This window comes from Strix aluco, chromosome 26, assembly GCF_031877795.1.
Source record: "Strix aluco isolate bStrAlu1 chromosome 26, bStrAlu1.hap1, whole genome shotgun sequence".
Taxonomy (NCBI): domain Eukaryota; kingdom Metazoa; phylum Chordata; class Aves; order Strigiformes; family Strigidae; genus Strix; species Strix aluco.
The window spans coordinates 8,028,682-8,099,752 of record NC_133956.1 but is presented as its reverse complement, the minus strand read 5'-3'; the positions used below and the strand labels follow the sequence as shown (position 1 = coordinate 8,099,752).

General features: G+C 42.5%; 3 protein-coding genes across 7 annotated transcripts; 1 reads left to right on the top strand and 2 right to left on the bottom strand.

Moving 5' to 3' along the window:
* Positions 1-20,090: 20,090 nt before the first annotated feature.
* On the bottom strand, positions 20,091-47,482 carry HNRNPR (heterogeneous nuclear ribonucleoprotein R). Of its 5 annotated transcripts, none has more exons than XM_074850824.1 (11): positions 47,339-47,482; positions 40,769-40,937; positions 38,359-38,477; positions 37,826-37,933; positions 37,004-37,117; positions 28,769-28,945; positions 25,925-26,060; positions 24,615-24,820; positions 23,757-23,906; positions 21,566-21,687; positions 20,091-21,378 (listed from the first exon to the last, which is right to left on the bottom strand). In XM_074850824.1, exons 1-11 carry the CDS (start codon positions 47,411-47,413, stop codon positions 20,766-20,768), a joined length of 1,989 nt encoding a protein of 662 aa, XP_074706925.1. In that variant the 5' UTR covers positions 47,414-47,482; the 3' UTR covers positions 20,091-20,765. The 5 variants fall into 5 exon arrangements, with proteins under 5 accessions (XP_074706925.1, XP_074706924.1, XP_074706926.1 ...); XM_074850823.1 differs by having other exon boundaries at positions 40,769-40,955; positions 47,339-47,474; XM_074850825.1 differs by having other exon boundaries at positions 40,769-40,934; positions 47,339-47,473.
* Positions 47,483-54,825: 7,343 nt separating this feature from the next.
* Positions 54,826-55,686, bottom strand: ATP5IF1 (ATP synthase inhibitory factor subunit 1). The gene is made up of 3 exons (XM_074850695.1): positions 55,527-55,686; positions 55,329-55,441; positions 54,826-55,110 (listed from the first exon to the last, which is right to left on the bottom strand). The coding sequence occupies exons 1-3, from the start codon at positions 55,620-55,622 to the stop codon at positions 54,969-54,971; spliced, it is 351 nt and encodes a 116-aa protein (XP_074706796.1). The 5' UTR covers positions 55,623-55,686; the 3' UTR covers positions 54,826-54,968.
* A 216-nt stretch (positions 55,687-55,902) lies between these two features.
* DNAJC8 (DnaJ heat shock protein family (Hsp40) member C8) lies at positions 55,903-69,114 on the top strand. Its single transcript, XM_074850694.1, has 9 exons — positions 55,903-56,057; positions 57,178-57,279; positions 58,663-58,719; positions 60,693-60,759; positions 61,387-61,481; positions 62,325-62,396; positions 63,362-63,453; positions 64,403-64,478; positions 68,330-69,114. Exons 1-9 carry the CDS (start codon positions 55,989-55,991, stop codon positions 68,450-68,452), a joined length of 753 nt encoding a protein of 250 aa, XP_074706795.1. The 5' UTR covers positions 55,903-55,988; the 3' UTR covers positions 68,453-69,114.
* The last annotated feature ends 1,957 nt before the right edge of the window (positions 69,115-71,071 follow it).

Genomic DNA, 71,071 nt, shown 5'->3' with positions numbered 1-71,071 from the left:
TACACAGGCGTTTCATAAAGTTGTGCAGCTGTGACATTAACTGGCATTTACTTACGCATTTTTTAAGACAAATCCACTAGGAACAGGCAAGGATTTATAATCCTAAAGGAGTCTGATGTACTCACACGAATGACAAACAACCAGGCTGCAAGACTCCTCATTGCCTACGTGAGTGGAAATGATGATACCTGTTAAGGTACCACCACCAAGGTGCCATGGCAGGAGGCAGCACTCTACCACACTCCCCCAAGAGCATCTTCTGAACCTAATGGCCAAAAGCAGCGAATACAGAACGACCACCAGTCTTGGAGAAACTATGAATTTTAAGATTCAGGAGCTACATGACAGCTGTGACCACAACACGCTATTTCTCTAAAAAAGGAATTAAACCAAAGAAATCTTCATTTCTTGAATCCTAAAGAAATCAAGACATATGTAAAACCAGGCTGATGATCCAACACAGGCCAAAGACCAGAGATCAAGGGATCTAGAAGAAAAACGCTCGCCTCAAATGGATCTGACCAACAAATTAACTGTTCCAAGAAACAGCAGTTGATGGGTTTCTGCCATCAGTGTGTAGGTATAAAGCTCTTGACGTGGTTTAAACCCAGCTGTCAGCCAAAGACCACAAAGCTGCTCACTCCCCGTCCCAGGGGATAGGGGAGACTTGTAGGTTGAGATAAAACAGTTTAAGAATTGAAATAAAACAATAATAGAAAGTACAACTGGGTAATGCACAATGCAATTGCTCAACACCCACTGATACCCAGCCCGTTCCTGGCTAGTGACCCCAAAGAAAACCAAGATCCCAAACCCACAATCCCGGAAGCAAGAAAGAACCCACCTTCCTGGCCGACCCACCTCTATATACTGAGCATGATGTGACATGATATGGAATATTCCATTGGCCAGTTTGGGTCTGGTGCTCTGGTTCTGCTCCCTCCCAGTTTCTTGTACACCTGTGCGTGGGTAGGACATGAGGAGTTGGAAAGTCCTTGATCTCTTAGCAACAACTGAAAACCTCAGTGTATTATCAACATTCTTCTCATACCAAATCCCATGCTGAATCCGAAGCACAGCACTATTCTAGTTACTAAGGAGGAAAATTAACTCTATCCCAGCTGAAACCAACACAGCTCTAAAGCTCACTCAAACCACGCTGAACTCTGGACCTAACTAAACTCTTGGGTCACGAGAAGTGTAATTTGCATCAAAAAGTGCATCACCATACCTAGGACTCAGACAAATAAAGGCTTGATTTCATCCTTTCTGCTACCTCTTGTACTGCTCTGTAAGACAGAAGTTCTTCTGAGCTGGCACTCAGCAACACTCGGATAACAGCACTGCAGAGGTGGGAAGACCTCAACAGAATGGGAGGGTATTTAGAGTCAACGAAGCAGCATCACCTCAAACGTTACCTACCGCTGCCACACCTCAGGCATTAACCAAGGCTCTAAGTGATGTTAGAAAGTTCTGCCACTATCCATGGACAAAAGTCCACCAAAGGTAACAAGAGGACTGAAAAGATTTTACTTACTGTAAACGTAAGTTGGGGAGGAGGCTGGAAGACCAAGTTCTGAGGAGTCATCATGAAAAGGGGAAAGGGTCCTCGCCCAAAGGGGAAAGGGTCACACACAAAGAGGAAGCAAAAAGAGACAAGCACAGACCTCTGCGCAAAACATATCAAGAGCTGAAATGCTGCAAGCAAAGCTACACCTTTTTTTTGTTTGGGTTTTGGTAAGACCAGGAACTTCCCTCTCACCAGGCCCTTGAGAGAAACTGGAAAGGATGCACATGTGTGTGGCCTGACACATTTGTGAACAAAGCAGGAGAGGCTGCAGGCAGAGGTCGAGCCACCTCAGGTCCAGGCTTCTGCAATCAAGCACAAGATGAGTATGACCATGCTGCTTCCAAAGTTACATCCACTCTGCAAACAGCTCGGACACATTTGTGAACGTCCTGATGTAATCCTGCTCCATCAGACCTGAAACGTGATAATCCAGCACGGGCACCCCAGTTCAGGAGGACCTCAACGGCTCCACGCAGCCCCCTCAGGGATCCCTGCCCCACCTCCCTGTGACATCCACAGTAACAGCTTTATCGAAGAACTTCCATCTTCTCATAAACCTCTAGGTATTGGGGGGCGGTGATGGGGGGGGTTTGATTGTTTTTAGGAATGTGCTAATACCTCCCATCTGTAATACTGGCAAAACATCAGAAGGAAAAACAAGCTAGAAAAGCAAAACTTGTAACATCACAAGGGGTGCTAAGGCCAGCAAAGCTGCACCACTGTCTTACCAGTCTTCAGCTCCCAAAGATCTGCCCTCCTCTAGCCGGAAGATGCAGTGCTGTGCAGTTCTTCACCAAATGATACGTGAACAAAACACCAGAACTATCCTTTTCAATCCTCCTTTTCTCAACCCAAATCACATGCTGAAAAAACAGGCACTAAACTCCATTTCTGAGAATACAATCGATTTTCATCCTGCTCTGCCTTTCTTGTTGCACGGTATTATCAAGTCTCAAAAACATTCCACGTGAGCCTTGCAAAGCAGCGTGTCTCTCAGAAGGCACCAAGATGAGTCAGGTGACACCTAAAAATGTGTTTTCAGGCAAATATAATGGGCAGTTACACAAATACTTCTCTATCTCACCTCCACTAAAAGCTAGTTAACACCCAGCATCCTAAACACTTCAGTGTAAAAGTACAGAAACCCAGGAAAAAAGTGAAATATCATTCAGTTTTGGTTCGGATTTTTTTTTTTTTTTAAATGTTTGCAAGGAGAATCAGTTCTAAACTGTAAGGCAAGTATGAGTCAAGCCTTCTGACAGAGTGCTGACTGGAGTGCACGATGAACCACAAAAGGTTGAGAGGGACAGAGCCTAAGTCCAGGAAACCTAGAAAACACCTAGAAAAGGAAAAATAGTGAAAAAATACAACAATAAATAATAAAAAGAAACTAGAGTCCTAGAATCTTTTGTCCCATTTCTCTATCTGTCAGTTTTTTGGTTGTTCTGGTTTTGGTTTTTTTCCCCCCCAATGTGGGTTGCAAAAGGGACACTGAAGAGCCATCTACTGGAATGCTAAAATTTCTTAAATCAGGATACAACTGAAATTTGTGTGCAAAACTGTAAGAAGCAATTGTAAGCATTTCAAAACAAAGGTTTGCCTGAGCCATTCCCACTCAAAAAGCACCAGACTAAATTAAGCTTTATTTAAGTAGTGAAGCGTAGCCTGATTATACCAGGCATTATTCTAACGAGTTTAAGAACATGGTACCCAGCACAAGAAACTAAGATGTGATTGATATTTGTGCTCTTGCAATCCCTTGTCCCCCCCATTTACTGTTCTGCAAAACGTCAGCTGACAGATGCATCAGTCAGAAGGTGAAGAGCAGCTCTTCCCTGCAGGCCACGACCCGCAGCAGTGCCGCAGGCTGGGATTCACCCACAGGGAAACGTTTATTTTGCAAGTTTTTTATAAATTTAAAAGTGTATCCAGGATCCAAATCACTTGATACCATATCACAATTATAGTGTACTAGTATGTCCGCAGAGGCTGTTAACAGCAGACTGGGATTAAATGAAGTGCTAGGAACGAAACATTCTCAGAAAAGCCAGCAATCAAACTTCTCCAGAGATATAAAGACAGAAAACTTACCAGCCAGCTCAACTCATATGGCATCATGAATATTCTTCAGGGATTATGAAAGTAGAGATGAGAATGGAAACTAAAACATTATTAGTAAATAAAAGGGACCAGGCACTTGCATCCTGAAGATACCAAATAAAAATACGAATTTTAACTTTTCTGAAGCCTAATTTCTGGTTGCTGTTCAATCAACTATCATCTCTAAAATATCTTATTTTATTTAGACAACTAATTGACAAAAAAAAAAATCATTTTACACAGCCATAAGCTTTTGCTTCTCTCATTCTGCCATCAGACATTATCTTCCAGACAGTAGTAACGCACCTGCACTGGCTGAATTGTTATAATGACAGCACAAGTGTAACAAGCAAATGTATGTTTAATCACACATTACATCTCAATTTTCATCAAGCAATCCTATTTCTATAAGTAACCGCAATCACTCCCAAGTCTTCTGGCATTAAAGTCTGATTGTGGGTTTTTTTTCCTCACCAAAGACTTGGTGGTCTCTGTTTGGAACAGAAAGAATTTACTAACACAAGCAAAGGCTCTGCGCATCAAAAAGAAGTCTGTCTTTGCTTCAGAGATCAGTGTAGCTTTGCCAGTTCCACGTTTCCTCCTGGAGGTCATCTTACATATTTATGTACTGCAGTCCCTCAGTGCACAGAGGATTCATAAACTCAGGCACCATCATCTAATTTTAACCTGCCAACAGAGTAATTGCCAATAGAGAATCAACGTGAATTACGTAGCCCCCATATTCCTGTTATATCAAGAGCAAAGCTCAGCATCTCTACCACCAGATTCAGCTTAGTAGATATGCATTTTTATATAGAAAAGTTACACAAAACATCCTTGTGGTCTGCCCTGCATTAATTTACTCATTATTGGAAGCTTTGTAAGAAATACATGATGGTTAAAAGAGACGTGAAACACACAACTTCTTTGCATTTCAAGCTTCACAGAATCACAGAATGGTTTGGGTTGGAAGGGACCTTTAAAGCTCATCTAGTCCAGCACCCTGCAATGAGCAGGGACATCTTCAACGAGGTTAGTTTGCTCAGAGCCCCGTCCAGCCTGACCTTGAATGTGTCCAGGGATGAGGCATCTAGAACTAATCTGGGCAACCTGTTCCAGTGTCTCGCCACCCTCATTGTTAAAAATTTCTTCCTTACATCTAGTCTAAATCAACACCGTTTTAGTTTAAAACCATCACCCCTTGTCCTATCACAGCAGGCCCTGCTAAAAAGTTAGTCCCCATCTTTCTTATAAATCTTACGAGCCTCCTTAAGTACTGAAGGGCCACAATAAGTTCTCCCCAGAATCTTATCTTGTCCAGGATGTCCCAGCCTTTCCTCCCAGGAGAGGTTTCCATCCCTCTGATCATGTTCATGGCATCCTCTAGACCTGCTCCAACAGGTCCATGTCTTTCTGAGGACCCCAGAGCACTGCAGGGGGGCTCTCACCAGAGCAGAGGAGGAGAATTCCCTCCCTCAACCTGCTGGCCACACTGCTCTTGCAGCCCAGAATACAGCTGCCTGCAGCATATTGCAGGCTCGTGTCCAGTTTTTCACCCACCAGTATTCCCAAGTCTTTCTCTGCAGGGCTGCTCTCAACCTGAAACATACCCAGCTACAGAACACAGTATAGATGTAATTTGTTATTACTTGCTACTCTTCTGCTGGTTACCAAGCCTACAAACAACTTGTTACATCTGAAAATTCCGATTTCACACTAGGAAAGAGCTGTTCCATCGCTGTCATGACCATACCCTTGTACAGTAGTTTACCTTGTATCTTTACTCAGAAAGGTGCTCTCCTTTTAGTGGGACTAATGGAACTGCAGAGGAAGAGATTAAAATGGGAAGATACAGTGCACTACAATCATTCCCTTAAAAGAAATAAAGCATATGTTACTTTCCTAAAGAACAAGCAGCAACTTTGTCAGGCTTTCTTCTCCCTACCCAAATACTGCTGCTACTTTGTCCCAAGTCATCATGTTTAGAAAAATCTAAGACAGAATCGCAGAATCATTCAGGTTGGAAAAGCCCCTTGGGATCACCGAGTCCAACCCTCAGCCCGACTCTACAAAGTTCTCCCCTACCCCACATCCCCCCACAGCTCATCCAAATGACCCTTAAACACACCCAGGGATGGGGACTCCACCCCCTCCCTGGGCAGCCTATTCCACTCTCTGACCACTCTTTCTGGGAAACATTTTTTCCTCATGTCCAGTCTGAACCTCCCCTGTTGCAGTTTAAAGCTGTTCCCTCTTGTTCTACTGCTAATTACCTGTGACCTAAGACCTAAGAACACAGAACACCAAGACTACATCATCTGACTACATCAGATTTCTTTTAATGCAACTTTGATGTTACTGCATGTGGTCCTTCAACTGCCCAGGCAAAATTATTTTGGAAACTTTTACTGTGATTCAGGATTTTCAGAGACTTCACATGCATTTTTGCTGCAAAACAAATCTGAGATGACTTTACTTGCCTGACTTACACATCTCAAAAGTGGAAGCACTCTAATAACATCTCCATCTCCTGTTTTTGTGATGGGTACACTGTTGGGAAAGCAAGACGACTCATTCCAGGAGCACACTGTCCAAACATGTTCTTCAGATACATCATAGGGAGATTCAAGACAAACAGCAAGATCCTCCAGTGTGCTGACTACCAGCTGATTTCATAGCACCATTAGACAGAACACAGTCCTTCAAAAAGATCCTGTAATACACCAGAGATGCCACATCTTGACATCTTTCCAGTCTTTGGGTGGAATTCCCACACTTGCCCCCACCATCTGTATCACTTGCTTTACTCCCTACCTCAGCTGGCAGAAACAGCAGTCACTATCTGCTGGATATGCATCCCACTCTATCACTCATTTTTTCTAGCCTTGTGCATGGGCATTACTACCAGATTATTTTATTTTTTAACACAAAGGAAAATCTACAAAGAAAGAACTTGCCAGAAGTTGTCCTCAGCTGGGGAACTGTCCATCATTACCTTCCTGCACTTTAAGCTGGACACCTGAAATCATTTCACCTATTTCGCTGTCTTGGCTTTCCTGCTCAGTTCCTGGCAACTTCTTTATGGCCTGACTTAACTCCTCATTCTGGGAAGGAATGCCTGCCTAACACAAAAACATGGCCACATTCAACATCAAGGCAATGTAACCAACATGCTCCCAGTTTGTAAAAATCAGACTACCAGTATTTCCCGTTCAGAAAGTGACCGTGCTTAACCCTTTGCAGTCAGTGAGAAGAACCAGCTTGTATGAGTCACTCCCCTACGGCATTCTACTTGGGACCACGGCTCCCGGGATGTACTGCAGTAGCAGGATTCCAGCCCTTCCACAGCGATCGTCCGCAACCCTACACAGAACCTGCACTAAAGCCAAACCAGAAAATAAAAGTGTTAGTGTTATCTTGGATGAGTTCCCCAACGCAGACTGCAGCACTAGCAGAAGAAATACCCGCGTAAGGAGAGGACTGCTGCTTGCACTGACAGTGCACTGACAGTGCACTGACAAACTCATCTGTAAAGCTGCATCATTAGATACTGATCTATACGAGGTGACAGGAATCACTGCTTGGAAGAACTTCCTTCTCACTCTGATTGCTGGTGAGGGTTCTGCATGAGAAAATAGGGAAAAAAGGGAAAAAACAAGACCATTTCCTTAGTAAAAACTCCAATACTTGGCTGTTGAAATTTCTTCAGATAAACAGGTCTTAGACTACATCAAGCCTGGATGAACCTCCCCAATCTGACCAGCAGGAAGGAAGGACTTGTATGACTACACGGAATGATGCAGAATTGATATGCTGTACTAAATAAAAGGTATTAGGAGAGTGTGGTTATCATCTTTAGTAAGCCTGTACACCTTTTTAGGCACATTATCTTCAATTTGTTTTCCTGGTACACCGAATACAGAAAATGTGCAGTTCTCTGAGCTGTATCACTTAATACTGGTTAACCAACACGTGTGTAGGACATATATCAACCACAGAGGTTTTATTCCAGTGTTTAATGTATAAATCTAGATATGCACCTTAAAAACTAAAATGCAAAGGCACAGAAGCAGGGGAAAAAAAGGTCTATTCATGTAAGATAATGGCTGAGTGTATGAGATCAGTAAACAATGCTGCTCACTGCAATCTCTCTGAAAGGAAATAGGTGGTTAAAGAGATGAACATGTGGTGTTCCAGAAACATTCATGGGAAGTACAGTTCTACTCACTTTTGAAACTACTGTTGTGTCTGTATTTTAAGAGAGATTCTTAAAGACTCTACACATTACATAGTTCAATGCATGCTGCTTTCACAGCGGTCCCTTCCAGTGACAACATCAAAATGCAATGCAAACAGACTTGGCATATGCTTGAATTAACCATATTCCTACCGTGGCTGATTAGGGAAGGGTTTATTCACAAACTGAAGGTTTCTTGAGTTTCTCAAAGTCCACTTCATGCCAGACAGAAGTGCAGCAGGAGGAAGAAAGTGTCACAACAGGAGTGGTAGGATCCGCAAGGTAACTGTCACTGTCCTGCTCTGGGAGGTCTCCTGGAGCTCCCCACCCCTGGCTCCCTGGAGCACGCTGTATGCACCCTGCGGGTCCCCACAGTATGGAGCTGGAGTCTACGGACAATAAGCCAGAAGGGCTGGACACTATCCTCACTATTGTATATACTGGTATATACAATATATACTGACAGGTATCACTTCCTAAGTGATGGGAAGAGTCTCCCAGTGCTAGTGAGAAATGAGAAATGAGTGAACTCAGTTTTGTTTGTGAGCGCACTCCAACACAAAACATTTGATCCAGACAGCTCAAACAAATTACATAACTCTGAGACAAACTACATCCTTTGCTACTAAGAGACCTTCAGAAGGGAGAATAAACTCCATTAATGAAGGAGACGACTGGTTATACTGGTCTAATGTACAACTTTCCTTTCTTCTCTGTTCTTCTGAAGGCTAGTCTTTCTGTGAAGTACTGAGTATAAAACTTTCCTAGCCACTTCATCTCAACTCTTCCCTCTCATACAAACAGCACTGAAAGCAGCCTAACTCAGCAGAAAACCTTTACGCTCAAAAGATCACATTTGAAGATACGTGCTTTCAGTTATACCTGCCAGTTCAAACAAGACAAGCCTACCAAAAAAGAAGTAATTTTTCTCAGTCTGTCAGAAATCTCTACCTTGCAGGAAGTCTTCATGGAAAGCTAGGTTATCATACCTCAATCCCCAAAGCCCTCAAATTTATGGCTTTTATATAATCAGAGAACAGAAAATGCTGAATTAATGTAAAAAGTTCAAGTGAGTGAAAATTAATACAGTTAAAGGAATAAACAATGTTGCCTCTGAGAAGGATGGCAACTCCCACCAGAGAACTGGACTCTAAACTCTCCATGCTAGCCTCGTGCTATAATAGAAGAGCACTGAATTTTAATTTATTTCTTACATTCAAATTTAATCTAAAAATCTATGATTCCTGTTTCTTGGTTGAGGGCATGGTGGAGCTATCACAGCACTAAGAGCTGGGCAATGGCACTGAGTTTCTTCCGTGTGTATAAACACACTGCCATCCCCCTGCTACACAGCTCTTACACGAGAAAAACCACCTTGAGCTGTTCAAGTACTTGCACGTTTATATCTCATTTCAGCAACTTCTACTGATACAGCCAGACATTTGATGTTCTTTAGCTGCTTCTATTTTAAATCTCAGCTCAGTTGCTAAAAGGATTTTTGAAGCTATTTCCAAAGAAAAAGACCACCTACACTCGTCGAACTGCCTCTCACATCTGCACAGCCTCTTGCACTGTGGGACACGCAGTCTCCACTGCAGCATCCCCACTCTGACCCACTGAAACAGATTGAATTTACACCCTTTAGACTTCACATGCTGCACTGCACACTTTTTTGAACACACTTGTGGTGCACGCCATTGAAGACATCTATTTGACATGACAGAAAAGGCTAAAAACTGTACAACCAAGAGTCAGTCAAGCAACAAATAAAAGGGGAGAAATAAAAGGACATTTATTTTCTATGGACTGCCAGTAGAGAAATTACACAGGAGGAAAGACATTGTGAAATATTTAATGTTTACACGGAACAGTAAGGAAAATGTGCGTTTTAATGGTTTGCAGACATGAGGAATAATGAATGCTTACTCGTACAAAATGAGTAGATTAAATGCAAAATTAGCTAATAAGCATATGTCTACATTCCTGTGCAACATGTACCGTTAGTAACTCAAGATCTCACACTTCATGTAGATAAGGTAATACTATCAAAGAAATTCAAAGAGAAGAATACTGCAGTATTTTGAGCTTTACATACCACATCAAAAACGCCTCTGAAAATAGCAAGGTGTTAACGTTTACCAGTAACTTTTAACAATAACTGGACTTTGCATCTGTGACTTGCTGAGTACACAGGGGCAAGATACTGCAGGTAACACTTTTCTCTCTCCCTCTCTGTGCAAAGACAGACAAGCAGAGGTATACATCCAATCCAAGAAGGGACAGTAAAGAAAGCGAAGAGAGAAACTACAAATACTACAAAAGAAGGCTTTAAGCATCCTCATTTCACAGGAACCTTAAATTAAATGTCTGTTAGCATCAATTGGTTTGTACGGTACCAGAGCAGCCAGAACTGCAAGCAGCAAGTATACTTCATTTTAACAGGGGGTAACATCACTGATGGTTGAGTATTGCTTTGAACTTGCATGAGAAGTAGCTCAGAAATGTTGCTAGCAAGAACATTCACTGTGAAACACTGCTAAGGACCCCTCCGCTTCAACTGGAGGTTTATTTTTTCATCTGACCTACGTGTTCAGCTCTGCAACACTTTACCAAAAGCCTACAGACTGCTTTCTTAGAAGCATGTAATATATTATCATCCTGTAAATGTACAGCAATTAAAAAAAATCAAAGCTACAGAAATCTGACACAAAACGTATGGCATAAAGACTGACTAGTTATTAATTAGTAGGATTTTTGTAGTCAACTCCTAGCTGAAATCTGAAAGAAAATGGGTGGGGCAGAAAAACAAGTATTTGACAGAAATGCTTATGACTAAGAGTCTTCTTTAAAGTTGTGTCCAGCAAAAATTTTACATTGAATCCAGAACTGTTGGAAAACAGAAAGTGAATAAAGGTGACTGCTCTGGAGTAAGCATGATAGTGCTCACTTATGAGGTTACTGCTTGGCTGTCTGGAGTAAGTATGATGGCGCCTACATTATTTAAGGACCCTTTTATGATGTATACTACTTCAGTTTTTGACCCTCTCAAAAATTACTTGCAATCCTATGGTATGCCAGTTAGCTATCATCTTTCTGGCTTCATTTTTAGCACTAAGAGATCTTTGGATTCCCAGCAGTAGAGTTCCAGGAACACCTTCCCAAAGACGTTCCAACTGTGATCTTCCTGAAACAGCCTGAAGTACACTTCAGATGTGGTAACAGAACCCCCACTGCAGCACAAGCAGATTTATCAACTACCTGAAAAATGACCATGTTTCAAAAATAGAAAGCAGGAAGAATTCACAGCTCTTTTACTCTTCCTGGCGAGGCACACAGCAAGCTTTGCATACAAGAGTCCACAAACCTGACATTCACCTAGAGCCCTTCTTGCCAATAACTAACTAGTACTGAGAAACGATCAGCTGTGTTTATGTTCCTGAACTGCTGTTAGTGGAGTGCTCCATAAACGTGACCGGCTAACATCGACCTGCAGGACCACTGCTGCAAACCACTCCACTCTGCAGGTACAGAAGGCAAAGACGCCCAAGAGGAAGTGTGCTGTGGCCATGGCCATGCTGGCTTTCCTTGGCTTGTTTTTTTAATGGGGGTTTCTTCATTGGTTTGGTTTTTTGTTTTCTTTTGGAGGGTTTTTTTAAGACCTGCAAGCACTAATGTTAATTTAATTAACTGTGAAAATAATGAAGAAGTAATCCACTGACTGGTTTGGTTTTAGGCCATCAAGTATCATTTAAGAAATCTGACCCAACTTTACAAGCTGTTTCAAATGAGACAAGGTAGTTCTAACTTTTTGTAAACTGCTACATTTTGAAACCAGAAAAACTGAGAAAAAAGGGTTAGACTAGAAGCAGCCTTTTATATACTATCCAGCACTGGTAAAACTGAGGGCCTGATTCTTCCCAACAAGTCCACTCTCTTCTCTCTCTCACCCCAAGTAAGTCCACTGAGACCTCCTTTTATAAGTTGGAAGAACTTTGGATCACTCCATCCTCTTTCTGAAGGCACTGAAATTCCCAGTAGCCAGTTTTAGGTACTGATCACATGACTGGAAAAATAAATTTGTGCACAGACTGTACAAATTAACTAAACTGGATTATATTCCTTTAGTTTTTAATGCAAGTACTTAAAATAAAGCTTATTTAGAGGAGAAAAAGCCTTTTGCCCCACCCATATACATTTTTTTATAACAAAATATTTTAAAAGACACTAGTACAGCTCTGCCAACATCCTTAGGCAACTGATTACTCAGTGCTTTAAGGAAATAATTTCTAATAAGCAAAAATAGAAATTATTTAAGTGGTTCTAAAAACACAGCTAAATAATAAGCCTCTTGCCTATCTGGAGATTCCCTGAGTTAGTTTTAACTTAACTTTTCTAGGTAGCTCCTTGGTATCAAAAATGTCTATCCATTCCAGTATACCAAGCCCCTGCTCTCTCTTGCTCCAGTACTTTCAGAAGTACTCCTGATGGAAGCTCAGAAGCTTTTCAGAAGTTAACAGACAAAAACCAATCCTATCTTCTCCATCACACAGGTAGAACGTAACTAGCAGCCAGAGAACAGACTACCTTGTCTGTGTGCAAGACACTCAATACACAGCTTTGATCTCAACACAGCACTCACAACAAAGTGGAAAGATAAGTTGCAAGCAGGAATAGCAGGATAAAAACTAGTTTCAAGACTAAAAATTAAGACTACTTTTAGTTCAATGCAATTCACCAGACATGTTATTAGTCAGAACATGTACCACCCTTTAAAGAAATCAGAGCTATACTGTCTATGCACTAACACCTGACTGTAGCCAAAAGCTCTGTTTTGTCAAAAAAATAGACTCCTTACACTTCCAAAGGAAAAACTAATCTTGTTGAGGCATCACATGCAAAAGTTAATCCATATGTTTCTCTATGGATTAGTATATTACAAAGATGTTAAAGCCTCTCCTGAGGCTGATCCACTAACACGGAGCACTTGGACCAGACAGTTCAGTCGAGCTTTGGAAGGAAATGTCTGTGCAAGTGCCTAGAAGGCTTAGCAGCTGGTTCACAGGCAGCTCACAAGGTTGTTCTTATTTGATGCACAATACCTAGAACCTGCCTAAAGACATCAAGAAGAAGTTTGTTCTGCATTTAACAATGTAAGTTTATTTATTAATTTAACAGAGTAATTTATTCCTTTGCACTGGAAAAAAAAAAAAAAAAGTCTGCATAAGCTCACGGAAGAGCTCTGCCAACAAAGACCTGGTGAGAAGTACCAGATCAGTGCAAGCTCTTCAATATGAACTTTATCACAAGAGAAGTCAGACAAGAGGAAACTTTTCTTCTAACTAAAAGCTGGACCACTCACAGCTGCTGATAACGGATTGCAGGCTTAGACTTCCTCAGCTATATGGCTTTCTCTACCTCTCCTCTTTCAAATACCTTCAAGAGAAAAAATAAGCAGAATATATTTACTTCTACTCCTCCAACTGGAAACAAACTACCCAAGTACAGAGTAACAACCAGCAAACCCACAGAAACAAGAAAACAGGAAACATGGGGAAGATTGGAATGCATATTTCATACCCTAAGAATGGCTACTACTGCTGGTTGTTCAAGGGGGAAATAAAGTGATAACCAGAATTAACAGGCTTGACCTGCTGCCTTACAGGAAAAATTATTTATGTTCAGTTCTGGGTTTTACTGGGTAAGTGGAGGGGTCAATGACTGATGACTGGTAACTGAATTAACAACAGCATCGATGTATTTCATCAAGCTGCTCATCAACAGCTTATGAGGTCATCCTCAGCTGCTTGCATCCTCCTCCCGCTGTTTAAAGTGGAATGTTCCATCTGACCTCAGCCACAATCTCTGTGAAAATCGTATTAATTGAGATGGTTTGGATGTTTAGATCAGTAGCATTTCAACGTAACTGCATATTAAAAATTCTTGCAGATAAGTTGCATACTGGCTCCAGTATTTGCATGTTACAGAGCAGAAGTCACTCGGTGAAGGTCTGCATGAAAATAAAGCTCATTGCAATGGTTCTTCCACGCTGCTACTATCTCATGGATGCACAATACTAAGAGCAGGAAGAATTCCTCTCCTGTGATCTCAGTGTTGCTACTGCCAGCACTAAGCAGAACAAAAAGGAGGAAAGAGCTTGTCCAGAACAGGGAGAAAAATCTGTAATTCCAATTGATTTTGACTGAAAACACACAAGGATGAGTTCAAGATCTCTGGTCCTGATAAAACAGACATGAAACTTAAAACAAGGTGTTCTTACCCTTTTTGGAGTTTATTCTATAGGTACTACCAGCAAAAAAGTTACACTAATTCTCTACCTCACTGGTTCACTATATTGAATTTTAAGACCTGATTACTTAAAAGTAGGGTTCAACACAGCACCTTAGAATGTGCTTCAAAGAATTCTTTCAGAAAGTAGTCTGCATACAGGAACTGGTTAAAAAGCGAGCATAAGAAACATCAAAATTACTGCCTGTGCAACATGTAGTCGGTTCTCCTGAGTATATGCATTATGATACTATCTTCAATTATGCACTTGAACTATTTTTAATCACAGGACTTTTAGCCCATGCAGTGTTTCACTTCCCCTTTTCCTGTAGAAGTTAAAGCAGCACAGCAGGGAATTTTAAAAGAGAAAAGACCATCCACTGCTAAGACAGCTGAATGCTCTCAAGAATTAATTTCCTTTCCTATCACAAAATTAATGCTTACACCGCATCCCCTCTTAAATTCAAGCTGGATATGCATTTTCTGCATGCTGAATTTGAAATGTCTGAAGGTACATCAGAATAACGTCATGTAAACAGGTACTGGGATGCTCATTCCTTGAAATTAAAATGGAAATACAACCACCTCTCACAGAGGCTGCTGTTAGGACTTTAAAAAAAGAGAGAGAAGTAATTGTGTGCCCTACACTTACACAAACTCAGCAGAAAGTTGAACAGGAAAATTAACTGTGAGCAAGACTGTATGCTCACTGGTGCTAAGGAAGGAAAAAATGAAGCTGTGCTTGAAGCAAGGAGGACAGAACTAAAGTTTTGTCTGCTCTTCATTTTTTTTTTCCATTTAATGCAATTTGGCAGATTATAATCACAGAAATACATCTTGAAGTTGTGTTTTACATTCATAAACCTCTCCGATAAGAGACTGACGTTTCGGTTTTATGAAAGTTCAGCCCATTGTGTCTTCCTACGGTTATCTCCAAATTCCACATGTGCAAAAGCCAATCCACTCAGTTGGGGTTTTTTTTTACCTGTAACAACCCTGCCATCTGCTTCATTTCCAAGAGACAGGCCACACGAGCATATTCAACAAGTCCTACTACACTTATTACCAGTAACTCCATGTGACCATGCAGACTGCAGAATCCAGAGTTATACGAGATCCTCTTATTTTTATTTTAACGTTTAAGATCGTTCAAGTGAAACAGCATTGGTGACTGTGTGTGATCAAAACTGTTCTCAGATTGAGGTATGTCAAGCAAAGTTTATCTGGGATTAAACAAATACTTCATATCTGAAAAATCCTTACAAAACACCTCTACTCACCAGTTACATTGCTTCTGCAGTTGGTGTCAGAACTGGCATGCTATTCAGTTCCACAATAAAGAATGACCGAACCTGGAACACTCCTATAGCCTAGTAAGCTCTTTCCGACTTCTCTGCTGCTTTCAAAGTACTGCACAAATGTACAATCAGGAAAAGAAAGGGCTTGACACGTCTGGCTGAGGAAACGTGCAAGACGTAAAGATGACATGAAGGATTCAACATGTCCAAGTATTTCAAATTTGATTTGCAAATCTGTTCTTCAGTTTTTGCTACTTGTCTAGAATGAACATATCAAGGCCCCCACAGAAAAGATGATTACTAAAATCCAGTGGTTTTAGAATGGGATCAACTACAACTGTCCCTTGGTTTAATGGCAATTCTCTCAATTAATGCCTTCTAAGCATTATCATGTTCAATAAATAAATGATCCAAACTCATGATATGCCAGTTTTGTTATTATTTTCAAGATAAAATTTTATTATTTTACAGACATCTACTTGGACACATTTCTTAACAGCATTCTTACACTTTGAAGAAGCATGCTGCAAGTTCTTTGCTTTTTCATGGTGGGGGGAAAAAAAAAAAAAGAAAAACATACCTGGATTTAATTACAGAGGAAAAATTTAAATGTTCAAAATATTTTATGCTTCCAGCATCCCTAAGATAGCATCCAGTTTTCTTTTGAAGCACAAGTCATCTTTATTTTCAAACTGATTTCAGTTGTAAGAACCTATGTCATGATCCTCTTGGACATGGACGAATTTAGATTTAACCTTTACCTTCAGTGCTTGGAATCTCTCCATGGTAAGGGCAGATTTTCAACAATATTCCAGTGATCAGGCCTGTGGAGCTCATCTCCTCCCTCCTCCCAACCCCAGCCCTTTAATCTTACTGAAGGAAATTAGAAAGAAAGTTGTCTTACCGATAACTCCAAGGTTAATGTCCCCTGCGAACCCCACCTAGCAAGTCGACATCATGACATGTCAGGTCAGCCTCAACCACGCTTCCCTGATAGTCAGGTAAAAGGAAGGAGTTAAAATACAAAATTGACACTTGCAGATTTCTGGACATCAGAAAATGTGATGCAATATATTCTGAACTGTCTTTCAGAGCTTCTGGTAACCTCCAAGTTGTTAAAACATTTCTTCAGAGGGACCCTCCTGTTCTAAAATTTTAAAAGTTCCTCATCAGTAACCAAATACTGCAGATCCACCTTGACTATTTTGGTTGAATGAGAACAACAGCTTAAGATTTCCCTTTAGCATGAATGATTTTTTTCCCCTCTACTCTCTACACATTTTATCAATGAATATACACTCAGCCACTATGGGTTTCGAAAGACATTTCAAGCCAATAGACTGCAACAGCTTCATTCAAATTCTAAGTTAACAGAAGCTCTAACTTTTTTTTTTTTCCTCTTTTTTTGTTTAGAAAAAACAGGAAACACAACTTGGTACACTCTTTCTATAAGGCTCTGAGCTACTTAAGTAGTTCATGTGAATGACAGAATTCAATCTGGTAAATCTTCATTGTACAAGCAATCCTTAATCACACAAGTACTTCAAGTCAAGTCATGCATGATCAAAGATTATTTGTGACCGATTTGCAGGAGAGGGTCCTTGCTGTTCTACGTACAGGCCACCAGTTTTGGATAACAATTAAGTCTTGCTGAAAACACATACATCTGCATTAGAGTCTACAGGTTTAGGTGCCAAACACGTTTTACTAAGAGTTTAAAGCCTTTTTGCTCAATACTCCACATATATTTTTCTGCTAGCCTTATAATAAGAGTGCCTTCTGTATTTTTTTGTGTAGTTCAAAATACAGAAATGGGCTTCATGTCCAAATGCAGAGGGGACAAAAAGTGGTCAGTTTTTTATACAGAGTCACCAAAATCATGCGGTGATCTTCTACTTAGTTTATTTTGAAAAGGTTTAAAGCAATGCAGTTGTCATTCTTTAATAATTAGACTACAGAAGCTGAGTCCTGAAAATAAACAATTGCTAGAAAAAATTAAACCTTTAAACGCTTTGAAAAAAATGCAGACTACGTTTAATGAATTAGTAAAATTAAGAGCTAAGTTTAGTAAACTGATTTTGTTAATAATATGAAAGTAAGTCTATAATAACACAATAGCTGTAAAAATCTTTTGCTCAAGTTTTGGAATTGCTAGGAATCTGGCAACCTACTTATTTTTAAGTCAAACACCTTATCAATACAGACATTTAAGCAACTGCTATAAATGAGTGATCAAATGATTATTAAAATCCCATTTCATGGCTCCTCCTCCAACGCCAGCAGGACACTCATAAAAGTTTAATATTAAGTTTGCAAGTTGAAATCCATTTTCAAAATATTCTGTAAGAGGATTTTTGCTAAGTTATACTGAAGAAATGATCAAAACAGGTGCATGAGAATAAATTTAAATTTATTTTTTGTTTTGACTAGATATCAAAATCGTGGTGAGAGGATAGTGCAAAATTCTTCCCTTGAATATCTGTCATCAGGCATGGTAGATTTTTCCCACTGTGCTACAGTATCCTTGTTCAATAATTTTTTTCAATAATTTTGTTAAGTTCTTCAAGTTCCGTATACACCACTACTCGAGTAAGTTGTAGGACACATTATCTTTAAAGATTCAGTAAAGCACTGCTGCAAATTTAAATGGTGAACTTGAGTATCCATGAATCATGTAAATCGAAGAACTTGGTTTATCTTGCAAATATAAGCTTTCACTAATTTTAATTTTCAGTTATAAAAATGTATAGCTCATTTCTCATATTCAATAGAAGTATTAGAATAAGTGGTGATTTGGGCAGAAATAAATACAAGATGCAGCTTTACAATTCTTGAGTAAGACAATTTTAACATTTTTGTTCCTTAGTTGTCTTGTAAACATTATAACTGAAGTGTTTCACTTCCTCCCCACACCCCCCACGAGCATGCACTGGCACTTCACTTCTCCTGGGCTAACACTTGAAACGTGCAGTACGTGAACACTATCTTTCTTCCAGGATGGAGAGTGTTTTAAATTTTATTCCAATTAAGCTCCCTTGTACCAGATGCCCTTTACAACAATTACTGAAAAGCAAATACTTATTGGGACTACAGGGTTCTGCTCAACACCACCAAAGCTATATAATTACTATAAAGTCATACTGATAGGACAGCAAATCCTTGTATTAAAACAAAATTACAAGCCAGATCCTTACCACAAGTAAAAGCCTGAAACGTATACCCAGGCAACACCCCTCTGATTTCACTGCTCGAGTAAGGAAAAGAGGGGACAGGATCTGGCCTCATTAACTTTATGAAGTTAAAAAAAAAAAAAAACAACAACAAAAAACCCAAAAACAAACAAAAAGGGCTTTAACATACTAATTTTGAAAAGCACTTTAAATTATTTATGACGAATTCTATTAATTTGAAGGGAAGAGCCTGACACAGGGACAAACCCATTTTTGAGAACCAGATATACATCCTCACTTCAATTCAGGTCAAAACTCAAAACCATGCAATCATATACCAGACCCACAACAGTAAAGCGTGGGAAGGCTCATTTTTCTGTTTACATTCTGACATAATACACTTGAGAGACACCAGACAGGAATAGAAGACAAAGGGAGGAGTATGACCACTGAAGTTTAACTTCCTCAATAGTCTGTGTTTAGAATGCTGTAAAGCAAGTACGAGCAATGTATTTGATTTGGATATTTAGAGGTCCGGCAATAGTTTTCTTTAGAGAAAGTTTAAATCCGTTTGTTTCTCTCTTTTCTTGAGAAGCAAATGTTCTTCATTGGGGTACAGAATGGCTCAGATGCAACAGAAGAGTAATGTCATGACTTGCCAGTTAAAATTGACATCTGGGAATGTCCAAGACAAGAGTCAAAGCAACACATAATACCCCAATAATGTAGCTAGTAATGCCCCCAAAAGATATTATGTATTTTTTTTTTAAACAGCCTTTATTACAAGGCATGAGAATTCTAAGGCAAATTGTTCATCATGGCAGAACATCAAATTAAAGTGTCAAGACAGAAATAAGCAGAATATGGAGAGTATGTTTGTGTTATCTGTAGCAAGAAGTTAGTTTACTGTGCCACAGCACCTAATTTATAATTCTCATTCCTAGTCAAATAGTATCTTTAGTTAGGCTAAGATGCTTGAGATCAAAACCATTTCCCTATGTGTTTGTACACTGAGTAATACAATATGGCTGGATCCTAACAGAACAGCCTCTAGAGGGACTCCACAGTACATAATAAAAAGGAACAAAATTAACACCATTGTAGGCTCTGCTTCCTTCTCCACATTAGATTATATTTAAATTAGATCTCTGTGAATGTTTGGATACATTTCAACACTTTTTAAAAGAAAAAAGTTTCAAAATTAGATGCTGGTAAATTATTGAACAGCAGTTAAACAAAGAGTGCCCTTTGGGCTATCTGCAATTTCTCCTAGTTTTCAGTCTGATGACCACAGTGCTACATGTTGGAAAGCACAAGAAATTTTGCATGAATTTGATCACTCACATAGGCAGTTATACTTTGAAAACAATGTTTTTCGCAAGAATTACCAATGAAATAATGTTTTAGGACACAATTGAATTTGAAATAGGTAATGTTTTGAATAGATTTTTGAGTTTTATTGAAATCTTACATGAACAAGAAATTGGAAATACAATCACATCAAGGAACAAATTGCCACGGCTTTGACGTTTTAAGCCAAACAAATTTTGTAGGGCAGATTTTCAAAAAGGTGTGAAGTTATAACAATTTAAAAACACAGTTAACCTACTTCTAGGAATGCAAAACATACAATCATGTTATTTTCAATACAAGAAAACTTAATTTGTTGTAATTTCTTAAAACTACTAAGACAAAGCACTAGCTTTTACTTTTATGTACAGCATACTCCTATGTAGTCTATCCCAAATCCAAAAAAAAAAAAAAAAAAAACCAAAAACTGTCCAAAACCAGAGGTTCTGCAAAATCATGATTGAACAGTGTGCCATTCCTGCTTTTAAACTGCTAAAATGAAGCCTAAAATGATAAAAGCATTGAAACCCCATATGGAGTTCAGGAATTCTGCAAGCCCAGTAATGTCCAAGTGCGTTTATGAAAAAAGAAAACTAAGAGACTCGAGTATATACACAATAGAGTGATTCTTCAGCCCAATACAAATGGCAGCCAATCGCTACTGAAGGATGAAACATTAAGCCAATTTTGTTTTGAAGGATGTAGAGCTATAGCCAATTCTATGTTTCCAATATTCTCAATCCCTCCTCACTTGTCTACTTCCACTGTTGCCCATAAGTATCCTGATAAAATTCCTGGTTGTCATTATTGTAACCATAGTTACCGGCATAGTCACCACCTTGCTGGAGCGGCTGTTGAGCGATGGGTTGGGAGCCCCAGTTCTGCTGGTTGTTGGTCTGACGGCGCTTGGAATCAGGTTGGTTGTACCCATCTGCCTTTCTCTTGCCTCCTACGTTGCCCCCACGGTTGCCCCTGGCTCCACGAGCACCACGTCCTCTCTGCTGCTGCGCAGGACCCCCTCTCCCACCCCTGGCTCCTCTTGGTGGTCCCATGGGTGCCCCCCTCTGTGAATAGCCAGCTCTACCTCTTGGTGGTGGTGCTCCCCGCCCCCTAGGTGGTGGAGGGGCACCTCTCCCACCCCTTCCTCCTCCTCCTCTTCCTCTTATAGCATAGCCATCATCATAGCCGTAATAGGGATCTTCATAGCCACCACGGTAGTCATGATAGTCATAACCATAATAATCATCATAATAATCTTCATAGCCATAGTAATCTGGGGGATAGCCATATCCACCTCTCCCTCCACGGCCTCTGCCTCTAATAGGAGGTGGCATGCGAGGTGGAGGGTAGTAATAATAGTCTTCATACCTATTAAGAAAAAGAAACACGCAATTATTTATCTTCAAAAGTCTTCCAAAATAAAGTATAAATTTCCCCTTGTTGATTAACAATACACAACATGGAGAAAAGTGGTTCAAGTTCTTCTAAACTGACTCATATTTTAGAGCAGAACTTCATTCTGCAGTATTAAGGTAGTGCAAGAATGAACACTCACGCAGTACTTCTGGAGGCCTGTCTGGCAGCCTGACGTTCTTTCCTTTTCTTATCCGGTGGCTTTGCTAACACTATTTCAATTTCTTCCCCTTCTATCTCTTTCCCATTCATTTCATTCATAGCCTGTACAAAAATTAGAAGAGAAACATCTAAAAATTTGCTTCCATTCAAAAGGAAACTAAAACTTACTGAAAGAAACCAGATGGTTGGGCTGCTCCAGGCTGAACTATGCCATGTGCTTCATTTCTGTGCTACTCAAACAGAATGTTACATATTATTCTTTCAAGTCCCGCTTTAGCAGCATTTAAAAAAAAAAATCTCTTTATATCATAAGGTAGAAGAATGGAATTAAAACACATAGAGCATTATTTAAGAAAAAAAAACCAGACGTAACCATCACTGTTTATGTTCCTATATCCCCTAGAAATGTTTCAGAAATACTCTGACATAAGTTCTCACTACTCACATGACACTCACTGGACTTTTAAGCCAGGTAGAGCACACACACACAAGAAAAAGAGGTTTTTTTTATATTTGGGCTTCCTAGCTAGTTGAACATGCTACATGAGTGCCTGAGGAAACCAAGTATTTCTGGGGACACATACCTGAGCAGGAAAAAAAAAATAATTACTGAAATTTGGTGATCTCATCAAGTGAGGCAAGAATCTTCCAGAGAAGTAATGTGCAATTATCAAATGCACAAAGAGAGCTTAATATACATACACAAAGTATGATTAGGACAATTCTTTACTTGGAGTTATCTGCTTTGCATTTAACATTTCTGGGTATTAACATTTGCATTAACACAGACTTCACATGTCTGTACAGTTACATGACTGAACAGCTACAGGCCTCGAAAATATTAGTGATCATGGCGATTTCAAAAAGGTATGAAAATAAGTAGACACTGGAATCCATGAGCCAATTCCATGCATTCCATGTGTTAATGCCATAACGCTTTCATTAGAAAACAAACAACACACCCATATACAAAAATCTCAAAATTCATAAGCCAATTTAGCAGCCATAAGTCAGTCACACGGGGCAGATGCGGTAGCGTTCCAGCTTGTTTCAGCGAAGATGAGCATTAGAGATGCTCTGCTCTACTGCGTTCAATCTATCTTTTCTCAACAACTGAAACTGCGAGTTTTCAGTTGCTCAAATCTAACAGAGCATTTAGAAGAAAGGTCTAGTGGGACAGGACTGGTGAGAGTTTAAAGACATACTACAACAGAACATGTCAGGAGCTCACCCTTTCTGTCAGCAATCTCTTACCCTTTCTTAGACATGGTCTAAACCTATCCAAACTGACTTCAACTTCACTAATTGTGAGCGACATGCAAACTCAAGAGTATTCTAAACCCTGTTTTAGTAGGTAGGAAAATTGTAAGCCATTAAATTGTTGTAAAATTACTAAGGTTGAGTAAAGAGCCTTTGAACTATGTAGCCACATATACCACATACAATATACTCGCTCAAGACTCCCAGGTGCAAAACACCTCCCCTCCTCCTTCCCCCCATAAACTATGGATTTAAAGAACAGACGGAGTAATTCCTGTAGAATTCAATCCACTGACAAACAGCAGAGATTAATGACTTTCTCAACTGCTCTTCGCTACAAAGGAAGACACCTTTGAAGCTTACAATAATGACCTCCAATGTCTAAGAACTCATTCAGAAGAAACCTTCTAGGGAGCGTGTAGAGTTAAAAATAGATAATGCATTCAGGGAGCTGCTAGTGCCATTCTTCTCCCTTTCACAAAGCATTTTTTGGATTATCTTGCAATTTCTATTCAATACTTTTGTTGCTCCAAAACAACAGACAGCCTTTAAACAGGGGTCTTTGAGAGACAACTGATACCTTCTGTCAGTGTTTCCTCAGAAAAATTGTCTAGGTTGATCTGTTTGGGTTTTTTTCCTCTTCTCTAGACTCTCCTGCATTGGTCTATACCTCTTTTCCAGTCTACTTGTTAACTTGCTACAGTTTTGTCCTTTGCAATTTTCACATCCTCCTAGCTACTGAAATCATAGGAACAAAATTATTAGTGTTAAAATTCTCGCAATGGGAACTTTATTAAATGGGCTCTACACATTGTCTTATCTAGGTATGTACTGTAAAGAAACTTCTTGAAACCATTTGTACAAAATAAACTGCTCATGTCAAATTAGCCAGGAAAGAATAATCAACCTACCTTCACTGCTGCACCTCTGTCCTCAAAATGAACAAAAGCATAATCCTTCAACTTCTTTACTCTTTCCAGCTTTCCAAATTCGGAAAAGGATTTCTCAAGAATTTCTTCTGTCACAGTAGTGGCCAAGTTTCTTACAAATAAAACTTTCACCTGGTGAAAAAAACGAGAATGAAAGCTGTAATCTTTGAAAGTCAAACCTCAAAGGAAACTAACATAAACTAGTAGGATGTTATTCCCTTCTTCCCTGCATTAAAAAATTTTGGGTAACCTTATGAATTCTGTACCTGCCAAAAAAAAAAGAAAATAGCCTTGTTGTTAGTTACCTGTATGAAGTTTCTACAACTTCTCTCCTTTCACAGTTCCCTTCTGTGACCAGAAGAATATCCAACTTTGATTTTCTGCTTCTGGGATGCTACAAATCCCAGTAAAATTTTAGTAATAGATCTCAAGAGCAAAGAGTTATCCCAAAACACAGGGATGAAGAGCACATCATTCCCTATGCTGAACCTCACCTTCATCTCACTCTGGAAAATAGTTTTACAAGATACCCACCTAGTTGTTCATTATCTGCTTCTACTGCTAATGAATGACTGATGTGCCAATCCAGGAGGATAATCCTGTACACTACTAGTTTAAATGGGAACAGCAGGTTACAACAACATGTTCCTAACGTCGTACAATGGCAACTAATTTGCAGCACTCAGACGATGCCACTTTGCATGGCTTACTACGCAAATGCCCTCTAACTGCTTTTTGTGCCTCAAAACCAGCATTGTTCAACTGGAACAAATCTTTGTCACTATGGCATAAAGAAATTCCTCCCAAAGCACAAGAGCATCCAGTTAAGTTTTTATTTACCTTTGCCATGACTTCTGGGTCAGGTTCCTCTACTGGATCAGCCCATTCCACTGTCACAACATTTCCCCAGACTTTTACTTTCCCACTCATCAGGCGGCGGCGAGCTTGTGCTGCTGACTTGTGATCCTCATATTCCAAGAAGCAGAATCCTCGATTCTTCTTTTTATCATCAGGTTGATGATACAAGATTACATCCACCAAACCCTCTGAAAAACAGGTCTTTAGTATTAAGCTTCAAAAGAAAAGAAAAAATCTGGAACCTACTCTAAAATCCCTTCACTTGTTTGTATTTTTAATACACAGCCTTTGAATTTAACACCTGAAAGGGGGAGGGAGCACAAGAAAAGCAAAACAAGTAACAGATATCCATCCAATTTAGCCAGAAACAGGTCGCACAGCAGGTGAAGTTCTCCAGAACAAATTTATTTCACAATTAGGCCCTGCAAAACATCAACCTGAACAGGTCACACAGTGTAAATTTTCTGTATTTTGTTTTACCGTTTTTACATTTTTGAAAAGCAGTCAGCGTTAATAGGTGGCATCTCCCCTACCTCCCAGGGAAAGCTGGAAAGAATTTCTTTCACATCTCTCCAAAAAGAGGAGAGAGAACTAAATGAATATTGACCTTCTGTTTTCACCACTTCCCTGAAGTACTTATAAAGAACAATCCTAAAAAAGAAGCAGTAGGTTAAAACTCTCCTACAGGAACAAGAGCAGGTGATCAAGACCTCAATGTCTTGTTTAAAGCAGAAGCATCATTCCAGTCACGAGCCGACTTCTTCTCTTTCTATTTGCTGCATATACAGGGGAACAACACTGAAGAACTGGGACAGAAATTAGTCCGCTACTAACTATTCTACAATAACATTCCCTCTAAACTGATTTAGTATTCTCTCCTCCCCATCATTCAACTTAATACGTTTCTTTGAGTCTCCCCAAAAACTTCTCAGTTGTGAAAGCAGAATTTACTGTAGATCCAGTTACAAATACAGAGCCTTCAAGAGGAAGCTAGAACAGGTAACAGAATTAGGACCTTCACTTATCTGAGTTCATCTGTGCTGTTTCCATCTCAAATTGTAAACCTACATCACCATTAATTTAACAATCAGTAAAACAGACACTAGTCCCTTTACATTCCACTATAAAATATATTTGATATACAAAATTTCTACCAGAAACAAATTCGGAATCCATCTTGGAAATAGTTTAAGTGATAGCTGAACACACCTGTCAAACAACTGGACCTACAAAACAGTGACACCAAATGGTATTTTGGGATCAGTGTGAAAAACTCATTAAGAAGGTCTTACCTGTGACTTTGCTGAACTCTTCCAGTATGTTTTCCTTAGTCTTGTTCTTTGGAATTGACCCAACAAATAACCTGTTGTTTGCCACAGAGATGCATACTCCAAGGTGCTTCCCAGGACGGATTTCATAGTTGTCACACTAAGAAAATAAAAAGCCATTCATTTGCTTTATCCACAGTAATACGGATAAAAAGATCCCCCAAATCATAAAATCAGCTCTTTTCTTCATGATCTATGGCTTTTATATGTAGCATACTGAATTCACATTGCAAGAGAATTACTAGAACTGCAGTATTTGGGTCAGCATTCACTTGGAAGAACATTGCTGAGCTTCGGTTTTCCATAGAAACTTCTGAAGTTCTGCTGAATGGAAAGCTAGAAAGAAACTGATGTACGAGGAACACACGTAACAGATACAAATCACACGGGGTAAATTCATTCACCTACTGTTTATCTCAAACTTGAAAGATCTTCCTAGACAATTGGTGACTGCTTGCTGTGCTGGGACTCAGTGTCAGTCATTGCTGCTGTTATTAATAAGCAAATACATAGCATTATAGATACTGTGAGTTCTTCCACTTTGATAGCTTTTAAACAGTGAGCTTATCTGCTGTGAGATACTCAAGTCTAAATCAGTGTGTGACCTTGTTCCCACCACCACCACCCCCATCCCCACAGCAGGGATTTTTTTGACCTTGTAAATGCTAGGACTCTATAAATTTTACTGTTAAGTTTTAAAACTCCTCATTAAAAAAAAATTTAACCCACTACATCATGCTTGTACCCACAGTTGGATTACTCTGAACACCAACACTCCTGGTAGGTCTTTTAAAGGTACAAGAGTTCAACCTTTAAAAAAAATAAATACCTCTCTGTGTGTATGTGTGTGTGTGTATATATATATATATGAAAGAATTAAAGATAGACATCATCTTTGTTTTAGGTAGAATTTTCAAACACAATCTAAGAGGATAGATGTCTGATCGTCAGCCAGCTTCCAAAAATCTTATCCAATTCCTTAAAAGCAACTTTTCAGCCATTTTACCCTAGCTGAGATGCTGACATACAGATGACAGAGCAATACCTTCAGTAACCTTCTTCATATTCAAGAACTACACAGCCTATCAAAAAAAGATAACTTTAGGGAAGACAAAAACATCTCAGAATTTTGCTTCAGATATAACAGCAATTCATAACACAATAAAACTTTGTGTTCCAGTGCCATGAACTTAATCTGAATCTGCTTTTCAAATTACAACTTATTTTAGAAAGCCATTTTACCTACAATCAATTCCATTCCCATTGGTACCTGAAAACACAAGCAGAAGGCCCACCTGGTGTAGAGAAACCAAGACTTCAAAATTTCAAGTTTATTTTCTGAAAGAACCTCACTTTGCTATGAAGGTTTAACATGCTACATTTTGGAGCAAATGTTTGCCCCATTTTCCTTTCCCCCAATAGTATTTAGGTGAAATATCTTCCAACAGACAAGCTTGGCCCCATTACCAGGTGATGGTAGGGTAGAGGAGGTAGGGGGAAGGGAATCCAGATACAGGACTTAAGGAATATAGTCACACAAATTCACTTATTTGGTACAATATGCAGGGTAAGGAGGCCAGTCTTCCATCAGTGGCGCATTGCTTGATACGTCTCCTGTCACTTCAGCATCTTCCCTTTCATCTCCCTCAATCAGTAAAAATTTAAAGTAGCAACTCTAAGCACCTTCAACTTGGTCAAAAAAAGAAAAAATTTCCAGAACAATTTTTCCTTCATAAGTGACAGTAACTCATATCCACCATCTTCAACCACTGAAACCCAGAAGCAATCAATTAAAAACATACTTAATGCATCTCCTTCAGGGAACATCCAAGTAGGTTCTAAAAAGGAAAAAAGCCTAAGCAGGGCCATGCAACTCCCAGTCCTGGAAGCCTAACAACTGTAACTATTTCCAAATGCATTAAACTACTTGAGGGAACAAACACTGGATCATTTAGAGGCAATGACTCCTTCTGAAGCCTTTACAATGGAATAGAAGTGCTTCGTAAGTTTCTCTAGGTTTTGGTTTTTTTGGGTTGGTTTGTTTGGTGAATTTCCCACCACCACCACCCCAGCTTAACTAGATGCTTAGGTTTCCCCCCCACTTATTCATACAGGATCAGCTGAATTCTGCTAAGGCAATTGAGATAAAGCATTTCACCTGTTTAGGTTCAAAATACAAGCAGTATTTCACAGCCATATCCAAAACCTTGTATGATACACACTGATCTGCCTAATTCTACTTCTCCCTCTCAGGCAGAGGCAAGGCCAAATGAACCAGGGCCCCAGTCAGACTGCTGCCTCTCATTTTAACTTTCATGGGATCGCTCTGTATCCTTTGCCAAACCATCTAGATGCAGACCAAGTCAGGTTTCTGTGTAGTGAGCTGACAGCATGACTGCCATTGGAAAGAAGTACAGGCCACTGTGAACCATAAAGAGCACCAAAGTCAGAGACCTCCTCCACAGCAGCAGCAAACATCTCTAAGTAGCTCTCTGTAGTAGGAAGGGTGATAAAACTTAAACAGTGAAGCTTAAAGAAAATATTTTCCAGTTGTGATCAAGAAAGCTCTTACTCTAATCACCTAAGTACTCTAGCAGACTGCAGTAGGCCATAGAAGACTATGGTCCTAGAAGTAGAATGTCATTTGTATATACTAAATCAAATCAGGAAGCAATTTTTAAGAAAGTAAAATTTTGAGCCTGTCAATGGATGCTTTAATGAAGCACTTCAAAGACTTCATTGTCTAAAAGATTACCAACACACTTGCTGTTTACATTATCTTGTCCAGTCTGAAAATAAATTACTCACCAGTTTGACTGCTTCCTGTGCTGCATCTTTACTACAAAAGGTAATGAAAGCATAACCTCTGTTTTGACCAGAAAGAGGATCCATCATGAGGCGCAGATCCCAGATCGGACCAGCTTTCTCAAAGAGTGGTACCAATTCATCTTCATACAAGTCTCGGGGAATCTTACCAACAAAAACCTAAGAAGGAAGAGGACACTTAAAGCTTTTTCAGAAATACAAACTTAACTTTTAATACTTGAAAGTTCCTGGGAAAGGAAGCACACTGCAGCATAAACCATCACAGCTGAAACACTGCAGCCATCACCGCAGCCTGATTTCCTGTGGCCAACATTATGTATGTCCTACTAAGTCTTCTAGGCCTCCTGCTGTTACTACTATGTTTAACTTACTGAAAACCTGGTTTTGTTATTTATATTGGAGAGGTTGTAGATTTCCACCAGTGCAGAGGTAAATTGTTCTTACCTGGTTATAATCTGGCAATTAAAACCAAAGATCTTACAAACTATCTAGCCAGGTATCCTATGTTAATGCAGGCCAAGCACATCCTTGCTCTTGCAGTACTTGCAAACCATTCTGTAACTCAATCTTCATTGGAAAGTTACAGAGACAGAAAAAAAAAAATCTACAAAAAGCCTGAAATTGCCTGATGCACACTTCTCACTTTTAATATATACTGTAATCTCATTTCTAGTCTGCTTGTTTCAACTTCCACCAACTGAATGTATGTGTTGGTTTTGTGTGTGTGTAGTGGGGGTGGGGGCTACAGCAGTGCCTCTGTGAGAAGCTTCTCAAAGCCCCCCCGGGCTCCAAGTCTCTGGCCAGGGCTGAGCCAATTAGCAACGGTGGCTGCACCTCTGCGATAATGTATTTAAGTAGGGGAACCTGGGAGGAGGAGTTGGAGTTGTGAGGAGGAGTTGCAAGGACAACACCTCTGCAACCACCAAGGTCAGTGGAAGAAAAGGGGGTGAGGGAGAGGTGTGCCGGAGCAGAGACCCCCCTCAGCCCATGGCGAGAGGACAGGCTGTGCCCTGCGCCCACGGAGATTACCAGGGGAGCAGGTGCCCTCTTGCAGCCCATGAGGACCCCACACCAGAGCAGAGGCTGCGCCCAGAGAAGGCCGGGACTCTGCGGGAAGCCCCCACAGTTGTAGTTCGGCGCTGGGAAGATCACAATGCACGGGTGGGACCCACACTGGAGCAATTCATGAAGAGCTGCAGCCCGTGGGAGCGACTCATGTCAGAAGTTTGTGGAGAACTGTCTCCCGTGAGAGGTAGCCCACACTGGAGTAGGGGAAGAGGGTGAGGAGTCCTCCCCCTGAGGAGGAAGGAGCAGCAGAAACAAGGAGTGATGAACGGACCACAATCCCCATCTCCTGCCCCCTGCACCGCTGGCAGGGAGGAGGGAGAGAAATTGGGAGCAAAGCTGGGCCCAAGAAGAAGGGAGGGGTGGGGGAAAGGTTTTTACAATGTGGTTGTATTTTCTCACTGTCCTACTCTGTTAAGTGGTGGTGGTGTTTGAATTAAAATTATGTTCTTTTTCTTCCCCCCCAAGGAGTCTGTCTTTCCCTGTGACCATAATGGGTGGCTCATCCCTCCCTGTCCTTGTCTTGATTCCCAAGCCTTTTGTTTTATAGTCTGCTTCCCACTCCTGAGGGGGAAGGAGTGAGCGAGCGGTGCTCAGTTGTCCTCTAGGCTCAAACCACAACAATGTTTTAATATTTGTGTAAGAAAACCTGGAGTCCTCCTGGTTTTGTTCCTCACGTAGAACAATAACAATATACTTTGGTAAAGTTTTGTTAAGGAGTTCAATCTCTTCAGCTGAGGTCTCCCTAGAAAGCTTCCCCCCTCCCCCAGTTGTTTAATCACTGCAGGTCTCCTGAATTCTCAAAATCTCTGAATTGCTAATACAGCAAAACATTCCAAATTCCCATTAAGATCAAATTCTATTTATTTTAGCTTCAAATATTTTTTTGTAGTAAAAAAGCTAGAAGTAGTCAACCTTTTCCACTGAGGCGAGGCCTTGCCATAGTCATACCTGGCACTGAAGGCTTATCAGATAATTCCAAAACTAAAGACACTCAGAATGTCCACGTAAGTATTAACATGAACAAACTCGTGAGGAGAGTGTGATGACTCTGATTTTAAAAATGTGGAACAAATTATTTTCCTCCAAATGAAAGCTAGAACCTTTAGATGTTTCTTCATGTTAAACAGATACTCCTGAAATTCAGTTTCCAGAACATTTCTTCCACTTAGCCTAGCCTCTCTCAGTTCAGTGTAAATGCCAACTGACCATGATTTTTTGGGGGGGGCGGGGGGGGAGGAATGGATTTATCATACTGAGTGAAACTTTAATGGCAGAACAGGCTTTCCCCCATCCCGTCTCCCCAAAAAGCTTGGAAATACCTCTCTGTAGGGATTTCTATTGTCTTTACCTAGAACATTTCATTCTAAAACCCACGTGCAGTTTTGAAAAACAAAAAAATAATACCATCATGGAAATGCACAAGAAAACTTGCTACTAAGACAGTGAAACTGTCAGTTGAACTCTCCACAAACTGTAATTAAGTCAGTCAAATGTAAAAACTTGGCACTGAATTGTTTCAGATACCACCATTTCCAGCAGAAACTGAACATGACACACCAGAACAGAAAACTTCAGGAAAAGAAAAAACCCTAATCCAAATACAGTCTACTTTTCCAGCTATTTACCAAATATTTACCATCCTGAAAGCTTCTGTTTCCTCCTTCTTTCCAGTCTTTTTGGCTCACTTCCTACAAACTTTAGATCACTGACAATTCCACAAGACTGTTACTACAGTTCAGTTCAGGTAATACACTCTAGAAGTGAGTATGAGAAACAGAATTAAGGGTTTAATTTGAATACATTCATATCAGACCTATATACTAGGTAGCTTCCATCTATACTGGAAGGACTAGATAACTCTGTGGGAGTAATTCAAGTACAAGTGAATTTGCTTTGAGCCTGTGAATTTAATATGTTAATGAACTACAAGATCAGTATCAGACAGGACAAACATCAGGTGAACATCTTGCAAGGATCAGAAGAAATATTAAAAAAAAGTTACAGCAGATGTATGTTGATAAGCTTGAATAAAGTTGCTGAAATACCAAAGAATGTACGTCTCAGATTTCTTGTTTCGTTTTTTAGTTCCACAACAACAGTACTGTGGAAAAAATCTGGAAACTGGCATTATCAGCAAAACAATATAGAAGAGATCTTGTAGGATGCAACCGCATCACTTCTGGGCCTTTGTTGGAATCACTGACCATTAGACTTACTTCTTCCAGCTTTGCTTCCTAAAGGATTTGTACAAAGTACTCCATTTTACTTTCGTATTACTGTTTCAGAAGATTAATTATGAAAAGTCTTAACTAGGAAAAAATTCAATTTCAGTTCCATGGACAACTTCACAGAGCATTATTGGGGGTGCAATCCACTTCTGCACTCTAGATGTTGAAATAACTGAAGACACATCAACTGAGCCCCTTCTGTTGTCATCGCAAGCCAACAGAAGTGCAGTACACTGCAAGAGCTTCCTCAAAACCTCTCTCTGTTTAATAGTGCCCTTCGTGTGCTTTGCAGTCAATCTTCCCTAAATGCCAGATTTGTGTTAATTAATGTAGGCCGCATGACTGCTTCATCTCATCCAAATCTACAATCTTCATTAAAAAAAAAGGAAGTGGAAAAAAATTCTGGCACAGTACAAAATCCTTTGAACCCCCACAGTTCTTCCAGTACAAAAACGACATTCCATTTGTGTACTAAATCCAGCACAAGCTTTGTCTAGTTCAACTCCTGCTGAGTTTATTATACCACTGCTTCTCAAGTTAGAGTTATTACAGTATCTGATTCTTCCCATTCAATTTATTATGGACAAAAGCAGTTTAAATTGCCCCAACGTCTCCAGCAACATAACATTTTCCAGATTGCAAGTTAGCCTCACAACTACTCTTTTTCTTATAAACTCTGATGATGCACCCATAGAAAACCAGATGCAAAACCAACTTACCATTCGCAGAGCTAAAAGTAATTTTGCATTTTTGATAACAACATTCGAAGATGATGTTTATCACATACTTACCCAATAAATTTCAGCTCTGAAAAGGACATGCAGCAATTCCTCCTAAATGGTTATAATAGATATCTCAGCCTGCACATCACCCTCGCACATTATGGGCAAATACTCTACAGAATTTTCAAGTTTTTATTCACATCACTGAAAAACACTGAAATAGAAGTCTCTCAAAACTTTAGGAGAAGAACTTACTTTATCTGGAGACCCCTCAAGAAAGCTGAAGCCATTCCAGCAATCAGTACAGACTTCAGCCAATTACTTTCTTCACACTACCTGCACTGTGCTCATTTTGAGAAGTGCTTCCCCCCATACCTTTTCCAGTGGGGTAAAGGGCTGGTACTTTACAGTTATCACTGCAGCCTCCTGTTCTTCAAATGATGTCTTAAATGGTATTACATTCATTCATACGGTGAAGGATGGAAATCAAGTACCACATCAGTCACCTGTTTAATTTTTACTTAATTAGTCTGGACAGGCCTTATACATGTCAGATTTTTGTTACGCTCCTCTAAAGAAAAAAAAAAATTTAGAAAAATAATTATCCTTCAGTTTTCCTCAATTTAAAAATTAAAAGCTCCTCAGTCAGCAGACTGAAGATCAAGAGTGAAAAAATGTATTTTAACCTGTTTAGCAAATACAGCTTAACCTCATTAGATATTACCCACAAATGCAGACACTGCAGATACGATATTGGATTTACCATCCAGCATTATCCAACTGAAACACTGAATGCTTGTCTTGCCTGAAAGCTTCATCATCCCTGACTAGTAGTGGACTTATGACTAAAATTCCTTTTGTTCCTTATACACTTAAAGTCCTCCTTACTGTGACTGAATTTAATTAAATATTTATAACATTTTCTTTCCTTGTCTTGTCTGCACTTAATTTCAAAAGTTACTGAAATTGCTATGTAGATGTTTCTAATGTCTATGCGTCCTCTAATGTTGCTGAACAACTGGTTTATTTTAAACCACAATAAGACAATTCAGTTTTGTGTAAAAAATATTGAATTTAGGAATACGAAAAAAAATTCTTTTTTCCAGCATTGCTTGCATATACACTTCAGTAAAACGATAAACTACAGTTAGGATAGAGCAAGCATGCCTAAGCAAAGCTTGAGAAGTTACTTAAACCATCAGTTACTATCTTTCAGTTCAAGGACCATTCTAATTATTTCCCTCTGCAAGGAATTTATTTTTCATCATGGAATATGAACATTCCTTTTAGAAATCATCCTTACTGTGACACTTCTAAGCATCTTCCCGACCGTATACACAAAAGCTTCAGCATCTCAAAGGATGTAAAACTAATCCATAACTGAAAGACATTCAAGAAGTTGACTATTGTCTTAAACCTAATCTGGTGGTTTACAAAAGAATCTCCAAAAGAACTCCTGTATCAAAGACTAGTCACAACAGCGTGATTGAGAGTATTCAAAGTGTTTAGAATTAACTACAAAACAACCTGCTAGGGATCAAAACCTTGCAGGCTAGGTAAGCAAATACACAGCTCAAGCATTTTCGTAACCAAACTGAAGTTTCCTCATAGTTTGCTAGCAAGATGCACAGGTTCAATCGTGACCTTGAATTTCCAAATATGTCTACTGACTAGATGCTGTCATTCGGGGGGGGAAAAAAAAAGCAGCAGCTTTAAAACTCTTCCAGTCATCTTTAAAAGTAACAGCTGGTATAAGAGGAGGTAAGAAAAGGCAGAAAAAAATTTTAGAAATTTTAAACAAAACAAAGGTACAAGCCCCTTGAGGATAAGCAGTTATCAGTATCTGCAGATGCACATGACAAAGCCAGTGTAACAAGAGAAGGAAACACCCAAATAATTGCTTCCATTCTCATCCCACAAACGCCCATAAATGTCTCCAAGTGTCAACATCATATGACCTCACTATAAGCAAAATACTTTACACTGGAGCAGCAAATCCTTAAATAAAACGAATACTCTAGTTTGATATCAAATCCTATTGCAATTATTTTCTCCTCCAAACTTCTGCACAGCTGTAACTACTTTGTCTTTATTACAGAATCACATTCCAAGAAGGTCCAGCTGCTCTTAAAGCCCAACCACTGGAAAAAAATACACTGGGCAGCTTCACCCACATAACCCTTTCAGCAAAGTGTTCACAGTGACAATTTGTGAATGTTCAACACACCAAACATCCATAAGACTGTTTGTCAATACTTCAGTTTTACTGCTCAGTGTTCAAGTACATACTGAAAGAGAGTTAAAGCTTCAGTTAACACGTAATGAATTCCTTTATGTTTTAAAAAGACAAATTAGTTGGCATACAAATATTTACAGTAGAAAGATCTGATACATCTTGAGGGACAAAAGTCTACCTAGTATGTATCTTCCTGAAATCAGTAACAGTACTTGGGTATCCTTAAAAAACAGAAGTTTGCCGTTACTGCCAGTTACAGCTCTGGCATCAACATATCTGAGCTGGCACAAACTAGGAGAGCTTCAGTATTTTTTAAGTAAGTTTCAAACACAAAAGACTCACTGCCACAATCCAAAGGGATACATCTTATGCTTTTTCATATTTTTACCCTCTATATTAGAAAACAGGTATTTACACTCCAGAACTGTTGAGGACAAAAGAGAAGTGGTTCTCAAAAGCTTAAGAAAAAAAAACCCAAACAAACCACACCCACCTCATTCTGGAGAAAAAAAAAAAGTGCCACAATAATCTCCAGTCACTTGTGTTCAAACATGCTCTGTCTAGTCTACCAAATCGTAAGATCATGCTTAAGTTGTTGATTACTATGCCTCAGAGCTCAACAGCAAGAGCTAAAGACTAAATTTAATAAAGTGTACACCAGCTTCAGCAAGGTGGTCAGCATCTCAGCCAGTCAAAAACCAAGCAGCACATCTAAAGCAGTAATCAGTCTTTAAATCCTACAAAACGCCAGCAATAAATTGATCTGGTAGAGGTATGGTTTCTGTAACTATTTAGCTGGGTTTTGCTACAGCCTCTAATGCTGATTCACGGCAGAAGCATTTATGTTCTTATCTTAAGGGAGTTTCTACAAGTTACCCATCCTAGCAAGCTTCAGGAAACTTAAAAGGATATAAACATATTCCTAATAGTATTAAAGCACAGCCAATTTTACAGCTTTCCTATGACATCGTAAAGAGGCTAATCATCACAAAATACTTCAAATCAGTCAAGTATTTTCAGTCATGAGTAGAATAGGATAGTTGAGTTGGAAGGGAACTACAATGATCACCTGGTCCAGCTGCCTGACCACTTCAGGGCTGACCAAAAGCTAAAGCATGTTATTAAGGGCACTGTCCAAATGCCTCAAACACTGCCAGGCCTGGGGCACCCACCATCCCTCTGGGAAGCCTGTTCCAGTGTCTGACCACACTGACAAAGAAATGCTCCCTAATGTCAGTGAGGCATGGTGCAATGAAATAACACGTTATACCATCACATAATCACCCTGGCAACACCACTAAGTTGGTAAGCAACTTCTAAGCCACTTTTCTGAATGCACAAATGTAAAAATTTACAAAAGAAAACAAGCTGCATGGACTCTTTCAGCATGGTAGTTTCATCACCAGTCCATGCAAGCATCGAGGATGTTTTCATGTAGATTGAAACAAAAGTAAATAAACAATTCCTTAATAATTACTAATCTCTGTTGTCCTCTTCAAAATATTGTATCTTTATACAATACCCAAGACTTTTTCACTTCCAGCACATTGCATGACCTTGCTACTGTCACTTAAATTCTGTTTATGTTGTAAACAGAGTCAAATACCTTTGAGTCACGCTTTCACCTATTATAGAGCTAATACCTACACTGACCACTTTTTAAGCGATGGACCATAAGCTTTAGGGTGGTCCATGAAGTCTGGCAATTTAATGATCTATTTTACATTTTAAGAAACTTTACATAGCCTTTCCTAGTACATTGCATCTGCTCTTCCCCCCTCAACCTATTATCCTGTCTTTTGCAGAATACTGAGGCGTAAGAAAGCCTAAGACACACACAGAATGCTTTCCTCTACAATACTTCAAGCTTTCACTTGTAATGTAGTTTACTTTCAAGTATTTCTTATTTATCAGTTTGCACAAACATAGAAAATAACAGTCAGATTTGTCTATACATACTAACCTCTGTTCCAATACCAGGCTGAACACCAGAATATACAGTATCTGGAGGAGGGCCCCCATATTTCCTCTGTCCTGTAGTTACATCCAAAGTGTAACCAGTTCTCTCTAGCAAAGCCTGAAAAAAAATTGTCACATTAGTTCTGCCGGGGGAGGGGGGAAGAGGGTAGTAGGTTAAAATATAAAGAATAAAAACCTGTCTTAAAATAAGCATTTCCTTATCTGCTCTTTGCCACGTTTGATACAAGATATATATGGACAGACAGAACCTACAAAAATCCCTCTTATTTTGGAGGGTTTAAAGAACTACGACCACAAACAGCAACATTTGTTTTATACTACAAGGTCATTGGAAAGAACTCATCTTTCTTTTCCATTTTATTACGTAGTACCCCAAGAACTCCAGAACACCAGGCAATTCTTTTCATCCACTCTGCACTCAGGTTTTTGCACAACAGATGAGTTTCTTAATATACTAATACCTTGTTGAAACGTCCAATCAGTCTCCAAGTAATTTTATGAGTGCGTAAAAGCTCTAATATAAAAGAACAACTTGGACAATTCTTACAGAGATATCAATGTTTTCATAGGCCTTACATAACATTAAGTTCAAGCATTTTGGCAATTGTTAATCATGAAGATCTGCATTTTGAACAAGCACTCTCTCATTTGAATCTCTACCACACACACATTTCTTTAAATCCAAGTGTGAATATACTTATACAGGTAGTATTGATGCTTTTTAAGTACATCCAAAATTACTTCAGTCTGCATACAGGTGATATTATCAGTTAGTACAGAATAACCAGTATTTTCTAAATGTTACCTTAATCTTTGCTTCATCTGGTCCCTTTGTTGATTCCTGTACTTTGCTGCCTTGTTTCTCTCTTTGCCTGTAGGTCTTCATAACTCCACATAAAAATGCACTTTTGTTCTGTAGATACAATTTACAAAATAATTCAATTGTGTGTATGACAAGCCCTGGGAATCCACCGAATCTTACACTCCGTACCATGAGGTCACTATATCAAGCCAATGCAATAAACAAAATGTCACAAGAATCCTTTAGAAAAATATAACAATTAATTGAACAAACTTGTCAGACTGAAAAATTCATCAGATTCTAGACAGTATTTTACCTTATTTTCTCAATTGCACACTCATTTTTATTATCTGGGAGCTTTTGCTTTGCACTCGAATACCTACACATTTAAGGCAATTTTTAACAGGCTTGTGATTTGGGTTTGAAATATAAGAATACAGCAACATCAACGAATTTCTAAGTTACAACTCTCCTGCCAATAATGCCAGAACGCTATTTATACTTATGTGCTCACACTCCTGGAGCTCTCACCTTACCTGTACATGCGACAGGTCACTTTCTTTAAACTGCTGTAATACAGAGAGGGCTCCTTCTTCATTAAATTCCCTAAGAGCATCAATTGCTCTTTCATCAAGATCGACATAAGCTACCAACCCTAAAAGTTAAAGATAAAGAAGTTACAGATTTCTATTGAATTTCATACAAACTAAGAACTATGCAGTTTGCTTTTAAAGTCAAAAAGTTACGTTCCATAGCAACAGAATTATACATTTAATATAATTACATATTCCTACACAAGTATATGAAAGAACATGAGTACAACAATGAAAAAAGTTAAATTAAAATGTATATACCTAAGCACTAACTGACGTGCAAGATTATACCCCATGTGTAACAGTTTTCTAACATTCAGGAATCCAATCTGCTGCATAAAAGCAGTATTACACACCAGGGTTTGAAACAATGAACTCTGGCTCACTTCTAATAATTTAGATTTTGTTGGTCTTTTAAGTTTCACACTTTCTTCTCTTGAATGGAACTGTTCTAGAGTAAGCTGACGTGTGAACATTACAGGTATCCTATCCTACGTGAAAAAAGAGCTACCTAACTGACAAATACTTATGAAGCTCTACCCCACAAAATGTTAGGAAGTAGAATGGTTTGTTCGCTCTTTCCTCCAACTCAAAAAGTAAAAATCAGTGGACTTCCTGTATGTCTAAAATAATTTTAACTCATTTTGTTGCTCTATGCAGTTCCGAGAGCCAGAATTCAAAAAGGTATTATTTCGAGCCCTGCTATGTACCCGAAAAGGCTAATGTTAATTTTACAGGTACAGACTCCCCCAAGAAACATTGGACCAGTTCTGAAGCACTTTTTTTTTGTTTTTAAGGATCTTTACAGGTTATTTCTTTCCTTTTGTAATGCACTTGCATAAGATGTGGAGCATGATTAGTATAGACTTTAAGATTTGCACTTTTTAAACTACACAGTGAAATTTAGGACAGATACCAAGAACTCCACACACTTTGCAATAGCTTGATCTCCAAAATACACGGATCATTTAACTGCTACTTGATTTCAAAAATGCACAGTAGTGCCAAGCCCAAGGACTACATTTCAGAAGTGATCCTGCATATTGGAAGGCACCTGTATCTTTCATATAAGACCTCAGCAGATTAAAAATCCCTAAATTCAACCCCAAATTTAGCTCGGGTGTCAAAAGTAGTTTGCTTCACTGACAAGCCCCTGCACAATGCAAACACCTTCAGTGGCATTAAGGAAGTGTAAATAACTGTTTTTCAGGTTACTCATGCAGTGGAATTATGCTAGATAGTCAGGTTCTGGGCTGAAAAGCTTTTAAATCCCTTGAGAACTCCTCACAACACAACCTAACTGCAACACGTGTTAGAGCCCCACAAGTTCCTCTGCCCAGGCATTTACACCTTCTCTCAAACCATCAAGTGCACATCATTGTGACCCACAGTTAGAAAGTGCATGTCTAAAGCCAATAAAAGCTGGTAAAGGCTCGATGAATGCTCACTGTGAATGACTTCCAAAAGACATCACCCACGTGAGCCAGAGTATCATGCTGAAGATTGATAAGGTATTGGTTTTGAACTGCCTTCACTTGATCAGTGGAATTTTGACTCTTTTCAACAAAAACTGTCATCTTGCCACCAAGGCATTCAAGATCAGCACATAGAGCAGTTCTACTGCTTCTTGTAAATCTGTTCACAGAACACACTCTAAAGAGGAAAAGGAAGCCTCTGTCTATAGGACAAAATAATAAGGGGGTTACAAAAAACAAAATAGAAAAACCTTTGTATATAAAGAAACCTCTCTAGAAGTTGCAGAGACCACTTGCTACCAGCAAGATATTACTCTATTTGCTAGATAGCTTAGTCCTCAACTTTGTTGAAAAGCAGTTAGTGTCAAACTGAACATTTCAGTGTAATAACCAACATGGATTAAACTGTCCACTCAGAACTAGAGAGAACAAAAAATCCACAGGCAGACTCAATTCAAATGTAGTCCCAGGCAAGACAAGCTAGTTGCTTCCCTCACTAAGTCACCTATCCAGCCTTTGAGTGTTTAAGAACCACTGTGAGGAGTTGACAGTAGAAAAGTAAAAGCAAAATGATGATTCGGATTGAAAAAAAAAAAAATGTAGTTTAGTATGCTCAAACATACATCTTTATTTGACAACATCTAAGAAACTAGTGCTCTGTGCCCTAAAGCAACTAAGATATCACATACAACACTAAGGATGTGTAAAGTAATTAGTCAATGTCAAACCCAATTTGCCTTTAGGGAAGTCAAAGTAGCAAAACATTCAGAGCTACACAGATCAAAAACAATGAATTTTTAAACCTTAATCTATAAAAATTTGAAAATGGTATGCCCTCACTTTCATAACCAGTCAGAAACAAGAAATGCATATTATACCTGTCTGAAATATTTCATCAAGTCTCTCTGCCACCTTCTGTGGGAGGCCTGCCTCTATCAGTGTCTTGTAGTGTTCTGTGTGAGTTACACTGGAAGTATCCATTGGTTCTTCCTCTTCTTTTAACTGTACCGCATTACCATTCACCTGATTAGCCATTTTATTATGCTGCTGGAAAAAATTCAGGAGCTATATTACAATAAGCCAGAAATAACTAGGTTGTAGGACAATGCATGATTTATCTAAACTAATTTGTATACATGCTGCAAATGACCTGTATCAAAAGTTTTATTTAATACTTTTTGGATGCAGCTGATCTAAGTTTCAAAAGAAAGTACAACCCTTAATACTGTGGAAAATGTACATGGAAGAATTTACATAATTTTTTTTAAAAAAATGTACTTCATGTACATAACGATGTCTAAACTTTATCTGCTGATTGTCAGTAAGTTAACTGGTTACCATAGCAGCTAGAATGTACGGGGACACGATAAGAACATCCTTCAACAAAGAATCAGAAGAGCTAGTGCTATTTTCATTTCCCATTCTTCTACTTTTAAAAAATCGTTTAAAATGTAGTGAACACATAACCCCTGCAGGGTAGCTTAAAGTATAAAAATGTCAATACTTGTTTGCTAATTTTCACTTTCTTGGCTTGTTGCCATGTCTTCCTTCAAACCCAACATGCTGCATAAGACTAGCCAAACACCTTCTCACGACACTGTCAGAACTCAGTAAGGACAGAAAGAGAAAAATTGCACTCTAACGCACATTATGATTTGAAGCTGCAACTGAACTGTTTCCATGCTTTCAGTTTTACTCAAATAAGAGCTCTACAAATCACAGCTACTTGTTTTATAATATGTAACTTACTGGTTTAAAAGGAAGCCATGACTGCAGCATCTTCAGTTCTTATAGTCATAAGAAGACTTGCTTTCAGAATTAACAAACTGATTCCAAATATGTGCACTGAAAAATGCACAACTATCTTCTCAGACAATTCCAGTGGGCTTTGCCCAATTCATTAAAAAGTAGTTTCAATTTCTCAATTAGCCAGCCAGCTGATATTTAGTACTCAAATAAAAAGGCTGGCAAAAGACAATTCAACTACCCAGCAGAGAACATTAGGATGATCAGCCGTTAAGTTCAGAAATGAGATGAGTCTCGGGCTTTAAAGGATAGGGAAGAAGTCGATGATCAGCAGTGAAATGATAACCAGGTAGACATATGCAGCATGGTCAGAGCAATGCAATTAAGTACTGAAATACAGGTATGAAGATGATTCAAGAACAATTTTTTTTAAAAATGCTGAAGCCTCAAGCTATTTACTATGCTGCAAAACGAGTCTCCAAACATAACCACATCTCTAGCAGTCACCTGTATACCCGTCCCTTCTAGACTACCACTCATGAACTTTTTGGAAGATATCCTATGAAGATTTGCAAGCTTGAGCAAGGAAAAAAAAAAATTTTCTTCAGACAGAAAAGTAATGATTTTACTAAAGCTATCTTGACTTGAAGGACAATTTTAGAGAGAAGTAACACAGCCTCACATTGTTTCTCTGTCAGATGCCACTTCTTTATGCAATTAGTGTGGAAAAGAAAGGAAGTTTTCCGTAGCTACATAGCGCATATATTCTGCTACACACACACTGTTACCTGACGAAGAGAAATTGCTTTCTAACCGATTCGGTTTACTTAAAAGCAACCGTGCCTACAGCCTAATTACAGAAGAGAAAAAAAATGCTACCTGAAGACTACAATAATGCTCACCTATCATTACAGGTGTTAACTGAACTCGCAAAACACTAACTGAACATGAAGTTTCTACAGGTTACAAAAATCATGAAAAACAAAAATCAGCTAGATTTCTGTTTGCTAGAGAGCCTCTGCAAGATCTCCAATCTGAAACAGTGCAGAGCAGAGGGGGTTTAGTTAAACTGAAAATGCTTTGGGTACAGTATCATTCTCAATCCCTCTTCTCAAAAACACATAGGATGATATACACAAAAAAGATATACGGAGGGGGTTATTTTTGTGTTCACCTTTTTACCACCTTATAAAATCAGTTGCTTACACATACAGTCTTCTCCGTACACAAAAAAACCCCACCAAGAACTGTGTGGCTAGGCCAATACATAAATACGGACAAGGTATCTGAAACAATCACAAGTACCTTCTACACTTCAATAGCTTATGGTGATGCTCTGGGACATTTTTTTTGTGAACCCAGATTAGCTTGCAAGTGTCACATACCCAAAAATTTACCACTGATCTCAGTGTTGCCTATAACTGAACAAAAGGTCAACAGCTATGCTGTGTCCAGGCAAAAACACCTCATCCGCAGTTCAACAACTCAAACTTCTGACAGGCAAGACTTGCAGCCTAACGGCATGAAAAGACATCTACCTTCATCACTAACTTACACCAGTGTGTGGAGCAATATCTAACCCGTTAAGTATCAGATTACTACACAGCACCACAGCTGATCAAATGCTTTTTTAAGTAGGCTTTTAGACAGTGTAAATTAAGTCTCAGCATTTTAATTCACTAGCTGTATGGTTTATTTTTGCATAAGAATTAGTATCCTCATAAAGAACTTAAGTCAAATGCTCTGCATGTTCACCAGCCAGAAAGGTTCAGTTTGGGTGTTCAAATTTTAGCTATTTCCTGTCACAAAACTTAATTTAAAAGACTTTCTTAAAGAAATTTACTCTGGAAAATTGTGAAGCGACAGAGCTGTCAAAATATTCAGGTCCCAACAGTATCCAGAAGAAATATATTTCTTTTCACAGTTATAGCAATAGATTCCCTGCTGGCTTTGCAAGCTTGGCCTGATATCTGAGATTAGACTGACTTTTCTACCTGAATAAGCATCAACAAGCAAAATTACACCTCTTACAATACTGAATCTGTGCTCCAAGTTCAGCAGATACACCCCAGTGAAAGTCATAGCTGAAAAAGAACACTTAGCTCTCCCTCTAGATAACATCAACTAGATGTAGCTATCAAAATATTTTTTAACTGTATTTTATCAGTAAGGAAAACACACGATGATTTTAAGATTTTTGTTCTCCTCTAAAAAACATATTAAAAGCATATTAAAGAGGAGTGATATCTATGTTTGCATGTGCAGTGTGTCCATGTGACTCAGCCTAGGACAGGACAGGCCACACAGAAGAGCACCCCCATGCACTCAAGAGTTATTAACCTGCATTAAGTAACTCAAATATCTAGGAAAGAGGGAGACCGGTTTAAAAGATTTCAAGTGTGGATTATAAATAACGGATTATGTATATTAGATGTGTGGGATATGTTTTTGTTTTTAAAACATGCAGAAATGGATGAGTTTAAAATAGTGTACACAAAAATGTGCTTACCAAATGAGCAGCAGTAATAAATACAGATTGGGGGCCAACTTTACATAGGCAAGGAGAATTTCCACTGGTGCCCAAGAGGTTACCTAGCTTCACCACCTCAGAACTGCGTGTACAGGGAAGAGGATTGTCTTGTTTCAAACTTCACACTGTTCTTGCCAACAATGTTTTTCTGAATACCACGAACATGACAAAAAACATGTTTTCAGCCGTCCACTATCTTTCACATAGAATTCCTGCATCTCAAGAGAGTAATTTGCAAAGTGACTAGTCCCTTTTTTAAGATCTAATCATGTCACAAGTAGGAGGTTAAAATTACAGGTGCTTCTATGTACCCAGAAACAACCTTCTTTTTCATGTTTAATAACTCAAACAGCTCAAATAGTAATTTTCCTAGGGAGAAGAGAAAAAAAAAACAAAAAAAACAACACAACAAACCACAAAGCTGAGCCTGACAGAGTATGGCACCTTGAAAACAGAAACTTGATCTTAGCCTCAATCCGACAACCACCGGTTAAACGGCCATGATGTTACTATTCCCTGTGTTTTATACCATGCCTCTAACAGAGGTTGCCACCCACAGACTATCTAAGTATAACTCCATCCAATTAATTATAAATTTACAGTCTAGTTAACGCAAAACATGCTTAGTAACAGCTTAAACGAGCAGGAATGGCAATTTCTGGCAAAGAGACAATATCTCAAACTACCATAACCAGCTTCACAGTGCTTATACATCAATAGAGTTTTCAGCCTTCAGCTATGTAACTTTTGATTTCATGGAGGAACTAAACTTGTTTAGCTCAGGTGCACAGGAAACATAACTAATTGATACAGGAAAAACTCCACAACAAAGTCATTCAACTTGCTTATGATACTATTCCTTATATGTTATCTGTGTCAAGCATTTAAGTCATACCACATTAAAAATAGCATTAAGGGGAAGTTTTGGGGGGTTTTTTGTTTGTTTTTGTTTTTTTTAATGAACCACAAGAAAACAAGTGTAGTCCCTACAGTTACGCCTTGCATTTCAAGAAGGTTCTTGTCAAAACAGCAAGATAAACACATGAGTGAGGGGAAGATAAGAACTCGCATTAAAAGACTGAACTGGGGATTTATTAAAGCCTCACTAGTTCACAAACATTACTGGCACATTCCTTTATTTTTTACACGAAGGCATTATAGCCATTTATTTTGTTCCATAGCTTATTCAGTCTCAGAAAGCACATTTTAATAGCTTAATCAAGATATACTGTTTATTAGCATGAATTACAAGACGTGTGTCAAAGTTAACACACCCTGAAGACCTTTACACAGTAGCCAGGTTTCCATACCAGCATTTCAGCGGCAGACTATGACAAAGCGTAGTTAGCACCCTCACCCCTCCAGCACAGAGTTCTCAGCCTTTCTCACTCCATAACCCCATGGAATGAAAATACCTGAGAGCCTCCACCATGATGCCAAGCAAGAGACTAGCACAGCCCATACAGAAACTACGCTGCGTATCTACACGAGTATCACTGGGAGGTGACTTCAGCACGACAGGTTAGCGAGGTGCACACCAGTGCCATTAAAACACAACACTGACTGCATCAGCAGCTACTGCATTTTGCTAACCTGGACTATAAAGTCTGTGCTTGTTTCTCCCTGGAGTTAGCCATAGCTGATCTGGTTGGTTGTGTCATACAGAACAACATTCGTGATGCCCCGGTTCAAAGCAACACTTCAACAAAAATGAGCTTTGTTCTAATGACTTTATCCTCAAAGAATTTTTCTTATCTTTGCCTAAGAAAGCAAGGACTATTGCTTTTTTTGACAAAACTTGTAAGTTGAGTGTTAGCAGGAGGCTCAAATATATTCCAACAGTGTTCACATCTAGACAGAAAAACTGAGAGATAAGGATATTATGTACTCATGGGAAATACAGTTTCTAGGATACAAAATCATCAAGCAGACTCTGCTAGTTTGCAAACACCAGAGTTTGCGTAGGTAAAAAAAAAAATAATTACACTGCAAGATGCAGAATTCTAGTTGAATTATGTTTATTTCTAGAAGATATGAAACAAAGTGTAATCTCAAAGGGAAAAAAAAAAAAAAAAGAAAAAACAGCTTCATGAGCATTAGCATCCTTCACAGCACAAACTGCTGTCAGGATCTTTTAGTGTCACATATAGGGGAAAGGGAATCCAAGCAACTTTTTTAAAAAAGGTACATAATTAGCCACATTCAAAAACTGACAGGTAACAAGGATGCTAAGACCCAGTAACTAAAGCCTCATTTTAAAAATAATAGTAATAATGATTTAAGCAAAACTTTTGAAGGTTTGGCAAAAGATTATTTAAGAAAAACAACGTCTTAGCAACAAAATTCTGGAGAATTCCTCCTTCGGAGCATTTGACAAGCGTTACTCTCTCAAGCACAGCATTAAGCGCAAACCTGAGGGCTGTGAGTAGGTGCAGTGCAGTTTTCCCTCCCTACAGCCGGCTCTACCAGAACATACGCTACGCAAGATTTCAGAGAGCGCGGCAACAGCGATGCGTTTTCTGCTGAAAGCTTTCCTCAGTCCCCGCAGGCACACCGCAGCGCAGCTCGGGCAGCAGCCGCGGCCGCTGCCTACCAGCGCGCCTCAACTATCACGGTGTTACGGCCCCGCCGCGCCGGGAGGGGGATCGAGACGGGACCCGACTCCCAGCGCAACGGTCGCGCCGCCGCCACTACTCGCAGCAGCACCGCGAGAAGAGCGCGTCCCGGCTCCCCGCCACATGCAAACCTAATCCGCGCGGCCGGGCGGAGCGGGGGCAGCCTCAGCCCGCCGCCGCGCCACCCTCCCCATGCAGGGCCCGCGCCGGGCCGCCCTGCGGCGTCGAGCCGCCCTCCCCCCGCCAGGCCGCAGGGCCCGCCCCCGGGCCGCTCCCCGGCGCAATTCCCGCGCGCGGCCGGCCGGCCCGCTCGCCCCGCCGCGGAACGGACACACGCTGCGGCCGGCGCCCAGCGGCATCCCCGCCCCGCTCTCCGCCGCGGCGCGAGCGCCCCGGGGCCGCCTCCGCCACCGCCGGGCCTACCCGGAGCCCGCGGCTGCCCGCCCCGCCGCAAGGGCCTACACGGGAGCCCTCGCCCCCGGCCACGGAGCTTCCCCCCACACACACCTCCGCGCGAGGCGGCCCCCCGGCGCCCCCGGCGCCTCCCGGGGACTCACCGGAGCGGGGCCTGCGCGGCGCAGCTCGGGCCCAAGCAGCGACGGCAAATGGCGCGCGCTCCTCCTTCTCCTCATGGACGGCGGCGCGACCCCGGCAACACGCGGGGTTTCCCGGAACTGTTTCCAGGGACCACTGCTTCACCCACTCAGGAACTGGCACTCTCGACGAGCAGCCAGCGGCGCCTATGAGACGTGGGGGGCGGGACGCGCCGTTCCTCCCGAGGACCAATGAGAGGGAGGCGCCGTAACCAATCGCGCGGCGCCTTCACCCCGGCGCGCCGGTAGGGCTGGCGCTGGGGGATTTAAAGGGGCAGCGCCGCCCGCGGCCTCCGAACAAAGGGAGCGCGAGGACGGCGCGGGGCCGCCCCCGCCCCGCCCCCTGCTCTCCCGTGCGGCGCGAGGGCGGGCGCCGCCTCTCCTGCGGCCGGGCGGGGCCGGCGACGGGGCCGCGGGCCGCGGGCCGCGGGGCTGGGCCCGGGGCTGCCGGTGTGGGGGCGTTGCCCGGCAGGGGTAACCCCGACCCGGGGGACGGGCGGCGGGTGGAGCAGGCGCGGTGCGGGCCGGGCCCGGCCCAGGCTCTCCCATCCCGCGGGCAGCGGCGCCGGGCGGGCTGTGCGCCGGCCTTGAGGCAGCACTCGCCGCCCGGGGCCCGGCGGGCTCTGCTGGAGCCGGGTCCTGCCGTGAGCCGGCCGGTGCCGGGGCTGGTCACGGCTGGCCTGGAGTGAAGGGGGGCAGCAAAGCCACGGATTTGCCGCTCGGGCCCTTCTCAGGACCCCGGTGTGAGGGGCTCCGGTGTCTGGGCCTGCCGCTCTATAATGAATCTGTGATTAAATGTAACTTGTCTGCTTACCTGACCTGCCTGATCAGGCTCCTGATGAGCGCAGACGATGCGATAGCTACAGAAATCTGAAGGAAATCAGCTTGTTGGCACCGCTGGTGTTGCCCAGTCCCCATCTCCTTGTCCTGCTGTTCCGTGACACGAAAGTAAATGTGTCACAAATGATCGGGTCACGCTGAGTCCCAGGGGACCGGGACAGTGAATCCAGAGAATCGGGGTGTGTGTGGGTACGGTCATGTGGACTGTCCCTCTGGAGCCTGGTAAAGAAGAAAACGGTTAGCTCTCGCTCTCAGAGAAGATACTTCCAGGATTTTAACCACAAAATGACTCTCCTGAAGACTGCGTGCGTCTGGTGGTGTATTAAGTATTTCCATCACTGTTAATGTGGAGCATGGGTAAAATTGTGTTGCCCGATGGAAATAAAAGAAGCTTTCCAATGCAGAAGTCAGAGGCAAACACAGATATTGGAGGTGTTCAGTCTATCTTGCTGAACCTGTCTAGTGGCAGACACGCTGCTTCTCTTGGGAAATTTCCACAGCCTCTGTGACTTCCCTCGCCAGATTTGGCAGGAGTGACAGCTCTTCTTTGCTGTGGCATAAAGGTGGAAGGAGATATAATTGTTCATTGCCTTATCCACTCGAGTTCACTGCAGCAGTTTATTTTACTAAGAGTTAAGAATAGTAGGTTTAAGGAGTTCTCGCAGCACAAAAGCAGAGGAAGTGAGGGATCTGAGCATCTGCCACTTTAGTGATGCTTAATAGATGTCCTGCAAAGCTCTTAAATATTTTATAATCTAGTATCCAGAAGTGAAATATGGAGTATACGAACATACCTCCCGTCAGCTGACAACTGAACGTGATGAGACTGTAGCAAAATGTATGTTGAGGTATGTACGCTTCTGGCAGTGTAATAATTCCAGGTGTTGAGCACTACCAGATCTCACAGCAGGAAGATTCCCAATGTACTAATTGCAAAATAAAAGCCTCAATGGCATTGCTGACACTTTCTTACCAGTTCTGCACTGGTATTTCACAGGTCCTTGTGGGTAATTAATTACATGCAGATAGTTGTGAGCATTAGCAGGCTGTGGGGTTTGGGGGTCGGGCTTTTTTTGGTAGTTCTCATTTCCAACCTCAAATCAATATTGATTTTGTGTTAAACCTGGCATGTTTTTGCCAGTACAGGACTTCAGCATATTTCTGCGAAGAGATTAATAATTTAAGCAATTCATAAATTGCTGTTCATAAAATAGAATTTGTAATTAAACATGGATTAACTCCAAGCTGCCACTCTTCCACCCCATATTCTTTAAGAGGATCTAGCACTTTTTCACTAGAATATCATACTTACACTGCAATTAGTTCCCTTATAATACTGGTTCTATAGAGCAATCTAGCTGATACCTTTTGCTGTGGTAGGATCTATAAGCTTTGATTCACGTGACAGTGGAACTCTTGTTAACAGAGAAAAATATTTTGAAAATCGTCTGCCAAGCACTGCAGATTTCACATGTTGTCTGTAGTGGGCCCAACCGAATTCTGACATGAAGGCACATCAGCATCCTTCAGTACATTTGTCTGTGCCACCTGGGAACAGGTTGTTAGTTCTGAGTGAATCGTGCTGCTCTTTGTCCCCAGCTGGATGTGGTCCTTCCATTTTTACTTTTGGATGTTCTTGCCTTCCATGTTTTGAGGGTTTACCATCCCTTCTTTCTATAAGAAATCCCTGCGCTGCTGTTATTCTCCGGGTGCTTGACTGTTAAAGGCAGCAGGACGTCAGAAGGAGGTATCTTCTATTGTATTGCCATTTAGTGTGAAGGTGCCAGTGCCGGGGGCTGGCTGTAGACCTCAGTCCTTTGGCTTACAGACCAGGTTCTGTTATATCACTCCAGAATATCTGCAGCTGCTACATGGACGTCTAGAAGGTTATGGTGTCCCTGCAGTCATCAGCTGATAGTGAGGTGAGAGGCAAGATCATGGCTCCTGCCAGCGAGGCTCCCTTTGCTTTCCTGAATCCTTCACTCGCGAATCCCTGGGCATATCCATCAGCAGACAGGGCAAAGGAGGTGAAGGGATCAGGCTTTTCAGCAGCTGTATGTATTTACCCCACGGCCTGTTGACATTTTCCTATTGCCTTAATGGCCAAAAGGGTGAGTTTTGCTGAGGCTCAGCCTGTTCCTATCAGTCTGCCACTCCTCTTCCAAGCTTGCACTGAAATTCCTTTGTTTCCACATCAGTGGCAAGATGACAGAGTTGATTCTGCTGTAGCTTCTGTATGAGCTGTTAACAAGTACATGGAATATGACATTTCCCAGTGCTTTAGACTTTTCATTCTGACCAGTTATTGGTGCAGTTATCATGGATAATGTGTTGTGGTTGTGCTTGCCTCCAGCAAACATCTTGTTCTCTGGTGCTCTTCATGCAGCTCTGCTCATGTGTTTGCTGAAGGCAAACTGTAGAGTACTAGAACTGTGGAGTACTAGAGACCTGTAGAACTAGAGTTCTACAGCAAACTGCAGGCACTGAAGTGGCCGCAGTCCGCAGGTCACATCTCTCCACCTACTGGCCCTGGAAGTGGATGACTGAACCCCGGATAAACTGCTTGTTCCTAGTCACACAAATGCTCACATAATCTGTCAGAAGCCCTACGGTATTGCAGTGCACTCAAGGGTACCAAACCCTGTTGGTGAAACATCCATCAGATCAAACACAAATCATCTTAAATCGTCTCCACCCTCCTGTAGCTGAAATGCTTCTGGTAAGAGGTCTGTCTGTAACTCAGACATCTTTCGCATTTACCTGTCTCTTATGTTTTCCATCACAAGCAGAGTCAAAGGAGCTGTGGAAAAAACATGTTTCAAGTCTTCAAGCTGGTGCTATTGCCATATTGCACTCCACTGGGAAAAAAAAACCTTAGTGAAACACCCAGATCCCGTATCCCCACCTGTGATGGGTTACCACTGTATCATAAGAATCAGTAACAAGTGACACACATCTGTCAGTTGGTAACTTATTGCAGAGCCTCACAGTTCAAAGTTCAATAGGAGAAAAAAACCACTTCTGAAGAGATGCACTGATGATGAAACTACACAAACCAAGATGATTTAACATCTCCCTTGCCAAAAGGCAGAGAGGTCCCTCTCGAATATTTACCTTGAGACACCTTTGCTACTGATCAGACACTACACAAACTCATTCTTCTTACTAACCCCAGGGAAGAGGGAAAGACATTTCTGCAATTGAATCTGTGTATAAAAGGTTTCAATGAGCACCAGAAACAGTGCAAGAAAAGGGACAAGGTGCTGTGGCCAGGACTGGGGTGCTGGGAGCTCTTGCAGAAGCTCAGTTGCTCACAGAATTGCCCCTGGTAAGGAGCTGGTACAAGGGGTGGGGTGGGTGACGTGCTTGTGATTTCTAGAGACAAGTCCAGGAGAGAGGTCTTTTCCTAGGCACAGATATTTGCATTTCAAGGAAATGAAACTGCCTGTTAACTAGGAATGGCCAGAGTGTCATGGGCATTAAACTAAAGCAAACTGGTTTCAGGGAGATTTAGGTTATTGAGAGTCCCTGGAAGAAGAGGCCAGTGGGTAGAATATAGTAGAGAAACCTCGTCACGAGGACAAATTGAACAGATACTACCCACGGCATTAATGTTCACAGCCAAGTGGAATCCCTGGTAGGAGGAGGGCTGCAAAATCAATTGTCATGCCAGCTGGATAAAAATAGAGACCTTTTTAATTTAGCAAAGGTAATTTCAAGAAATGGGAGAAGACTGCTCCCACCACACACACCCCTCCCTCCTCAGTATTTCTTGCACTTGCTTGGTGGTGATTTTGGCACTTTTGGACTCCACAAGCCATTCAACTTGCTAACCTAGCAAAAGATTCATTGGGCTCAGACCAAAAATACAGGCTGGCAAGATACAGGCTGAGTGACTCCCCCAGGAGTCCAACACACCCAAGGCAGTGAAAGGGAGAAGAGGTAGAAGCAGGAGGGAGACTGTCTGCTTTACACGCAGCATTGTGAATCCGTTCAGCTTCCCCAGTAGCCATAGCAAGGCTTTATAATCAGTCTGCCAACCTGCTGGTGAAAGGGACTTCTCTCCCCAGCCCACTTGCTCAGCCAAGATTTACAGCTGCCTGTCCTTGTCGTGTGTACTTGCATTGCCATAACCTGACAGAAGTTCAGGCTGACTGCAAAGTAGTGAATTAACTAGATGTTCCTCTCCAGACAATGGGATGGGTTTATGAACACGTGGTAAGGGACCCAACACTCCTACCAGTGTAGGACCCCCCCTGAAACTTGTGCAAAGCTGAAACACGAGGAAAGAGAGATGTGTTTCAGAGAGTACTGGTGGGCAAGAAAGCTCTCTGCTGTGTAGCAGGATACTGGCCCGCACACCTGAGCTCTGGGGGACTTCAGAGAGTTTGTAACACCTCTCTCTGTGGCACAGTAGGTGATAGTGGTCCAAATCACAACACTCTCACAGTCTCACAGCAAATCCCCTCTCCCTTATAGGCATTTGCACAGAGGCTCTGCGGCTGAGCTTACATGGCATAGTTAAAGATTTAAGCGATGCACAAATGCAGAGTAAATCACAAAGCCGTGAATTTAAGGCCTCATCTGTTCCCTTCAGAATATAAAGTTGTCCTAATATTTATTTTAGTTATTCCACAGTCCGCTGTAGCTGCTGTGGGAATACAACAGAAGATTGGCAAGGAGGATTGTAAACATGCTCAAGTGACTTGCAGCTGAGGTGTTGAAAAACACACGCATCATATTGTCATTTAGCTTTGTGTGCTTGATGGGTAGAATGTCTGTGTTTAGATAACACAGGCCTGTGAGAGACTCAGAGACACCTTATTGAACATGCCTGAGATTCCTGCCCTGCTGTGGGAAAGATCAAAGCACAGTGGAAAACTCTGTCTGTGAAAATCCCTGGTATATATAAGGCAAAAGCAGCAGGTTCAAGATCTTTTCTTTCTCCTCATCTTCCCAGCTAGCAAGGACCGAGCTCTGTGGTGCCTGCGTCCCTGCTTGGGTGCTTCAGCCTGGGTGCTGCTGTGGAGATCCTCCGGGTTGTGAGGTAATGAGAATAAATTTACTCTTTGCATTTCATCCGTGGTTTTTGTGGTTGCTCCTGCGTCCAGCCTCTGTGTCAGCTCATGCAGCTGCAATGCCAAGAAATTAGTTTTCAATGGGGACATCTCACAAGTGACTCCACAGCTTTTAGGGGAAGCCAACCGACAGATACAATAGGAAAAAGATTTTTAAATGGGTAAAAATTTGGATTTATAAATGGGTAAAAACTAAACAGGTCAATAGCTTATTGCTTTTCATGACACAGTTCTTCCCAGCAGGTTTCATATTCCCAGGGAGATAACTAGTATTTTTGGCTCAGGTTAATCAGCCCCAGCTAAAAAGAACCAACCCCACACGACTCACTGCAACACCATCTCCCACAGCCTGAGCCAAGCCAGGCAACGACATACTGCACAGCACAGCCCCTCTTGCGTGGCTGATCACGCAGAGGACGTGTTCATTAAACAAGAGTTTTTAAGAGCATGGACTCTCCATTTCAGCGACAGATTTACTCTGCAGACAAGGCGTTACCACTAGCACAGTGTTCCTCAGGTGAGAATGGCCTAAGGGGAGCAGCTGGCTGGGGATGTACCAGTTAACACAGGAGAAACTGGGACACATTCAGCCAGTCACACCCTTGTCAAAGCCCTTTCTACATCAAAGGCTCGGATTTGCCTCCTCCTGTTTCAGACAGAGCAATTCCAGCCACTTATCCCCCCAGCCCAGCTTCACTGCAGCACTTCACCATGTAACATCACACACTGTGACGTAGGGTGGCTTCTACCCAACATAGAAATGAGCCCGTTCAGGCAGATTTACAGACATGACAGTGCAGGTGTGGAAGGAAAGGCTGTTTTCTTACCTGCCCATTCTTACTACATAAAAACCTCTTTTTGTCAGAGCATAGTGCAGTAAGGCCACACTATTTCAGTAGGTCACTTGTAGTATGTTTTATGATGGATTTCTTCTATTAAAATGGCAAAAGTGACTGAACCTGCACAAAATTAATCTTAATCCACCATTCTTTGGAAAGGGACTTAGATAAGGAACATCAAAAACTAGAGAGAGAAAAAACACCATTGGGCAATTATACTCTTTGCAGAAAAGAACATTCATGCATAAGTCAGATCTCAGCTGTCTGGCTCCAGGAACTTGCACCACCACAAGTGAAGTCACTGTGACTTAAAGTAGTGGTTTTGTCTCTCAGTTTATGGCACTAAACCCCAAGTGCCACAGACGAACCTTATCTTTTATACTCTGCTAGTTCAGTGGAGAGCCATCTCCCCCTATACCAAAGTGACAGTTTTCTTGAGACAAAGTTGTTTTTGTGTGAAGAGGTCTCTACACAGGTACCATTTTTTCCCAACTTTTCTTGCAGCTTTAACTGTAAAGTTAGCATGCTAAGTACAAATGGTCATGTCTTCTAACTAAATCTAAAGAAAAGAGTGAAGTTCTGTAGAGGACTGCTTACTCAAGAGCATATTCTTATTTTGGAAGAACAATGAAGTTTAAAACCAGATAGTGGACTTTTTTTTTTTTTTTTCATTAAACGGTTACTGAAAAGAAAAGAGGGACCGAGTAGTTTATTTGGCATTGTTGCAGACCACAGTTTAATTGGACGAATTTGGATTATGTTGAGCAATGCGTAGTCTTCAACGCTGTTTTACATCACAATCAGTATCGGCCATGCACATTCAACAACAGCATCAGCTTAGTCATCGTCTTTAAGCTTCTTGATCTTATACTTATGACGCTCGATTTCTTTCTGCAGCCGCTCGATCTCTTTCTTGTGGTGATCGATCTCTTCCTCATGGTGTTTCCGTAGGGCAGAGAGCTGCTCCCTCTCCTTCTCCCTGCAAGGAAGCACGGCACAAGCTGCGGCGGCCGCAGCCGCTGAGCGCAGGGCTCGGCGACCGGGGTTTGGCTGCAGGAGGGGGCGGCTGCCGCCGGGGCTGGCGGAGGCCCAGCGCCAGCCCCAGGCCCGGCCCCGGCCCCGGCGGGAGCGGCGTGCGCAGGCCCCCGCGGCGGGGAGGGCCAGGAGGGGCGGCGGGCCCCGCCGCGCCCCGCTCACCTGAAGTACCGCTCCTCCTCGGCCGCCTGCTTCTTCCCGAAGGCTCCTCCGGCCTCGCGGATGGCGCCGCCGCCGCCGCCGCCCTTGCCGGCGCCTTTGCCCAGCTCACCCAGCTGCGGGGAGAGACGGCGGTGAGCGGGGGCAGAGCCGGCGGCGGGAAGGACGGACGGACCGACCCCCCCGACCCCCCGCGCCCACCTGGTCGGCGCCCGAGCCCGAGCTCCACCGCTGCTGCTGCACCACCAGGGCCCCACGCAGGCCGCCCCGCGCCGCCGCCACGGCCACGGCCGCCATCGCCCGCCTGCCCTTGGAGCGCGGACGGGACCCACCCGCGGGGAGGGGCCGCCCCAGCCCGGCGTCACGGCCCGCGCATGCGCAACCTTCGCTTTCCCCCCCCTCCCCTCCCCGGGCCGGGCGGCGGTTGAGGGCCCGCCCGGCCCAGCGCCCGCCCCCGCCGCGGGCCTGCGCTTCCCCGCCCCGCCGGAGCTTCCCCCGGTTCCCCCGGGCCGGGCCCTCCCGCGGGGCGCCGGGCAGCGGGGGGAGGGGTGGGGCCTGTTGCTATGGCGCGCGCGGCGGTCACGTGCCGAGGGCGCCGCCCGCCCCGCCGGCCTCAGCGCCGTGCTCACGTGGGCGCGCGCGCGGCGTCACGTGGTGCTGGCGATGGCGGCGGCGGGGGAGCCCGGGGCGGGGGGCGCCGCCGAGGAGGCGTTCCTCACCTTCTACAACGAGGTACCGGCGCCTCAGCGCCGCCGAGGCGGCGGGCGGCTCCGCCCCGCCCCTGGGCCCTGCCCGCCCGCGGCCGGCGGCCGGCGGCCCTCCCCTCCCAGCGCCGGGGCCTGGCGGGCCGCACGGCGCCTGGCCCGGCCGGGCCGCTCTGAGGCTGCCCCGAGCCGCTGACGGGCGGGAGGGCGGGACGGGCGAGGCGGCTGCGCGGGGGGCGAGCGAACGGCCGGGGTGGGCGAGCGGGAGGTGCCGACGAGTTCGTGATCAGTCTGGGGAGAGCGGGCGTTCCCCGGGCTCGCTGCCGCCGGCCCCGCGGCGTCTCCCGCCCTCCGAAAAGCCCCTGTTACAGCTGGGGGAAGGAGCCAGGCGCTCACCCCCCATCCCGCTCCCTCGGGTAAACCGAGTGGGAGTTGTGCGCTCCGCGGGCTCAGGACACATCCCTGCGCTGGGCTCCGCTTCTTGGCCTTTTTGTGGCCAAACTGTCATCTGGGAAGGCGCGTGGGGCCCCTTCCCTCAGCCTCTGCTAGTCTCCGTCACTTTGTGCACAGCTTGGATGTGTTTACCTGAGCCTGCCCCCAGAAACGTAGTGCCAGTTTGGTGAATGCTTATTTTTTAAAATAAAGCTGAACGTTAAATGTAAATGGATGGTTTGGTTTGGCTTAATATTGTAAAGAACAAAAAGTAAACGGAACTAAACGACCTGTGGTCAGAATGAAGTGGACTTGTATGCTTGCACCGGTATCACTTAATGTGTTTCGTGGGGGCTATCCCGCCAACAGAGGGTTAAAAGCAGTAGTGCGGTAGGTTTCCAAGGAATCACGATGACAGTGCTGATGTAGGAGCAAAGCGAGGGGAAGAGCCACAGCTGTTGAGCAAGCCATAGGAGAGACAGGCAGAAGTGCTTTCCAGGTTTTTTTATAGTTAAAATGTCAAAAATACTGTCATGCTGTAGAAAAGGCTAAAAAAATGTGCTCTGCTAGCGCTTGAGTAACATAGCTACAAGCTTGGGATGTGCACGAGTTATTGTTAATAGTATGGGACAATGATGACTGCTGTAGTAAACACACGGGAAAACAGGTAAGTGCATTGTGTTGGTCAGTTAATATAGGTCTCTCTTGTTCTTTAGGTAAAGCAAATTGAAAAACGAGACTCTGTTTTAACATCAAAAAACCAAATTGACAGGCTGACCCGACCTGGATCTTCCTATTTCAACCTGAACCCTTTTGAGGTTAGTTTGAAAGTTTTATCCTCCTTTCTGACTTGGTATGCCAACTTCCTGATTTACTGGGTATTTATTTCAGTAAAAAGACCAAACATAAAGAAAAAAAAATCTATACATGTGGATTGTTGTGTAGAAGACTTACAGAAGATGGGATGTGCCATTCTTCTACAGCAGGCACAAACAACATTGTTTTGACACATCCCTCTCGTGCAGCAGCACTGAAAGATTTGGCAGATTAATGCCAGGTGCTTTCTGAATGAGAACGTAACAGCTACAGGTAGCGTGATTGACAGGTTCTGGTCTGAGCCCTCTTGGCATTTCTAGTAGTGTCTTTTACTTTGGATGTTCATCCCACTGAACTTGTGTAGTGTATAGAATGAGAGAAGGGCTCTCAGTGCTCACACTAGTGAGCAATCTTTGAGGAGTCAGTGGAAAACAGATAATTCCCTTCCGCATTGATTCCAGTTGCAGTCAGTTATAAAGTCTTAACAAGTATGAAAGCCCGAGGAAGGCAGTAAATAAAACAATCTGGTGTTCATCTGGAGCTGGCTTTCCCTCTGTGTATTCCTTGCTGAAATCATCTTCATCTATGTTTTTAAAGCCTCAGGTGCTTTTTGCAGACTCAGTTTCAGGTTGGTCAGCCAGATCAGTGGGCAGATTCACCTTGACGACGTTCAGTTCTGTGTAGATCATAGCACTTGACTTGGAGAGGAAATTCAAGCCATGTAGAAGTAGGCTGTAGCTTTCCTGTGAGAGAGTGGCTTTTATTTGCAGATTCTTAGTGTCAGACCAGTGTGCACATGTATTGAGTAGGCTCACTTGTTGTTTAGGATTTCTGTTCAGTAAATTAATTCACAAAAGAGCTCCTAAACTCTGCCACATCCCTAAAGATCAGTAGACAAGTGGACTCATCCATGGAAACCAAACAGTAAAATTCTCCCGTCTTCTTTTGGAATGATAATGAATACATTCTTACCAAGTAATATGTTTCCTGCCCAAAGTTCTCCGTTATGAATGATGTGACAGTGTCTCAAGGCCACCAGATGCTTCTGTTTCTGCCAGACTGAGCATTGCTACAGGACTGGTTGAAGGTTTAGACCAATTGTGGTTATTTAGGGATGGCAGCTGTCTACATGAGACTTGAGTGTGGAAAGGACACTGACACAGGAAGAGGAATCTAGCATTGCTAAAAGTAGAATGTCCCAAACATGGTGTCTCTTAAAATGTTTCTGTTTTACTAGGTGAAAATACATGTCCTGAAGCAGCACCCTGGTGGGGGTAGCATTGTGTCTGTGTGCTGGGGAACCAACTATTTAGAGCTTGCTGCCAGGAACCTGAAACATGGTCATCATATCATCGAACTTGCTCAACTCTCATGGTCTCTTTTAGGTACTGCAGATGGATCCTGAAGCCACAGATGAAGAGATAAAGAAAAGATTTCGGCAGGTATTTGGATTTTGCACTTGAAGTCTCTGGAAGGAAACCAGAAGCTCTGTAGGGATTGGGCAGCTGTGTTTGGGAACAGGAAAAATGGTGGTAAAGCTGTATCTGGGTAGAGCAGTAGCCATTTTGGAAAGAAATCATAGAATCATGGAATGGTTTGGGTTGGAAGGGACCTTAAAGACCATCCAGTCCCACCCCCCTGCCCTGGGCAGGGACACCTTCCACTAGCCCAGGTTGCCCAAAGCCCCGTCCAACCTGGCCTTGAACCCTTCCAGGGAGGGGGCAGCCACAGCTTCTCTGGGCAACCTGTGCCAGTGTCTCTCCGCACAGAACTCTGTCATGCATAGACAATCTTTGCATCAGCAAGAGGAGAGCTGCAGAAGTGTCCCTGGTCCATGGTGTGCTGCTTTGCCTGTGGGGTGTGTGATGGGGCTATCGCAAACTGATCTGCCCGTGTATAATCAGCTTGCTGAGCTAAAGTCCAGCGAGAGGGTCAAAATTCATCAGAAACTAAGAACTGAGAGAAGGTATTTTTCTCAAATATATGGACTTGGATCCAGAGGTGTATTTTCTGTGAGGTTTCTTTAAGAATTTCAGTGGTCATTTTTGGTGGCTGGGTTAACTGGAACAGCAGCAGCCCTGCTCACTGACCTGTCTGCATTGCCCCATACAACCCAGGAAACATTACCCTAGACTTACTCTGCTGACAGATCTGCAGGAGAAATTTGAGTTTAATCAGTGTATGCAGAAAAGAAACACAGTATTTGGAGGACTGTAGCCTCCCACCTGAATTAGTGGTGTAAACGTCAGGAACTGTCTTTAGACAGGAAGCTGTGCTGGCTGACAGGGGAACATGCTGCCCGGTTGGTGATGGGATATGGGCTGCTCCTATAAGTGGGAAGTGGGAGGATAACCTTTTAGTCTGTTGCTGACTTCTCAGTTCTGCAAATCCATAAATGGGCTGTCTTAGCTTTAGGCTGTTAGAATACCACAGGGAAATGTTTTGAAGTCAATGTGATGAAATGAAAAAAGTGCATGGAATTGTGCATTGAAGAAATCAAACACCGAAATACAAAATGTGGCACAGCCAACAGAAAGAAAAAGACACTGGCTGTAACAAATCCCAGGGTAAATCAGCAGCATGCTGCTGCTCTTCAGGACCAGAGGCAAACCTTTTTCCTGTGAGCTAGAAAGTGCCATCTGTAGAGTTCAGGAAGTAATTACTTTGCATTCTTGGTCACTGATGCAATTTCGGTTGCCGCACTGTGACTGGTTTTGAACATTACACTGGGAAAGATGCAGATAAACTAGAGAGTCCATACAGCAACAGCAAAAATAAGAGGTCTGAAAAAAAAAAAAAGCCATATGGGGAAGATTTGAAAGAACTTTCTCTTTCTCTAGAAGTGGAAGGTGGAGGATGTGTGCTTTCCAGCCCATTTAAGGCTGCCCTAAAGATGGTAGTGGTCAACATCCTGTCTCTGCTGGGGAGAGAGTACAGGAAGGAGTTTTCTTAACTTTCAGTAAAGGAGCCTAAGGAAAATCTTACCCACTCTTTTAAATAGTTTGATATTTGAACAGCCTTAGGGATACTGGAGAACTTGGGAGATGTTGTTGGGTAAAAGGTAAACTTCAGTTGAGGATGATCTTTGTAGGTTTATTTCTTAAGGCCAAGGATACAAAACTTGGGTGACCACGGGGTTGATATCAGCCCCAGGCACTGCAGCTGAATGGTGTTTATATTGTTCTGCACATCCCACGCTGCAGCTTTTCCTGGACAGCCTATTACAGGGATGGTATTTAATTTATAAGCTTTTACTGATGCATATTTCTACATGTTATCAGCTGATTTGTCCGCATACAAATGTGATCCCCTGTGATTCCTTTTATCTGAGGCTATTTCCTTCCTCTTGCAAAAATCTCTGAAATATTCTTCATCTTTTACAATGATCTTCACAGCAAGATCCTTTCTCTTGTAGTTGTCAATATTGGTGCATCCAGACAAAAACCAAGATGATGCAGATAGAGCCCAGAAGGCATTTGAAGGTAATATCCTCCCCCTTTTTCTGGGCTGGTGTATGATAGTAGTTGGACTGCTATTCTTCTGTAGCTGGTTTAAATGTTTATTAGGGGTGGAGACCTCACTGACGACAGAAGAATGGCTGTAGAGGCACTGTAGATGAGGGGGAAGCAGTGTGTCGGGTGGTGTTTCAGCAGAGAATTTCACTAGGTGGCGATAATTACATTGTCAACAAACACGTCCCTCGGGTTTCCAGATTGTTCAAGCAAAACTGTTTAATCTGTGCATTAGATTTTATTCAAAGACCATACGACAGAAGTAATATGATGATTTTAGGTGTGTGCATTACGGTGAGGCTTTATGCACCTTCAACTTACCTCATGCCCTATAACTAAATCACTCGGTGGGACTGATACTTCCACCCTGCTAACTCCAAAAGCTATCTGACAGTTTCTGCTATTACTGTACCCTAAATCTCATTTGAATAATTGTGATATCACTTACCTAGATGTATTTAGAAAAACAAACTAAAACCAATCAAACAAAAACCCCCAAATTCTAGAAAGCAAAATTTGTGTGGTCAACGAGTAGCAATCTTGCGATGCCTTGTGAATGTGACTACTGGTGCTATTGATGCTGATGCTTTTTGTTAGCTGTAGATAAAGCGTACAAGCTGCTGCTAGACCAGGAGCAAAAGAAGAGGGCCTTGGATGTGATACAGGCAGGAAAAGAATATGTGGAACACACTGTAAGTATTCCATAGGGACGTCCAGAGGTGGGGGTGGGTGCTAATCAGTTGTCTGTAATTTTTGGTATACCCACTGCATGTTTAGGTCATTAAAAGGTGAGCTGAGCAAACCTCATCAGGAAGCTGTGCAGGTGGACTCTGGCTCTTCGCGGCATGAACAAACATGCTTTGTCCAAGACTGCTGTTGAGCTCAGTGCAAGATAATTCGGTGAAATTCAGTACTTGAAATAATTAGGTCAGACCACGTGATCTGACCTAAATATTTTTTTTCAAGTCTGTGAATGAATGATGCAGTTCAGATGTGTGTAGGTGGAAGAAAGTAGGTGGTGACAGCAGGAGACTGGGAAATTTGGGGGAAAATGACCTATAAGATAAGAAAAGGAGCTTGGATTGCATTGGCCAAGAGTTGAGTGACATGGGTGGACTAAAACACAACAAGCTTATGGGAGAACTCACATACTCTAAACCAAGGGACACTTAATGTTCTGCTTGTTAAGTCTTTTGACTATTACAAGCAAAATAACCTTCCTTGGATGGTATATATTGGATATGAATATATCTTAAAAACAAACAAAAAACCCCACAAAGGGATTGTGTTGAATGAATAGTATCTAACATAGTATTTTTAATTATTACAGTTCATGTGATAGTGATCCTGTATGTGTTCATCCTGACCTAGGACCAGGAGGTTTTAATCTAAAATAAAACATTGATCCAAATCAAGAACTTGCTGTCATCCAGAGTTCTTCCCACACGGTGGAATAGGAATGCAGAATGACTTGGATACAATTATGTAAACTCTATGAAACTTTTTAGGCTCTTATTTTTGTTCTTAATCTTTAGGTGAAAGAAAAAAAGAAGCAGTTGAAGAAGGATGGAAAACCTCCCACTGTAGAAGAGGATGATCCTGAAGTTGTAAGTCATATACTGGGGAGTACCGAAGGTGTTTCGAGGAATTAAGAGTCAAAACCAGTACAGAAGTATTTATTAGATTTGTTAGTGTTGTAAATCCTTGCGCTTACAGAAGAACGAGTTTTGATAAGCCAGTGTAGAGTACCATGTGTTGGGCAATACCTGTATACTTTAGAAAATAATTTAACTGTAGTATAAGGAATAAATACATCATGAGATTATATAGATCAAAATACCCAATTCTTTTCTTGGAGCAAGTCTTCATTGCTTGCAAATCATGCAGTCTCTTTTGAATTGAATTTCTTGTTGTATTCTGAATGCTGGAACTGTGCTGTTCTTGCTGCCAGCAGAGGCTTGAACAGAATAATAGATGATTATCAAACACTGACATCATTAGTCTTACTGTCATCACCTTTTTTTTTCCTACAAAGTGATTTTTTCCTCTTGATAGCACCACAGTAACCCCGTAACAATCTTATTTTCCATTGATTTTCAGAAGGCTCTTGCTGTTCTTTAATAATGAAGTTTGTTTTAACTATACTGATATTTTCTACTGGAAAGCCAACGCTAGACTTTTACAACACACCAAGAAGATCTGCTGGGAAATTACTAAACAGTGGCCATTTTGCCTCTTTTTGTAAAATAGAACATTGCAAGACTTAACAGAGCAATAAGAGAGCTTGAAATGAACAGTTCTGCTTGGCACAGCTCCGTGAATACAAAAGAAAATGAGACTAATATGAGGCTAACAAGTAGTTGTTTCCTGAGGGCCAGAATTTAATCAACAGTGGTTTATACTTTTTCATATGCAGCTGCTGCTGCTGACTGTAGTCAAGGCAGGATACAGGGTTCTGTGGGCACACACACATGCTTCACATTCTTTTTATGCTTCTTACTTTCTTATGTAAAACAGACTTCTCTAACTGTGTTAATGGGCATTATTTTAAGACTGGATTTGTGTTTTACAGTTCAAACAAGCTGTATACAAACAGACGATGAAGCTCTTTGCAGAACTGGAAATTAAGAGGAAAGAAAGAGAAGCAAAAGAGATGCATGAAAGGTATGAGCAGCATTCTGCTTGTGCAGTTCAGGCTCTTCTTCCCCCTTCGTGCTTCCTCAGAGAAGATAAGGAATCATAGAGTCTTAGAAAGGCCTAAGTTGGAACAGACCTCTGGAGATCATCTGGTCCAACCTCCTCCTAAAAGCAGGGCCTTGGACTAGATTAACAAGGGTCCTGTCAAGCTGACTTCCAGTGATGCAGATTCTGGGTAACCTGTGGGTTGTAGAGCTCTGTGCTTGAGAAGTGCAAACAGGAAACTTGCCCTCCTGTATTTAAGGCACTGATCTGTTTGGTATGCTTATATACTCTTATGTGCATACATGGAGGGCAGCTAAAACAGGGAAATGGTGACACATTTCTGCATGTTGTTAGCATGCACTGAAACTATTTTTAATTTTAATTAAGTACCAGAAATACTCTGTGGCATGTGTGATCCTGAACTGTTTTAAGTACTCACTGAGTGCTCCCTGTGGATGCACTTCATGGAACGGTGTTTCTGTGCTGGTCAGGGAAGGCAGTCTTGGGAGATGGTTGCAAGGCACTACTTTTGAACACAGATGAAAATTAGGAGGGGAAAATTTTTCTTACCTTGCATGCTCAAATGTTTATTAACTTCTGAAAGTGTGTAGTCTCAACAGTTTTAGAGACTTATCACTAGAGTTATGAAGGAGTCCAACTTGTTTTGCCAAGCAAGAGAAGCTGACTCACTAATTAAATACATGCATGTTGTCAGTGGTGCCAGACCATCTATTCTGCTTGCTGCTCTTCCAGATCTGAAATAAAATTCTATTTACTCTGCTATCTTAGATGTGTGTATTTATCTATTCTGATAAGCACTTTAATCTACCAAGAAATCAGAAGAGCTTTCCGAGATGTTTTGAAAATATTACTGTGTTTCTTTAAAGTAGATGCTTGTGGGTTCATAACTTCTTTGTGGCTTCCCTTCCAGGAAGCGGCAGAGGGAAGAGGAAATTGAGGCACAAGAGAAAGCTAAACGAGAGCGAGAATGGCAGAAGAACTTTGAGGTAATCAGCAGCTTTAACTTACAGGATGGGCCTCAGCAACTCTTGGCTGTGCTGCAGGGAATGCCCCTAGAGAGAAGAGACTGTCTGCAGGTGCTGTAGGACAGTTTAAACAGACACTTAGTAAAAGATCCTGCAGGAGCTGGGTTTTGTCCTTGTGTGGGGAGACGAGCCCACCAGTGGGGCTTTGGTATCACTTTCCAGAAACAGGTCTGGTAAATGAAGGTGTAGGATTTTTCAGATCTGTCAGCAGTTCATTCTTGTCCCTAGTCAGAAATCTCAATTGCTGCTTAGCCCAGGTCACTGGTGACCAGTAAAACTTAATCTGGCAGCTGTTCAGCCACTAGTGTGGACTGTTGTTGGTACTTTTCAGTCTGGTTGCTAACACTTACGAATCTGTATCTCTCGTGAATATCAGAGACCTGAATGACAGTCACTTCCCTTTGACCCTTCCACCCTGTGTCAGGGTTTAGGCAGATCAGAAGTAGCTTTGTGGTTGTTGTGCTGCTATTTTAGGGGTCAAACCTACAGCCTGCCAGAGTTATCGAGCCTGTAACTCTTCCCTCACTACACACCAGAGGTGAAGTCTTGTGATACGGGGTGGGGTGGTGGGCAGGAAGGAAGTCGGTAACAGTGTGCAGGACCTCATGAAAAGATGAGCTAGATTGCTCATTTAATCCAAAACCGGATCCCTGTCTCTGTTCAAGAGGACTTTAAAAAAGAGAGTGTCTGGGAGAGAAGTGTATGAGCTGGACTGGCATCCCATGGGAAGTGGACAATTAGGATGTTTCTGGAGACTCAGCTGGGAAGAGTTATCTAACATGGACAGAGGAAGCTGGATATTCTGGAAAACCTGTGTAATGCTGCTGTGTGGAGTGCGCTGTGGGTTTTGTCACGTAATGCCAGAGAGAGATAAATGTCACTGCCCTTGCTGCTGGCAGAAGTTCTGTGCTCTCACACCAGAATGGCCACAGAAGTTGGATGTCATTGATGTAGGGATGCAGTAAAGCGTAGCAGCTGAGGAAATGTGAGCCAGTATTCCAAGCAAATAATGATGGACCAAGCAAGGGGAGCTGCAGCACTCTTGATATTGCAGCTCTGAATACCTGCGTGTCCTCAACCACTCCTGGACAGCTGAACCTCTGCAGATGTCTTCTCCAGCCTTGCTGGTGACCATTTAATCCAAGTGAAAAGCTAGGTGTTAATGTCCAAAATGGATCACTGGAATACACAATAAGTGGCTTATTTCTGCTAGTGACCATCATTGAGAGAGAGTGGTTGGAGAGAAAATAACGTGAATTCTTGGCTGCTCCTGTATGTGTACTGCCTTTGAAATATATCCAAAAGGAGTATGTGTGTTGCTGCTTTGAATGATATTTCAACAATAAGGGCAAAAAATCTTAAGGTGATATTCTGCAATTGTGATTCTGTCTCAGTTTCAAAAAAAAAAAAAACCCAAATAAACCCAACACAGAAATCCCAACCTTTAAAGGTGCTCATGTTGTACCTCTGCATTGCTCTTCTGGGCTTTCCTGCTCCTGGTGATTCCAATCCTTGTCTGCATACTGCATCCTAGAAGCTGTGCATAGGCTGCTGTCACAGCTGAATTATATCTTGATGTATTTTAGAATGAGCAGGTTGGAACATCTACTTATTCCCACCCAACCCTCAAAATTCACGTTCTTACTAATTTCAAGAGTAGCTTCCACCAACAAACTGTAAGAAACCAGAAGGTTAGAACAGAAGTTGCCATACAGCCTTATGCCTGGCAAAAGTGTGATCACAGAATGGTTGTGGTGGGAAGGGACCTCTGGGGCCCATCTGGTCCAACCCCCCTGCTCCAGCAGGGCCATCTAGAGCCCGTTGCCCAGGACCACTCCCAGATGGCTTTTGAATACGCTCAGCGATGGAGACTCCACAACTTCTCTGGGCAGCCTGTTCCAGTGCTTGGTCACCCTCAATAAAAACATGTTTCCAGACATTCAGATGGAGCCTCCTGTGTTTCAGTTTGTGCCCACGGTCTCTGCTTCTGGCACTGAACATCACCAAGAGGAGCCTGGCTCAATCTTCTTTCTGCCATCCTTCAGATACTTGTACATATTGATGAGATCCCGCCTGAGCCTTCTCTTCTCCAGGGTGAACATTCCAGCTCTCTCAGCCTCTTCTCATATGAGACCTGCTCCAGTTCTTTGATCATCCTTGTGGCCCTTTGTTGGACTCTCTCCAGCGTGTCCATGTCCCTCTTGCACTGGGGAGCCCAGCGCTGGACACCACACTCCAGGGTGGCCCCAGCAGTGCTGAGCAGAGGGGAAGGATCACCTCCCCCGACCTGCTGGCCGTGCGTTGCCTAATGCAGCCCAGGACAGACCCCGTTCACCTTTGCAGCAAGGGCATGTTGCTGCTCACATTCAGCCTGGTGGCCACCAGGACCCCCAGGTTGTTTTCCACCAAGCTGCTTTCCAGCCAGGCGGCCCCCAGCACGTGCTGGTGCCTGGGATTGTTCCTCCCGGGGGCAGAACTTTGCACTTCTCCTTGTAGAACTGCATGAGGTTCCTGTCAGCCCATTCCTCCAGCCTGCCAGGGTCCCTCTGGATGGCAGCACCACCCTCCGGCCTACCAGCCTCTCCTCCCAGTTTTGTGTCATCTGCAAACTTGCAGAGGGTGCGTTCTGCCCCGCTGTCCAGATCACTGCTAGAGCTTGGCCTTGCCCCATCCTGCCATGGGGAAGGACGAGAGTGAAGCAGCTATTGTGTGTGCAGCACAGGTACTGCAGGTACAGCTGTGATCAGATGGGCCTTGAGTGTATGGATCCCACACTGGGAAATGGATCATCCCTGGGCTTGTTCTGTCCTACTGTGTGAAACCTTCAGCTTGTACAGTTCATAGATTGGCTTTGTGGAGAGTCTTTTTTTTTTCCTCCCCAGGAGGGGTTTCTGCTGCTCTGCAGGTAGGTTAGGTAGAGCAGAGTGCACCAGAGACCTTTTCTCACTGTGTCTTTGTGATGAAGCTTGGGGCAGGAAGCGTGAAAGAAGACACTACATTTCCTTTCTCTCTTCTCCGTGCCTCCAAGCTGCAGCACAAGGAGAGCTGTCTCAAGGATGTGAAACAGAGTAAGGAAATGGCACGTTCTGGGCTGACAGATTGAGGGAACTGGGGGGTTTAGTCTGGAGAAGAGGAGGCTGAGGGGAGACCTCATCGCCCTCTACAAGTCCCTGAAAGGAGGGTGCAGAGAGGGGGGATGAGTCTCTTGAGCCAAGGAACCAGCGCCAGGACAAGAGGGAATGGCCTCAAGCTGCGCCAGGGCAGGGTCAGACTGACTCTTAGGAAGGATTTCTTTGCAGAAGGGGTTGTTGGGCGTTGGAATGGGCTGCCCAGGGCAGGGGGGGAGTCCCCATCCCTGGAGGGGTTGAAGAGTCGGGTTGACCCAGCGCTGAGGGATCTGGTGGAGTTGGGAACGGTCAGGGTGAGGTTCATGGTTGGACTGGAGGAGCTTCAAGGGCTTTTCCAACCCAGATGATTCTGTGATTAGGAATATCCACTGGAGATGAGGTTTATTCTTTGCTTTGCCCATCAGAGGATTCAGTAGGCTCTAGTCAGGACTGCACATCCCAGGCTGGCTGCATCTGAAACAAAACAACAGCATAGTGCCTATACTGGTGTTTGTAAGCTCACTTGTAGTTCCACCGCTGCGCCTGTTGCTCTGGCTCTTCACAGTGTCTGTATGTCCTGACTGCCAGGGTGCTACCTGCTGGATAAGGGGAAAAATTGCTGTTGATCTCATGAAACTGGTGGGTACTGCCTGTTCTCTGGCTCTTGCACTTCTTAATTCTTCATTTTCTCTCTGTTGTTCCCAGGAAAGTCGGGATGGTCGTGTGGACAGCTGGAGAAATTTCCAGGCAAATACAAAGGGGAAGAAAGAAAAGAAAAACAGGACCTTCCTGAGACCTCCCAAAGTAAAAATGGAGCAGCGCGAATGATCTTGGCAGCACTGCCCAAGTGCAGCTCCTCAGTCCCCTCCCTGCTTTTAAGGACTCATTGGCACCTAGAGTAAGAATTGCTTTTTAGTAGACTGTTTGTTTCCAGTTCAATTAATTATTGGTCAAAGTATTTTTTGTACTCTGTCCATTTTAACTAGGGCCATAGTATGAACTCAGCCAGGAACCCACTATATGTAGAATACTTGGCTTAGGAGGGTCCCCACCATTATTGCTGTCCTGTTTGTCTGCTGCCCTGTAACTTGATGTTTTGTACTTCACAGAGATTGTGCTGTTTCACCACTTCCATTTCTAGTTTGAGAGCTGAACAAAATACTGGAAATACATCTGTACCTTTCCAGGTATCATCTTTCTCAGCAAGTTCAGCTTTGGAAAGGTCCAGGCTCACTGTGGGAATCTGCTTCCAGCACTGTGCAGTGCAGCTGACCTGCAGTTCAAGTCCTGCAGCTCCTCACTGAACTGGGTGGTGCTTGGAAGGACCCTTCCCCCGAGACCTGATTTCCAAACTAAAATCCCAGCTCTCAGGCTTAGACTTCTGTTAATCTCAGACCAGCTGGTCACTTTCTGTAAAGGAAAAATAACTTCTCTTGATTAATAGTTAAGTTGCAATGGTCTGTATGTAAAATAAATTTTTACCCAAGTTACTGGGTTTTTTTCTTGGAACTATTCAAAGATACAACTGCAAGGGTGTGAGTTGAGTGCTGGCCACTGCTGAGTTGCTGCTCTTCATGAACACTTTCCCTGTAAGGCTCTGCTGTCATCCCAGAGTCTGTTCTGACGTGAGTTTTGAGGTGACAGTCCTGCAGCGTGGCACCCAGGAGGGTGGGGAGAGGGTGTCTCTTGCCTGGGTGCTGCTGGGTGGATGCGGGTGAGCCGGAGCCTGTGCTGGAAGCTGAGCTTCTCGCTGGGCCTGGGGGAGCGTGGACGGGGCGGGAGGCCCTGGGCACCTCTTAGGGGTGTAACTCCTGAGCTCTGGGATGCGCTCAAACTCAGGAGTTTTGATTTTTAAAATCCTACTTTGTGTGTGTATTGTAAGTTTTTAAGAGATAGATTCTCAGCTGTTTAAAGCTGTTCAAAATGGGCTGTACTGCAGATCCAGATGTGCCTGGCAGACTCCTGGAGGCCTTTCCACAAACTCTTCCCATCTGTCCTGTTGGCCACCCCGTACTTGGGTGCTGTGGGTAGCTGCCTCCGTGAAGACACAGCTTTGCTTCCTCCTCCCTGTGTTAGCCAGCTCCTTTCACTTGGACTTGCTGTCTTATGTGCCCTCATCTCCAAATGAGCACAGTCCTCTGTGCCGCTCTTTGTGTCTGGGGCGTTGGTGAGGTCCTTCAGGGGGACTGGGCCTGCTGCCCCTGAAGAGTTGCCTCCACCTCCTGGTGTCTCAACTCCTTATGGCCGCCTGTTTCTGCCTGCTAGGGAGGAGCGACATCATCGAGTTGTTGTGTTACCAAAGAGATTTCTGCAGGAAAAGCAGCTCCCAGGGAAGGTAGAACTTTCTGACAGGGCCTAGGACTTAGATGAATCTGCTGAAAGGTGACTGGTGCTCTCCACTCGCCTTTGTTTCTTCTTTTCCTCTCATGCACTGGTCTGTGTGACATCCTTCCCTAATAAAGCTAAGGTATTTTGGTGTTTTACACATTAACTACCTCTTAGAACAGTAGAATACAATTCCCATTTTTTGTGTAAACACAGGAATACAGTTTCTTTGCCTTATTTGTCCTGCTAGGTATAATCTGCAAGATAGATAGCTTAAGCTGAACCTCAAGGGGCAAAACACAGCTTAAAAAATAACACATCAGTGAAGTCTGGGTGGCACAGAAGAGCCAAACAATAGCAGCAGCCTAAGGTGGGTGATGGGTCTGGGAGACACTGAACTGTGCAGCATTGCTCTGGTTCACAGCCTGATCCTCCATGAACTGGGGACCCGTTGGTAGGACGTAACTTCCTTCTCAAGGCAACGATAAGCCACGTTTGTTCTGGGGAAAATGTCAGTTAACTTTTGCGGTGCTGTCTCTCAGATGCAGCCTCTTCTGCTTCCTGGGCGTAAGGAACGAGCAGCGCTGGGCAGCAGCTCAGATGATTAGAGGATTTCTAAGTGCAGTCTCTTGCCCAGAGGACATGCTGTCCTTCTGACTCGTCTGCCTCTTGTTCCCCTGTCAAAGTATTTCTCAGAGATCTGTCCCAGAACTCCTGTCCCAAAGTCTTTTGGTATGAAACACTGGCCTCTCTAGCAGCATTTCCTTTCAGATGGTGTAATGTCTTTGCTGACCTTCCAGATCTTTTCTTTACATTTTTTTCAGGTAGCTGTGACAACTTGAAACATTTATACGACCCATGTTCTGATTCTGCTTCTCAGAAACGTGTATGTTTTCGGACCGCTCCCAGCGGGGTGGTTTACCACAGGGTCTCGGGAGTGCTGCCTGTGGCCAAAGTCTCTGAAGTATCAGTCCTACAGGCTGCTGTAGTTAGTTATTTTTGCTGCTGAGTATGACTTGGTTGGGGCAGCAAAACATGTAGCTTATAATACTGTTTCCTTCTCAAATTTAGCTATTCCTGTTTCCTTTTCTTCCTGTCCTGCCTATGATATGCTTCTATGTC

What these genes read in the sequence shown, in the direction of transcription:
- HNRNPR (XM_074850823.1), bottom strand. Translation starts at nt 47,413, where the DNA reads ATGAGGAGAAGGAGGAGCGCGCGCCATTTGCCGTCGCTGCTTGGGCCC. An exon ending in AGCCTGGTATTGGAACAGAG is followed by an intron (nt 28,946 to 37,003) that starts GTTAGTATGTAT and finishes CTTCCTTCTTAG; the next exon opens with GTTTTTGTTGGTAAGATTCC. An exon ending in ACAGAGGTGCAGCAGTGAAG is followed by an intron (nt 21,688 to 23,756) that starts GTAGGTTGATTA and finishes ATTTTTGTACAG; the next exon opens with GCTATGAATGAAATGAATGG.
- ATP5IF1 (XM_074850695.1), bottom strand. Translation starts at nt 55,622, where the DNA reads ATGGCGGCCGTGGCCGTGGCGGCGGCGCGGGGCGGCCTGCGTGGGGCC. An exon ending in CGGGCTCGGGCGCCGACCAG is followed by an intron (nt 55,442 to 55,526) that starts GTGGGCGCGGGG and finishes CTCTCCCCGCAG; the next exon opens with CTGGGTGAGCTGGGCAAAGG. An exon ending in GAGGAGGAGCGGTACTTCAG is followed by an intron (nt 55,111 to 55,328) that starts GTGAGCGGGGCG and finishes GCTTCCTTGCAG; the next exon opens with GGAGAAGGAGAGGGAGCAGC.
- DNAJC8 (XM_074850694.1), top strand. Translation starts at nt 55,989, where the DNA reads ATGGCGGCGGCGGGGGAGCCCGGGGCGGGGGGCGCCGCCGAGGAGGCG. An exon ending in TCAACCTGAACCCTTTTGAG is followed by an intron (nt 57,280 to 58,662) that starts GTTAGTTTGAAA and finishes GGTCTCTTTTAG; the next exon opens with GTACTGCAGATGGATCCTGA. An exon ending in AAGAGGATGATCCTGAAGTT is followed by an intron (nt 62,397 to 63,361) that starts GTAAGTCATATA and finishes TGTGTTTTACAG; the next exon opens with TTCAAACAAGCTGTATACAA.